Source organism: Eutrema salsugineum, unplaced genomic scaffold, assembly GCF_000478725.1.
Source record: "Eutrema salsugineum unplaced genomic scaffold, Eutsalg1_0 scaffold_3, whole genome shotgun sequence".
Taxonomy (NCBI): domain Eukaryota; kingdom Viridiplantae; phylum Streptophyta; class Magnoliopsida; order Brassicales; family Brassicaceae; genus Eutrema; species Eutrema salsugineum.
Window position 1 is genome coordinate 2,970,739 of NW_006256756.1, and position 61,935 is coordinate 3,032,673.

General features: G+C 34.7%; 4 protein-coding genes across 4 annotated transcripts; 1 reads left to right on the top strand and 3 right to left on the bottom strand.

Annotated features, from left to right (window-relative positions):
- Positions 1–17,126: 17,126 nt before the first annotated feature.
- Positions 17,127–31,529, bottom strand: LOC112085165. The gene is given in 13 exon segments (XM_024154199.1): positions 17,127–17,220; positions 17,307–17,391; positions 17,480–17,604; positions 17,701–17,815; positions 17,927–18,025; positions 26,883–27,398; positions 27,503–28,378; positions 28,442–28,573; positions 28,689–29,350; positions 29,445–30,016; positions 30,018–30,040; positions 30,130–31,054; positions 31,146–31,529. Coding segments are annotated over 13 exon segments (4,608 nt in total).
- A 2,620-nt stretch (positions 31,530–34,149) lies between these two features.
- LOC18014280 lies at positions 34,150–36,036 on the bottom strand. Its single transcript, XM_024154200.1, has 9 exons — positions 36,011–36,036; positions 35,840–35,926; positions 35,520–35,729; positions 35,306–35,441; positions 35,031–35,233; positions 34,828–34,948; positions 34,572–34,748; positions 34,434–34,487; positions 34,150–34,344 (listed from the first exon to the last, which is right to left on the bottom strand). Exons 1-9 carry the CDS (start codon positions 36,034–36,036, stop codon positions 34,150–34,152), a joined length of 1,209 nt encoding a protein of 402 aa, XP_024009968.1.
- Positions 36,037–48,921: 12,885 nt separating this feature from the next.
- LOC112085166 lies at positions 48,922–52,399 on the bottom strand. The gene is made up of 3 exons (XM_024154201.1): positions 50,519–52,399; positions 49,387–50,392; positions 48,922–49,289 (listed from the first exon to the last, which is right to left on the bottom strand). The coding sequence occupies exons 1-3, from the start codon at positions 52,397–52,399 to the stop codon at positions 48,922–48,924; spliced, it is 3,255 nt and encodes a 1,084-aa protein (XP_024009969.1).
- Positions 52,400–54,859: 2,460 nt separating this feature from the next.
- Positions 54,860–58,331, top strand: LOC18014281 (probable trehalose-phosphate phosphatase F). The gene is made up of 12 exons (XM_006396696.2): positions 54,860–55,011; positions 55,959–56,024; positions 56,123–56,551; positions 56,640–56,780; positions 56,879–56,950; positions 57,021–57,128; positions 57,230–57,388; positions 57,462–57,539; positions 57,644–57,713; positions 57,800–57,870; positions 57,975–58,067; positions 58,199–58,331. Exons 3-12 carry the CDS (start codon positions 56,282–56,284, stop codon positions 58,262–58,264), a joined length of 1,128 nt encoding a protein of 375 aa, XP_006396759.1. The 5' UTR covers positions 54,860–55,011; positions 55,959–56,024; positions 56,123–56,281; the 3' UTR covers positions 58,265–58,331.
- Positions 58,332–61,935: the final 3,604 nt, after the last annotated feature.

Below are 61,935 nucleotides of genomic sequence, written 5' to 3' on the forward strand. Positions count from 1 at the left end.
CAATTCTGACAGTGAGAAAAGAGAAACTCTCAAATTCCGGGGAAAGTAAGAGAAACCAAAAAAAAAACGAATGAACTGACCCCATTCAGAATCATATTATTCTTCGTCTACTTCTGGAGGCAGCGTCTTCGTCTGCGTTAACGAACCGCCGCGTGTAGAGGAGATCGGGAGTATAGGACAGAAGAAGAGGAAAATCGGGTGGTCGACGTCGTTTAGCAAGAACAGCATAAAAGGCATAGTACAACGTCGTTTAGGAACATTAAAAAGGGACACGTGTCTAATGTAAGGATGCTGACGTGTCAGCTAGATGGAGAGAGTTCATCTTCTTTTATATATAAGATTTCTTTTCCTTGTCGCATGTGATGGTATGAGGATTGTCGATTATTGGGGACATAAGTTACCCTGGGCATTCAGGTATTCGGATCGGTTCTGGGTAGGATCCGATCGATTCCGGATATTTCGGTTCTTAACAATCAGGATCCAAAATGATACTGAAATTGATTTGGTTCGGTTCCGGTTCGGTTCCAGATCGGCTCAGATCTAATGGTCTAAGAACCATAAAATACCTGAAATAACTTGGTTCTCAATCGGTTTAGGTACCCGATACCCAAAATCCATAAATTATACCCGAAATAATTAAAAAGTTCTTGAAATTATAAAAAAGTACCCAAAATTTTTAAAAGATATCCAAAATGTCAAAGTGTAAGAACATTAACCAACAAGCATCACGTGATTTGATTAGTAGCAGAAGTTGAGAACCAAAAAAAACAAGGTGCAGAAACATCAAATACAAAACACATGTTCGACAATGTAAGAGATACCTAAATAAAACAAGTTTGAAGACATAAGCCATTTAGTCGTCAAAGTTGTGACTTGTGAGACATGAAAATGCAACACAATTTTGTCTTAAGAAACTGCAACACGAAAAAAAAGTACAAAATTAGTCAAGAGATCACATTACCAAATACAAACTTAACACACATAAAATTGCAAGAAAATGATGTCTCCTACCACAATTAAGACCATTAGCTCTTAATTTAAAGAAAACATAGAAGACATAAACTCAATTTCACATCTAAACAACCAAAAACCAAAATCTCCAAATCGATTTTGATTTTTTTTTTTAACCCTAAATCTCCAAATCGATTTTGTTTTATAGTTAAACCCTAAATCCCCAAATTCGAATTAGAAATTAAAAAAAAAAAAACATAGAGGAAATGAAATCAGTTTCATCACTACAAGAAAGAGGGGCTTTTCCGTCGAATTATTTACGACGATTCGTAGTCGTCGTAAATTTACGACGACATTACGTCGTATTTACGACGATTAAAAATTTTGTCGTAAATTCGACGTAAAAAATAACCCTCGTAAAATCGTCGTAATGTTACGACGATATTACGACAAGATTACGACGAATTTTATTTCGTCGTAATCTTGTCGTAATATTTACATCGATAATACGACGAATTGTCCTCTATCTTGTAATTGACGTAAAATCAATGTAAATGTGATGTAAATTTTATTTCGACGTAAATTTGATGTAAAAATGCAATGGTAATATGTTGGTAACCAAACAAAAAATTCTATATATACCCCTTCTTCTCTCATTATTCCATCAACCCAAAAAAACATATAAAGACACAAATTTTTTGAGTCTTTGAATGTTTAAGTAAAATTTTTAGTAGTTGAAATTTCTATCAAATTTCAGAAACAAAAAGTCAAATATTTATTTTTGAAATGTCTATATACGATCTACGAAAGTGGATGTATACGCCCAAAAATGGTGATGGGTCGTTGACTGAAGACTTCAAAAACGGATTGGAAATATTCATGTACCAAGCCGGCCTTCTGGAAACTGTAATTGAAAGCGGCAAAATGTATTGTCCTTGTGTGAAATGCAAAAATAGGAAACATATTCTTATTGACACTGTCTGGCAGCATTTATTGAATAGAGGGTTCATGCCCCAATACTTTATTTGGTATCAGCATGGAGAGGGATATGGTCAAAGTAGTGGTCAGATGGCTGCACGGAGTACTAGTAATCATCAAGAACATGTGGATTTTGTAGCGTCCAATGATTATCAAAGTAGTCAAGTTCAGGGTGAAGATCATGATAGGATGCATGAAATGATTACTGATGCATTTCATGAAACACATGCTGATACTGTTGAGGAGCCCAATGCAGATGCGAAACGCTTTTATGATATGTTAAACGCAGCAAAGCAGCCTCTGTACGAGGGATGTAGGGAAGGTTTATCAAAATTATCATTGGCAGCTCGGATGATGACAATAAAAACAGATCACAATCTATCTGAAGTTTGCATGAACGATTGGGCAGATCTTATTAAAGAGTATTTGCCAGATGATAATTTGGCTGCTGAAACGTATTATGAAATTCAGAAGCTGGTTTTTAGTCTTGGATTGCCTTCTGAGATGATTGATGTTTGTGTTGATAATTGTATGCTTTTTTGGAGAGATGATGAGAAGCTTGAAGAATGTCGTTTCTGCCAAAAGCCAAGATATAGACCACAAATTGCTGGGCGTAAGAAGATTCCTTACCAACGAATGTGGTATCTTCCTATCACTGATAGGTTAAAAAGACTATATCAATCCGAACGGACAGCTGCGTCGATGAGATGGCATGCAGAACATTCACAAACAGATGGCAAAATGACTCACCCGTCTGACGGGAAATCTTGGAAACATTTTAACACCGTACATCCAGACTTTGCTAGGTCTAAGCGAAATGTTTATCTTGGTCTTTGCACTGACGGGTTTAGTCCATTTGGTATGTCTGGTAGGCAATATTCATTATGGCCTGTGATTCTTACGCCATATAACCTTCCTCCAGATATGTGCATGCAAAGAGAGTTTTTGTTTCTAAGTATATTAGTCCCTGGTCCAAATCACCCGAAGCGGGCCCTTGATGTGTTTTTGCAACCACTCATACATGAGTTAAACCAGTTGTGGCATGTTGGAGTACGAACATATGATTGTTCGAGTGGTAAAAATTTTACGATGCGAGCGGTGCTTATGTGGACAATAAGCGATTTCCCGGCATATGGAATGCTATCAGGTTGGACAACGCATGGGAGGTTATCATGTCCTTATTGTCTTCATAGGACTGATGCATTTCAGCTTAAACATGGTAGGAAAACCTGTTGGTTTGATTGCCACCGTCGGTTTTTACCACCAAACCATCAATATAGAAGAAATAGGCGTTTGTTTATAAAGAACAAATTGGTTCGTCTCCCTCCACCAGTGTACCTAACTGGAGTAGAGCTTGAAGCGCAAATAGATCATTGGGGTGGACTTGAAACGGTCCCCCTTGGAGGAAATTGGCACACTCCTGTGAATATGCCTGACGGATATGGGGTTCATCATAATTGGCACAAGAAAAGTATATTTTGGGATCTGCCTTACTGGAAAGATCATTTGCTTAGACATAATCTTGATGTTATGCACATTGAGAAGAATTTTTTCGATAACATCATGCATACTGTTTTGAACGTCCAAGGAAGAACCAAAGACAGCGTTAAATCACGGATGGACTTACCCGATATATGTAACAGAATTGAGTTGCATATGGTGAGTAATGGGAAAGCACCTGTTCCTGTATTTCGGTTGGGTGCTGAACAAAAAACAGCTTTGTTTAATTGGGTATCATCAGCCGTGAAATTTCCTGATGGATATGTATCTAATCTGGCTAAATCTGTGGATAAAGGACAAAAGTTTTCAGGGATGAAAAGTCATGATTGTCATGTGTTTATGCAACGGTTACTTCCTTTTGCGTTTGCTGAACTCCTACCGGGATATGTCCATGAGGCACTAGGAGGCATTGGAGCTTTCTTCCGTGATCTAAGTACAAGGACATTATCAGAAGATGTAGTTGCACAACTGTCTACAAATATTCCAATATTGTTGTGCAATTTAGAGAAAATATTCCCACCTGCTTTCTTCGATGTTATGGAACATTTACCTGTACACCTCCCTCATGAAGCAGAGTTGGGAGGACCTGTTCAGTTTAGGTGGATGTATCCGTTTGAACGATTTATGAAGCATTTGAAGGGTAAGGCCAAAAACTTAGCAAAAGTTGAAGGGTCTATCGTGGCGGGAAGTCTGACAGAAGAGACTTCTCATTTCACGTCTTATTACTTTGCTCCAAAGGTTCGTACACGCAAACGGGCTCCAAGACGTTACGACGATAGGGGTGTAGGACAAAGTTACGCAGTAGAAGGTGTGCCTGATATATTCTCATTAATTGGACGTCTAAGTGGGAAACTGAAAGAAACCCGTTGGTCAAACGAACAAGACTACCACAGCGCACATACATATATACTTCTGAATTGCGAGGAATTGGCACCTTACGAGAGGTACATAATTATAACCATGTATGATTAAAATTTGATATATTGAACATGCGAAATGTCATTAACAATGTATTAAAATTTCAGCACTTTCGTCAGTCAAGTCCGAGAATGCATTGACGGTGTTTCAGAAGATGAAATTAACAAGCGAAAAGACCAACATTATGCATTGTGGTTAAAAGGTCAAGTTGAACATGATGACATGACATATGCAGTATGGTTTCATGAGTTGCTCCTAGGTCCTATTTCGAAGATAACTACTGCAGCTATGTATTTCACACGTGGCTATGTTTTTCATACTTATAGTCATGGCACTCAACGGGCAACTACAAACTATGGAGTTTGTGTACGAGGTGAAGTAGACTTTTATGGGATCATCAAAGAGATAATTGAAGTGGAATACCCCGGATTAGTCAGAATGAAAACTGTTCTATTCAAATGTGATTGGTTTGATCCTACGGTAGGTCGTGGAGTGCGCATGAACAAATTTGGAGTGGTAGATGTAAACGCATCTCGACAATACAATAAGTTCGAGCCATTTATACTTGCATCTCAAGCAGAACAAGTCACCTTTGTTCCATATCCTCGAGTTCGGAATACGGGAATTTCATGGCTGGCGGTTGTCAAAGTTGCTCCACGGGGTATAATTGATGGTGTAGATCTCCCGCCAATGCAACAAGATGATTGTGTCGACATTACAGAACCGGATGTTGAAGAAAATGTTCTTTTAATTGATCCACGTAATCGACAAGTTGAAGATCTACATGGGGACGAAACTGAAGAAGGTGTTGACGAATTTACGACAAGCAGTGATGATGATGACAATGATGATGAGGACACCGAGGAAAATGTTGATGAAGACTAATTAAATATGTTGACATTAATTAATTGCATGCTTTGAACGTTTCACTGTAACATTTGTCAAATTTAAATTTTTGTTTATATAAGCTTCTTGTTTTCATCTCCTGGGGACCCGGTTAGAAAATTTATCAAGTGATCCACCATACCTCTATAATATGAAGATTGAAAATTTTTTTATGTGATGACTTGAACATATGTTGACTTTTACGACGAATTTACGACGATTATTAAGAAATCGTCGTAACTTCGTCGTAACATGCAAACCCTAAACCCTACAGGGTTTAGCTTTCCCAACTTACAAAATGGTTTTTGGGTTCATTTTCCTAAGTAAACTGATGTATTTTATAAGGGTCTGTAGTGTAAGGTTCAAGAACTTGTAGAAATGTGGTTTATATTACGACGAATTTACGACGAATGGGAGTAATCGTCGTAAATTCGTCGTAATATACCATCGAGATTACGACGAAATGTAACCCCTAAATCTTAAAATCAATCTTTTATGGGGTTCTGGGGGGATTTTGATGAAGAGAATGAAATGGCTTACCATCTCATAAGGTAAAACAACTTTCTAAACAAAAAAAAAAAAATTCTAAAATTGACATATATGTGTTTATCAAGTAATCTTAAGGTGTTATATACATTTACACAAGATGTATGGATTTATCTTACATCTTACTAAAATCTTCATTAAGTTATGTAAACATGTTAGAAAGTTATACACACCACATTTATCATGAATAGGCATGCTTGTATGTCCTTATGGATGTTTCAATTTTTGAATTTCATCAGTTTTGTATAGTTTGTCGTTAATTCGTCGTAATATGTGTATACACAGCCGTTTTAATTTTAATGATTTATACGATTCGTCGTAAATTCGTCGTAATGTTACGACGAATTTACGACGAATAACACGGATCGTCGTAAATTCGTCGCAAAGTCCAGATACACCCACGTGTGTTTGTCTTATTCGCTTTGTGTACGGTGGGAACTTTGCGACGAATTTACGACGGATTCGTCGTAAATTCGACGTAATATTTACGTCGAATTTACGACGAATATAAATTCTATATATAGGACCTCACCCCTTCCTCATTTCGTCGCTCATCTCTCCTTCCTCTCTCGCTGTTTCTGCTTCCTCCTTCCCACCTCCTCCTTTCGACGCAAAAAAAAAAGGTAAATAATTTTTTTTAATTATTTCAAATTATAATAATTTTAAATAGTTTAGAAATTCAAACGGTTTAGGTCGGGAATTAGTTTAGGCTCGGAATTTGTTAGATTTAGGATCAGAATTTGTTAGATTAAAGATCGGAATTTGTTAGATTTAGGATCGACATTGTAATTAATTTGAAAAATAATTTTTTTCCGTTTTGCAGACGATGCCTCGACGGAAGACGCATTACATCAATTTCATGGCGGACGGACATTCTTCCCGGGCGTCTGCCTCGGGAAACACCGGGACCGATGTCCCTTCCTCATCTTCCGGAGCCTCTCAGGTTCCGAATACCGCGGAGCCGTCTCCTCCACCGCCTCCACCACCGCCTCCACCACCGCCTCCTCCACCGGCTCCCGAACCGGTACCCGCCCCGGCTGCCGAACCGGTACCCGTCCCTCCTCATCTGTATGCCCAGTTTACAGTTGAGGATTTACTAGCCTTACCGGGACGGGGGGCTTTACGACGTCTGGTTCCCGGAAAAGCGGAACCAGGCTCTTATTGGTAAGTAAACTTTTTTGTTTTTTATAGTTTTTAAATTAACGCTTTAATTTACTTAAATATTAATGTAATAATTTTTTTTTTTTGTTTCATAGGTTTACTTTGGATAATTGTGTCGGTCGGAGCGTTTCCGACTGCATTAAGAGTCATTTCGTGGAGCCGCACTACAATTGGAGCAAGGTGTCGCAAGAGACGTGCGACACCTGGTACAAGTGCTTCGCGGTAATATTTTTAAATATTATTTATATCATTTTAAATTGTTTTAAATTTAATTAATCTTACTTTTATATTGTTTATCTAATTTTTTGTTTTCTTTTGCAGCAACGGTGGAACTGGGACATCGGGATCAACGAGACGGTCCGCGATGCTTTCGTGGAAAAGGCGAAGAAACGCCTAGTCAACACCGTTTCCGATTGGAAGCGGAAATGGGAGACCGACGGCGACGACGCAAAGCCGAGCTCCATGTCCACTTGGTGTTGGAACGGGTTGAAGGCGTATTGGGTGGACCCGCATGCCCAAACCACCGCTGCTAAGTGTTCGGCCGTCCGAAACCGGGTCGATCCGGTGACTGGTGAGAAGTTAGTGACCCCGCACACTTCTGGCCAAGTATCTTTTGCGGGAAGACGTCTCATGATGGTAAGTAATTAAATATAATTTATTTCATTATTATTTTAATTTTATTTATTACTATAATTTATTAAATATTTTTGACTAATAATGTTTATTAATTGGTAGGCCGAGGAGAACGGAGGAGAACTACCTCCAATGACGAAGCTCTTCGAGACCACTCACCGGAAGAAGGACGGGAGCTTTGTCGACGCTCGGTCCGAGGAGATCTACAATGCCGCTATGCAGCGGATCGCCGAGCGGGAGACCCAGGCCACACCTGACGGTACTATCCACGTACCGTTGATCGTCGCTGAGCAAGACCAGATTTTCGAAGAGGTATGATCTATTTCAATTTTTTAAAAATTTATTATATTTATAATTACTTAATAAATAATTAACGTTTTTATTTTCCATTTGTAGGTCGTTCCGAAGAAGAAGGGCCGAACCTTAGGGATGGGCTCTATTAGAGACTGTTCTGCCGCCACGGCTTCCGGATTCCACCGCCCGCAGGATCCGCAGCTTCGCCAGGAGCTTGCTACGGCCAATGCTGAGATCACCACTCTCAGGCATGAGCAAGTGGCCCAGAAGCAGGAGCTCACCGAGATCCATGATCTCTTCGACATCATTGCGGAAGCGGTTCCGCAGTTGGCCACCGCAATCCGAGCGAGGCAACAGCGAGCACGGAGGGTTTTTGAGACCGGAGCTACTTCCGGTACTGGACCCTCGGACCCGCAGACGCAGGGCGGTCAGACTTCGGCTCCGGTCCCAGCAGTGACGGGCGGTCAGTCTTCGGCTCCGGTAGTGCAGACGGAAAACGTCGGTCCAGCAGCGACGGGCGGCCAAGACGGAGAGCTTCCTCGTGACGTCGATCTCAACCTCGACGATTACGACTTTGTATAGATTAGGTTTTTTTGTAAAAAACAATTTGTAGTAATTTTTTTTTATTTATAAATTATTTTTGAATTTAAATTTCAAATTTTTTCTATTTTTAATTTTTTTTTATTATTTTAAAAATTCATTAATTAAATTAAAATCGAATTAAATAATTAATTTATTAAAATCGAATTAAATCGAATTAATCGACGTAAATTCGTCATAAATTTACGTCGATCTAACGTCGAAAAATTTAACGACGAATTTACGACGACTACCTTTACGTCGGATTTACGTCGAATATTTACGACGATTTAACATCGATAATTAAAAATTTATTTTTCCCTTAATTGAAATTCTTCGTCTCCTAATCGTTGTTAAATCGATGTAATTTTACATCGATTTTACGTCGTTCTTATGATGGAGTTATTTCGTTGTACATCCGTTGGAAATTTTACGTCGCATTTACGACGAATTGTTTCCGACGATTTTACGACGATTTTCCGGAGTTGGTAATTTTACGACGATTTTACGACGATTTGGGTTTTACGACGATCGTTTTACGACGAATTGTAATTCGTCGTTAATTCGACGTAAATGTTCTTTTACGTCGAATTTACGTCGATATCTGCCGACGTAAAAGCCAATCTTTCTTGTAGTGCATCTTCAAACAAGTGAAAACATTAACCCCTAAATCGATATTTTGTAATTAAAGTATGAGATAGATGGGAAGATGATGGAAAAGAAGCTCGTCTCTGATTGATTTCTTGATGTTGCAGAAACTAGAGCCGGTGACACGCAACGGCTAGGGAGATTCTCTGGTTCCAGTTTTTTAGTTAGTGAAATTTTCTAATTTTAACAAAAAAAAAAATTTAATTTTTTGAGTTGTAACGAGAATACAGAGAGATTACGGGTTGTTTAGGAGAGAAATTGGCAATAATAGGTAATCTTAGGGTGTATCAAATGTGTATATGTCTATTTTTCTTTTTATTTTAGTGCATATGTCGCATAATTTTTTTTTTTGTCAACAAAATCAAAAGTCAAAATGTCAAAGATCACAAATAATTTTGAATATTCGATTCAGGTATTTTGGTTCTTGGGTATTATCCAAAACCAAACCGGTATCTGTAAATCCTTAAAACAAGATCCAATAGGTATTTAGAGGAAAACCAAAATTGAACTGAATCGATGATTTCAGATCGGTTTCAGTTCAGATATTTCGGTTCAACTAATTTGCCAAGGCCCAAGGGTGAGACATAGGTAATAAAGATTTTATTATTAGTAAAAAAAAATTATGAAAACAAACAGCTTTTCAAAACTAACTAGATTTAGATCCGTGCTGTGTACGGAAAGTTTTTCTTTTTAAGATTTCAAGTTTGGAGAGCATATACAATTTAAATTTGTATTTGTGTGTATGTTGATAGTTAGGTTATAAGAATGATTTTATATATCTGTCTCATTACTTGAATGTATATTAACTTGGTATGGTTTTTGTTATTTATAATTCAGGATAATATTAATTAAATTTTCAATGTTGTCTACATAATATAAACATATATAGTATTAGACGAATATATATACATATATCTATCGTAATGAGCAAACAGCTATAGAGAATAATGAAAGCAATCTATTTTATTAATAAATACTGAATTTGACATAATTTCATAGAATTAAAACGTTGACTACTTCACTTGGTCACCTTTGTAGCTAAACGACATGAATAGTTGAACCTCCAAACATAATTAAGTACTATATTCTTAGTCTTTAACCTCAATGTCATTGTTCTCGGTCTTATTGGATTTGAAGTACCTAAATAGTTATATACAGATATGTTATTACTGGCATTTAGTAAAATATCAAATATTTATATAGTACTTACTTATCTTTGAACTTGTCAACTTCAACAATATGGGGATCAAAAAGAAACCTTGACATTCCTCTTGCATCAGAAACAGTCAATGTCCATAAAACATATATTTTATGTATACTTAATATTTGATTAAACCATAATAACTATTGTTATCATGATTAAATGTTAATAAAATAGTTAGAAACATATCATTGTTGTAAGTTATACGCCAGTCTGTCAATACACATGTTATATTAGAACCACAGGCAGACCACCATTGTGATTAGAAATCATCAGCCAAGTTTCCAAAAGCAACACAACTAATTTCAACATTCCTACAATTTATTAACAAAATATATTGTTATCTTAATAACATACAACTAAATAGGTAACGATTCAAATACTTACTTGATATTTCTCAACGTAAATCGTAGTCGACTATAGTATCTACGAAAATCACAATCTAGTCCGTAATCCTTAATCCTTGTAAGTCGTCCAACGTGGACAACAGCACCAAGTAGATCTAGTATCACATAAAGCATCAAAAGATGTTTTAAATATTTTAAATTGAAATTCAATGATATTTATAAGACAAATATTAAATACCAATAGGATACTTATGATCAATAGTCCCATCCAAAATATCCTCAAACTCTGAGAAAGACATAAATTGATTATCGGTGGGGATTTCATATAGCCTTTTGACAGAAGTATTCTGAAGTAGAAAAATCCTCCATTTATGATGAGTTGTTTTCTGAAACCAAAATGATTCATTTACAACAAAATCATGTAGAGTATTCCACTGTCCTTCTTGCAAAGCTTGATCATAATACGAAACCAACACAGGATTAGTCATCGAAGCTTGAATCTTGCATCCCTGTGATAATTTCAGTATCAATATATTAAGATGTTACTGAAAAATAATACTATTATGAAGTAAATAATAATAACTTACTTCTTCATCCACCAGAATAAATTCCAAACCTTCAATTCCTTGTGGACCAAGAGTTTCCCATTTTTTTAAAACCAATATTTTTATTTTCCAGTCCGATCTCCATGAATGCAAATCAGAAACTCGGTGATAGAGTTCCATGGTTAAAGGGTATGATGTGGTATCTAGGTTTTATACAACTGCAAAATCCAATATATATAGGAGGCTTTAGGTTTATAGTAATACAGTAAGATTAATATGTCTAATAGAAACCGAATATCTCGCATGGATATTTTCCAAGATCAGGAAAATATATTTATCGTTTGAAATTTAGAAACTAAATATCTATTAATAAATTCATATATATTATTTTTGATTATAGATAAGTGATTTTTATTTATTGATGATACGATGGTACTATTTATATAGAAGTACAACGATATTTATAAACTGTGTAATATAATAGAAAAACTTGTTTAAGTTGGTTGCATGTTAAGGATTGTTAATACATGTCTAAATTCCTACTACTCATTAGCAAATAAAAAGGCAAAATATATGACTAACAAATAATGCTAAAAATTAAAAAAGTAATAATACACTTTATTGAAATCAGATTAAATATGGTAGGAAGAGAAACAAATTGTTTATTAAAACAAACTTAAGAGAAGACCACTCATAACAAAATTGAAAATAGAATATAAAATATAAGATAGCATAACATAAATCTTAATCCTTTATTCCTTGAGAACTTGAAGCACTCACGTAGACTTCCGTTATCTTCTTTGCAAGCCTGAGAAGAATATTTTTCATGTAGTTAGTAAGTAAAAGAAAAATCATAATCTAAGACTATTTAATGTTAATAACGTTTATTACTTGATCCCAAAGCTTTTGACTTCATCCAATGGCGGGGCAATAGCAAAACGTGAAAGCGATCCCTCCTTGTAATTTTCAATTGTCATATCATCTAATATAAATAAGATAAGGTCATCAAGTTTTGACTGTGTATAAAGTTGTCTTATAAATATGGAAGTCATATAAACGCACCAATGTTTTTCTTAACCAACCAATCAGTTAAGACACAAATAGCAAATGGACTCTTCCCTACAGGACCTTTGCATTTCCCTTCAATCTCGTAAGCCAAGTCATCATGTGCAACACAGTTAAGAGTACAATTCCTACACATTATAATTATTATGATTATATTGTATCTCAAGTAATGATATAAAAACATGAAACCATTATATTACTTACTCCAGATCTTTAATTCGGAATCTCAGTGTTGGAACACTTTTGTCATCGGGATAAACAACAGTTACCATATTTTCAACATGATCCAGAACACCAATCAAATCTGGATTAAAAAATATTGTAGTACAACAACTGATCAATATTACACAATCAATCATACAATACTATAATCGATAACACTAACATAGTTAAATACATAATTAATAAAGATAAATGTTAATACTTACCAACTGGGTAGAAGTGGCTGTAAGGCTTATTGTAAACACGGCTGAAATCAACAATTCGAAGGAAAGGATCTCCAGTCAAAGGTCGGATGGAACTGACCTTAGTTTCACCATCTAAAATAATTTGCTTAATGTGTCTTGTAGTGCGTTCTTCCCACTTAGAAGGAATTAGTTTGAATTTGGATAACTGCACCCAATTTCCTTCTTGCAAAACGTATTCAAAATATGATAGATTGAGGTTACCAACGTAGGCAGAAATTCTGCAACCCTGTTAGGGTAAATGATATAAAACATTAGTAGCAAAACGATATAACGTACTAATAATATAAAACATTGATAGAGATGAGTATCAAACTTACATTCTCATCAACCAATATGAAATTCATCACACGAAGACCGTCAGCATCAAAGGCCCCCCCCCCATCTCTTTAAAATCTTCACCTTAATTGTCCAACCATCCTCCCAAGCTTGTAACTCATGCACCATTTGGTATTCAGCCATTTTCTTTGAGTTTCCGATTAAAGATGTATAAAACGGTTTGCAGCAAAGGTTTATATAGGAGTATGTTAGTAAATTAAGGATATGACGTCCCAAAAATATTTGCGTATATACGAACAATTTTTCAAAAATTTGCAAAAGTCAGTGATTTTAGGAATATGTATCTTGTTAATTATTTTTTAGATGGCATAAATAGCGATTATCTATATTGTTTCTGAATATTTCCATAGTTTGGTTGAAGTTGTTACGATACATTTAACAGATTATAGAATTAAATATTAATTTATATTTTGTGCAACTTCAAATAAGTAATTGTCCAACCATCCTCCCAAGCTTATAACTCATGCACCATTTGGTATTCAGCCTTTTTCTTTGAGTTTCAGATTAAAGATGTATAAAACGTTTTCCGGCAAAGGTTTATATAGGAGTATGTTAGTAAATTAAGGATATGACGTCCCAAAAATATTTGTGTAATATACGAAGAATTTTTAAAAAATTTGCAACAGTCAGTGATTTTAGGAATATGTATCTTGTTAGTTATATTTTAGATGGCATAAATAGCGATTATCTATATTGTTTCTGAATAGTTCCATAGTTTGGTATAAGTTGTTACGATACATTTAACAGATTATAGAATTAAATATAACGTATATTTTGTGCAACTTCAAATAATTAATATGACAAATATATGGAAGTCGTATTCGTAATCTTTTTTAAAAATGATTTGTTACGTATATATTCATTATATGTGTTATCTCGCGTAACTAACGAAATATAATTATAGAATATGCAATCAAATATTAACAATGATTAATTTAAGGAATGCTGAACCCTAAACATAAAGTTTCTAAAAATATTGCTATCATATATAAATTCTTCCAGAAATCTAGTCATTATATTTTCCAAATCCTGAAATATAAGGAGTCAAAGAATTGGATATATAGCAAGTAAGAACAAATAAGAACAAATATCTCCATATATTATTTAACAAAACATTTTAATATACATTCATTATTAACTCACTTATTTATTATTTTTTGTGGTTACTTCGTTACTACTAAAATAAAATTTAATTAGCAAGTTGTTAATTAAGTAAATTTAAAAATGAATGATAGTATTCGTTTTATAAGATCATTTAGTTCCATAAATTGTAATATTTTATAAATTATAATAATCATGATAACATAAAATATATTTAATATAGTCAGAATAAAAAGGTAATTGATCAATGTGTGATACTGATAAAATCTCAATGTAAACAGATTTACGTTAATTAGTTTCATTTGTTTAAGTTAAATAAATGTAAAAAGATTTAAGTTAAATAACAATCATGATAACTAATTGTTTAAGTTAATTAGTTTAATTTGTCTAGTATAATTTAAAATCTGATTAAAACATGCAACAATTATTTCAAAATAAAATAGATTTAAAAACATAAATTAAAAAGATAACAGAAAATATTGAAAATTAAACGAAATCAAAAATAAATTCAAGTCTTAACATGCAATAACATAGGAGGACATCACTCCTTTAATTAAAAGTCTTTAAAAAAAGATAGATATTAAGATAAGATTGAGATGGGCCGAATTAAGCATTTCTTGATCCAGAAGATGAAGCATTGTGGGCCGAATCCCTCACCTTTACCCACATCCTGAAAAAAAAAAGATAAATAAAACATATCTAAGAATAAGTATATCAATCAAACGATTTATACATGTAATAAGTAACAAAATAAAATTATTACTTAGCCCGTAGATTGTAAACTTCATCGAGTGGTGGATGAACCAAGAAACGTGATAGCTTTCCTCCTTCATAATCATTGATAATAATTTCATCTATATAAACAAAAATTCATCATATTACAATTATATCCAATCCATTATAATATATGGTACAAAAACAAAGCTAACTATATGATATTACTTACTTAAGCTTTTCTTCACCATCCAATCAGTCAATGCACATATGGGAGTTGGTCCATTCAGTACCTCACCGTTAGATTTTTCCTTTATATAATAGGCCAAATCACCATGTGCAACACACTTAAGTGTATTACCCCTAAAAATGGAAAAAAAATTAATACTAAAAGACATTTTAAAAAAAAAAAAATTAACGTAAGAATGTCATTACTCGATATCAGTGATACGAAAATGCAGAGTTGAAACCGTTTTCCCATCGTTACCAACAACTTTAACAATATCTCTGATATTCTTGTCGAAAACACCAAGCAAATCTGTATTTTAAACAGATAAATTATTGCATGTCCATTTTTACTTAACATAAACATTTTACGCATACATGCAAACCACTATGCAAAAATTGCATTTTATAAAAATTGCAAATAATAGGTAAAGAGACTAACCGATCGGATAATAGTGAGAATAAGGACGGTTGAGAACACTTGCAAAATCAACGAAACTGATGAAAGGATCGTCCGTTAATGGCCTGATAGAATTCACCTTTGTTTTCTGAGAGAGGATGATTTTGTAAGCATGTTTAGTGGATCTATCATTCCACCCGGAATTAGCCAAGCCAAACTGGGAAATCCGAACCCAAACTCCTTCTTGAAAGACATGTTGAAAATATGAGAGTTGCGTTTCATCAACGGTAGCAGCAACTCGAGAACCCTAGAGTAAAAAAATAAAAATTTAAAAATACACAACAAAAAGGCTTTGCAAAAATAAATAACTTATTTTGAAAACACAAAACTTACACTTTCATCAACCAGGATGAAATACATCCCATCATTCTCGTTTGAATCAACAGTCTCCCAACGCTTGAGAACTTTCACTTTGATGGTTTGCTTGTATTCCTCCCATGGTGTTAAATCACTAACCATTTGATATTCGGCCATCTTTTTTACTCAGAGATATTGATGTTTAATTTCTAGGTTTTCTCTTTGTGCAGGATGAAGTTATGGAAGAAAATAGTTCCTTGTATATATATAAGACATAGACGGTTAACTACTCTAAAGTCGCGATTGTTTGTAAACATTTAAGTGTAGTAAATACAAAAATGGTTCATTTAATTTGTTAAAAAAGGAATAAGTTCATCGAATATATTTCAATCGGTGTAAGATGTCAGTAGATGTCTCTGTTTATATTCCGAGTGCATAAAAAGGAAGTTACAGATGTAAAGATATAAGTATACTCCTATCAAATCACATGAATATATATGCGAACTTTCAACTACCATATTTATTCATGTTTGTACACTTCATAAACTATATGTTGCGAATCCAAGGGATATAAAATTATAAATGTGGCGAATATTTTTATTTCCTACAATACTTATAAACCATATATTATAGTATTAGTAATTAATATATTAGATTTAGTTAAAAGGCAGATGTAATTACTGTATAAGTATACATAGATATGAACTTTGAAAAGTGATATTTATGTTTGTAAAGTTTCCTCAATCTAAATATATACATGCAAAAATATATATGTATGAAAATAGCACTTAATAAAAGCTGCAATCAGATATCGATCAAATCAATTCAATATCTTAACTTTGCATGCACAGGTCATAAATTTAAGTATTCAGCAACAAACCAACTACCAAACGATATTAAAGTAGTTGTTACTAAATTTTTAAATAGAAGCTTTGACTTGAAATTTTCTAAGCGTGATTTTGCATTCTTGATTTTTCCAAACATTATAATACGAATACATATGCAATTACGACTCTATAGTAAGTTTAACTGAACGTTAAACCAGTATATTTAAGATTCAATATCATATTTGAAAACATGTAGTAATAAAAAATCACACATTTTAAACATAATAGATAAAATATGGTTACTACATATCTCATAGTAAAGTCATAAAAAGTACGAATATCCAATATTTAAAACAACACATAATATTCATTGTAGATAAAAACATAGAAACCAATACCATAATTCAAAAGTATAGAATTATAGAAAGATAATAAATTTTGAATTCAATCAGTCTCTACTCTTCACGGAAGATGGACTTGCCTCATCATCGTTACTACCCAAATCAATGACATTGGTAGGTTTATTTTGGTTATTCCAAAACCTGCAGATAAATAAATTCATGTAAGCAATAATTCAAAAAGCTACATATTTTATTAAATTATAATGTGACTGCCTATAACAATTTACCTTTTAACCAAAGTTTTAGCTTTCGGACAGTCAGGATGAAACTCGATTCTAGAAATCCCTCCTCTAGACCGAAGATAGTATCCATCTAGGAAAATAATAGATTTATTATTTTCATATTCAAAACTATACAACATTAAATAATTAATCAATATTATTGATATACAAAAACTAACCTTCTCCTTGTTTAACAGACCAGTCGGTTAACATAACATCAAATGGTAATTGTTCCTCACTGAAAATCTTGTCATTAAAATCAAGTGCAAGTGGTCCTAATGCAACACACGATAACAATAACCCCCTACATAGAAATTTCAAATTTTAATATGAACAAATAAACAGAATATTTAATCAGATAGAGAAAATGGTAAAATGAAAAAGAAAAAATTGAGTTTACTTGTAATCCTTCAAAGTGAATGATATACTGGTAGTCTTCTTATCATGTCTCTCAGGGTAGGAATTATCATTTACAGTGACCAGAGGATCAATACTGATAACAAAACCGTGAATATCTGAAAAATACAATTTTCAAAGTGCAAACAACACATTCCAATCAATTGAACTTTATAAATAAATGAAACTTTAGTCTAAAATAAGATTACTAAGTAAAGGCATAAATATACCTCTAGGAAGACCAGGCTCTGTTTTATCACCATGCACATCAGAAAATGAAACAAAATCTTGTACAATTTCAACACCGACAGGATCTATGTCTTCTAATTCTGTGTTATTTATAAACCGGATACAACTACCAATAGGAGAATTTGGTTCATCCGATGTATCATCAAAGACCACGAATTCAGAAAAACATTTCCATTCACCCTCTTCAATTGTCTTGTCGAATGATTTAATTAAATCGGTAATATAGAGATAAGCTTGAATAGTTTCACCCTGTATGTATTAGTAATTTATATAATACAAAAACCTTGTTAAATATAGTATAACATAAAGTTTAAAAGATAAGTGATTAAATACAAACTAAATACCTCTTCATCCATCAACAGAAACTGTAAAGATGGACGTTCTCTTGGATATTTGACATGCCATTTCTTCAAAACTTTGCATCTTATAGTCCAATTTGTTTGGTCACAATGCAGATCTGAAATTAGGTCATAGTCTTCCATTGAAGTATATGCGAGAGAGCTTTTTTGGTTCTAGAAAATAGTAACTAAAAGTTTGAAAAAATGGGTAATGAGATCTCTCTTATCTACGAAACAATAATGTCTTCAGATTTCTATTCAAATTTAAGATATATTAGTTTATTCAAAACATCCAAATATGTCATCGATATAAACAGTATATTTTATCATATCGAAAAAGGAACTTACACAGCCACTCAATATATGTATTGAAAACATAAAAGGAAAACAGTTTTGTGTCATTGTATTTTCAAATCAATTATAAAGCAGCAGAGAATATTTGATATTGATCAAATATGTACATAAGTGTTACAGTGTTACAAAAGGAAAAAGCATCACCGATTATATAAAGAATATATATTACGCTTGAATAATGTAAATCTGATTATCGAAATGTCTATATTTTGGTAATTGCATAGTTTGGAGATTATTATAAAACATGCGTAATATTAAAAACAGAAAAGGTACTTATGTCAAACAAAATTTAATTTATTATCCTCCTCACAAATTGGAATTTTAATAAAGAACAATATAATAGTCTAAAAAATTTAAAAGTGCTTATGGGAAATAATAGGTTGATTTGTGCTTGTGCTCGATTATAACCACTTGCAGTTATTATAAATGCTGTCAAATAAAAAAACAATAGTGAGTAAGCAAAAAAATACTGAGTTCGAAACAATATAAAAATTTCTATTATAATAACTGAATACACACAATACTTACTATCATTACTAATGGTAGATACATCTAATTCCTTGGAGACTGGTTTTACAAACTGCATCAATAGAGTTCTGATATTTCAGTAACATGCATGGTATGAAACAATAGTATTAAATAAATATAATTTAAATACCTTCGACATGTCTGATAGGAGTGATAGTTGTAGAAATTATGAACTGAATATTGAAAAGGGATGTTGTGTTAATGTATTCAGCATTAACGGGACAAACCATGAGTTTTCTACAATACTATTCTCAAAGAATTGCATGTATTTTCTGTAAACTGTAGCACAAATTGTATGACCCTGTAAAATAAAGAAAAGTACAGGTTTTTCAAAGTATTCATTATGTAAAAAACTGAAATTGAATGTAATGAATTCTACACTTTACCTCTTCGTCATATAGTTTCATATTAAGAGTAGTTCCTCGATGTGGAGTATATTGTTTCCACTTCTTAGTAATTTTAACCCTAATTTTCCAATCAGTAGTAGACGAATTTAAATCAGATATAGAATCGTAAGTAGAAATCATGACGGTATTATATATCGAAGTTCTTGCAAATGGCTGACAAATTTTACACAACAGAGTATTTATATAAGGGATAACTTCTTTGATAGGGTATTCAAGTAAATAATATATAATATGTATAAGGGAAACTAACTAATAGAGATATATTCGGGATATACATAGTCGATATCTTCGTGCAATATATATTGGAATCTAAAATAACCATAAATATAATTCAAAAATATTTTTAATTATTCATATTAATTAATAAACATAATATAAACTGTTTTTAATTAATGTATAAATAATGTACTTGACTAACTTTGATTAATTTATGTTTGTTTACATATGAGGCTGATATGAAGTGATCAGGATATTAGTCTGTCAAAAACTCAATTACATATAACGTAAATAAGTAACCTACTGTTATAACACATATCATATATGGACTCTTATACCGGCCCATTAGGCCCATCAGGGCATTGTACTTAACCTAGATTCCCTATGTACTCTATATATACATTCCAGTGATTAATAAAGTTTCTAAGTTTTCACAACACGTTATCAGCACGATAAGACTCTCTGAGCGAAAAACCCTAATAAATCCGGCCATCACCAAAACCCTAAAAGCAAGTCGAAACTTAAAAGACGCATATCTTCCAAACCGTGAGGAACCAGAAGACGATCTACATATCAAATCGAAGCCCTCGACGAGACGAATCTACTGGTGAAAACCGTTTGTCGATCCAACGTCGGACGCGCCCTCACGCACACTTACAGTACACGACGATCAACCAAAAAAAAAAAAACCAGATCCGAGTTTTTCCTTCTTCAACCAGCAGCTTCTCCAGTTTTGGTGATCAATCCTTGGAATTTGTAGCGGCTAACTGAGGTCTATTAGCTCCCAGTTTCATTAGCCTGTCAGAAATCCAAAGGTGGAAAAGGTATCTTCTAAAACTGAGAGCCATAGAACCTGTTGTTTAAACACTTCAAAACCCTATAAAAAAAAAAAAAAAAAAAATCGATCTCTAATTGATTGAAAGTGTTTGATACTCTGATGATTGATTGATAACTTGTTGATTGATTGTTTAAATTACAAGTTTATGCATGTTCAAAGGTTTTAAACTCGTTTTATAAAACCCTAATCTACAAAAACCTAACAACCGTTTTTGGCCATGTTTATGGCATAAACCTATTCGATTTTCTTCATGTTTAATAAGCTTGTTGCAGCTTATTTGATTGTTGATTCTCTTGCTTGAAACACTTGATTGAATAAACTAAGAAAATCAACCCTAAATCCTAAGCTTGATTCACGATTTTGTAATCTTCAAAATCGTAAGTCATAATGCTTAAACCCTAGTCCTTTTCACGTGATTTCTTTGTTGTCCTTGTGAAATTATTAAAACCATCGACCACAGATCCTATAGATCTCGAAATCACATCCAAAATATGTTTTCCAAACCGTTAAAACCCTAGATAAAACCCTAATCATATTCGGCTCCCCTAGGGTTCCTCCTAAACCGCCTAAAACCGGCTAAACCTGGTTCTCATTAACCGAAATTATATTCGGCTTTAACCGATTAAATCACAGCTATTAAACTGACATCATGTTCGGGGTAACTAAAACCATACCCTTTAAAATTTACTATTTCCGAGAAAGTTCCCTCTAATAGAAAGTTTCCTCATATAAAAACTTTCCTCATATAGAAATTTTCCCGACATAGAAACTTTCCTCATTTAGAAAATTACCCAAATTAGAAACTTTCCAAATTTAGAAACTTTCCTAAAATAGAAATATTCTCAAAATAGAAAGTTTCATCATCAGCATTCAAAATTTTCTCAAAACAATCCCTAACAAAATCAATCTCATGTTTCAGATGTCAAACATTCAGAAATGTGAATTCGAGGCCCTTCACGTCTCCGGGGATAACTACCTCGAGTGGGCCCTAGACATGCGCTTGTTCCTTGCATCGAAAGAACTCGATGCGTGTATTACCGACGGTAACACCGCATCCCGTAAGGGACAGTCTCAGGCGATATGTCACATACGCCATCATCTGGCCCCGAGCCTTAAGCAGCAATATCTCACTCTTGAGAATCCACTTGAATTGTGGCAAGCGCTGAAAAAGCGATATGACCATCAGAAAATGGTCCAGTTGCCTCAGGCAGATTTTGACTGGAAGAACCTTCGGTTCCAGGACTACAAATCCGTAGATGATTACAACAACGAACTCTTTCGTATTGTTGCCATCCGGAAACTCTGTGGCGAGGATGTGACAGATAATGATCTCCTCGAGAAAACATTATCCACATTCAGCACAGAGAATGTTGTGCTCCAACAACAATACCGTGCAATGAAACACACATTGTACGAAGACTTGTTGTCCTGTCTTCTCCTCGCTGAGAAGAATAACCAGCTGCTTATGAGGAACAGCGCTATGAGGCCCCTGGGATCGGCTCCTGTCCCAGCTTCTCGTCAAGAGTCCTACCATGTTCAACCCGATAGATCCTCAGATCACCGCCGTGGACGTGGTAATGGACGTGGTAATGGCCGAGGACATGGACGTGGAAGACGTGGACGCGGACATGGTCGTGGCAACCGACCTAACCTCAGTTATGGTCCTGGTCGTGGTCGAGGCATCACCAAGCCGACCCGCCACACCAACCCCAATCACTCTGCTTGTACCAGATGTGGGATGTTCAACCACCCAACAAAGCAATGTCGCACCCCCAAGATCCACTGCGATCTATACCAGAAGTACGGAAAAGCTCCTGCTGAAGCCAACATGACTCAGCCAGTCGATGCTGCTAACCTGGAAGGTGAAGACCTCCTTGATGATGAGAACACCACAAACGAGCAGACCGACCCCATGGACTATGAAACAGCTGATCTCCTCGATTAATTCAATCATCTGAAACTCTGATACAATTTGATTTTGTTCTTTATTTTTTTCATTTTGGGATTTGTTTCATTTTTTTTCCATTTGCCTTTATTCTCAGACACTGCTTTACTTTATGATTTATCACTTTTTCTGAATTCCTCAATACTGAATTCTATCTTCTATTCATAATAAAGCACACCAGCAAATGGAAACCATAGTCGTAGATAGTGGATCCAGCCACACTATCTTAAGAAACAAAAGTTACTTCATAAACCTAACCTATCAAACCGCAAATATTAGCACCATCGCGGGTCCCTCAAACCTTATCGAAGGATATGGCCATGCCTATGTGTTGCTATCAAATGGCACACAACTTGAAATACCAGATGCTCTATATTCTCCTAGTTCGAAGAGAAATCTTCTGAGCTTCAAGGATATAAGACAGAATGGTTTCCACATAGAAACCCAAGGTCAAGGGAACAAAGAATCCCTCCTAGTCACTAAAACCGTAGACGGCCATAAACAAATCCTCGAAACCATACCCGCGCTCTCTACTGGACTTTACCATGCTAAAGTCAGTATGATTGAAGCTAATACCACTCTCAAAGCCCGGTTTACTGATTATACTATTTGGCACGACCGGCTCGGTCATCCCGGTGCAAATATGATGCGTAAACTAATTCAAAACTCTCAAGGGCATACCCTCAAAGAAAACCGAGCTTATCCTCAACACCTCATGTGCACAGCTTGTTTTCAAGGCAAATTGATCACTCGGCCCTCACCAGTTAAAATCTCTAAACAAACACTTCATTTCCTAGAAAGAATCCAGGGCGATATCTGTGGACCTATACATCCATCTTCCGGACCATTCCGGTACTTCATGGTCCTTATAGACGCATCGACCCGTTGGTCATATGTTTGTCTTTTGTCCTCTCGGAACCAAGCCTTCGCTAGGTTCTTGGCCCAAATCATAAAATTGCAGGCCCATTTCCCTGACTTCCCACTAAAGACTATCCGCCTTGACAATGCTGGTGAATTTACCTCACAAGCGTTTAATGACTACTGTATGGCCATGGGGGTAACCGTGGAACATCCTGTAGCACATGTCCATACTCAAAATGGATTGGCTGAATCATTCATTAAACGCATTCAATGGATAGCCCGACCATTACTCATGAGATCAAAGCTCCCGGCCTCAGCATGGGGACATGCAGTATTACATGCTGCTGAAATCATACGCATCCGGCCATCTAGTGAACACAAATATTCCCCATCCCAACTACTCTCGGGTCATGAGCCAGACATCTCCCATCTCAAAACATTTGGGTGTTCAGTATATGTACCCATTGCTCCACCACATCGAACCAAAATGGGACCTCAAAGAAGGATGGGAATATATGTTGGTTTTGACTCTCCCACCATCATAAGATATCTCGAGCCAACCACTGGAGATCTCTTCAAGGCCAGATATGCGGATTGCCAATTCGATGAATCGGTATATCCCTCTTTAGGTGGTGAGACAAACAAGCTGGTCAAAGATCTTTCATGGAATCAAACATCATTAAATTGGCAAGATCCTCGGACTCTAGAATGTGATTCAGAGATCCAAAAGATTATTCATTATCAAAAGCTAGCTAATCAATTGCCAGATTCCTTTGCTGACCCGACCAAAGTAACCAAATCGTACATCCCAGCTTGTAATGCACCAGTACGAATAGCTGTCCCAACGGGACAGACCCAAGTTGCTACAGAGTCTGCACCACGTCTCAAACGGGGCAGACCTCTCGGTTCCAAAGATAAGAATCCCCGGAAATCAAAGAAAGGTGCAATAACCGAAACCGGGATTCCTGCAATATCAGACATAGCCGCGGCTGAGACTCAATCTAATGAACCCTCAATGGAAGTTCGGGACGCCGAATCTCCAGGTTCAGAAGATAACAATGAGATCTCCATCAATTACAATATGTCCGGAATACAATGGAATCGAAAAGAAGTCGACTTAAATGCACTCTTTGCATACAAAGTAGCACTTGATGTTGCGCTCACGCAAGAGGATCTAGAACCCACGTCAATAACACAGTGTACACATCGAACAGATTGGCTAAAATGGAAAGAAGCCATAAACGTGGAGTTAAAGAGTCTCAAACTCAGAAACGTGTTCGGTCCGATCATCCGGACCCCATCACACATCAAGCCAGTGGGCCACAAATGGGTCTTTGTGCGCAAAAGGAACGAACTCGGTGAAGTCGTTCGATACAAAGCACGGCTTGTAGCACAAGGATTCTCACAGAGACCCGGAATCGATTATGAGGAGACTTATTCTCCAGTGGTGGATGCAACAACATTCCGATTCCTCATAAGTCTGGCCATAAGAGAAAATCTTGATCTGCGGTTAATGGATGTTGTAACCGCATATCTCTATGGGCCCCTGGACAACGAAATATATATGAGACTCCCAGATGGCATTGAACTAAAAGACAAAAATGCATCTCGAGATCAATACTGCATCATGCTGAACAAATCCTTGTATGGACTAAAACAAAGTGGGCGTATGTGGTACAACCGCCTCAGCGATTACCTCATCAAAGAAGGCTACAAAAATGACCCCATCAGTCCATGCATCTTCATCAAGAAGTACTCAAACAAAGGATTTGTAATCATAGCAGTATACGTGGATGATCTAAACATCCTCGGAACATTTGGTGAGATCTCCCAAACAGTCGACTGCTTAAAAGCAGAATTCAAAATGAAAGACCTAGGCAAAACAAAGTACTGTTTGGGATTACAACTTGAGTACATCAAAGGAGGAATCCTTGTGCATCAATCGGCTTATATCGAAAAGGTACTCAAGCGATTTAATATGGACCAAGCTCACCCATTGACCAGCCCAATGGTAGTTAGAAGCTTAAGTGATGACCCTCTTGGTCCCAAAAAGGATGATGAAGAAATCCTTGGTCCTGAAAAGCCATACCTCAGTGCTGTAGGAGCGTTAATGTACCTGGCTAGTCACACTAGACCAGACATATGTTTCGCCGTGAACCTCCTCGCTCGATATAGTTCATCTCCAACTCAGAGGCACTGGAACGGTATAAAACATCTCCTAAGATACCTTCGAGGTACTCAAGACTTAGGACTCTTCTATACTAACCAAAATAAAGATGGGTTAGTCGGCTTCGCTGATGCAGGATATCTATCAGATCCGCACACTGCCAAGTCTCAAACTGGCTACGTTTTTACGCATGGAGGAACAGCCATCTCTTGGAGATCAATGAAGCAGACACTCACTGCCACTTCATCAAACCATGCTGAAATCCTAGCCATTCATGAGGCTAGTAGGGAATGCGTCTGGCTGCGCTCCATGACTCAGCACATCCGCAGAGATTGTGGTATGGACGAAGACACACAGCCCACGGTGATGTATGAAGACAACGCGGCATGCATAGCTCAGCTCAAGGAAGGATATATCAAAGGAGATCGGACGAAGCACATTCTACCGAAGTTCTTCTCAACCTCAGACTGGCAGAAGGACGGCACTCTCAGCGTTCAGCAGGTCCGATCCAGTGAGAATTCAGCTGACCTCTTCACCAAATCATTGCCTACTTCAACACACCGGAAGCTCGTCAAACAGATAGGAATGTATAGACTTAGAGATCTGCAGTGATGCTACAATCAGGGGGAGTAATGCGTGTTGTACTCTTTTTCCTTCACCATGGTTTTGTCCCACTGGGTTTTTCCTGGTAAGGTTTTAATGAGGCAACATTCCCCAGCGCATTATCGAGATCCCGATTGAGTAGCTGACCCGGTTCACTCGTCCAAGGGGGAGTGTTATAACACATATCATATATGGACTCTTATACCGGCCCATTAGGCCCATCAGGGCATTGTACTTAACCTAGATTCCCTATGTACTCTATATATACATTCCAGTGATTAATAAAGTTTCTAAGTTTTCACAACATTAACCACTATATAAACAAATTATACGACGATATATATCAAAGTAACATATGAGCTGTCTGAAAAAAATCATACATCCAAATTGAGTAACCAATACAAAATAAGTGAATGTATTAGGGGGAATATATAATAATTATCAAATAATATACCAAATTGCTGACAACAGAACATATCAGGATCATTTGCACGAACACGACATCAATAGCATTACTTGCAACTTCCTGAATACATTACAAATCCATAACAGACGTTAAAAAAAATCATACTAAGCAAATTAAGATAATGTTCAAGTTATAACTTACCTGTAATGTTGAAACTATATCTTCAGGAACACTTCTCTGAATACAACGTTCATTGTTTGTTTCTGAGGTTTACCATCTTTGTCAATAATAAGCACCTTTAACCCATCCTTTGATTTTACTCTAGATAGAGCAACATATAACTGGCCATGAGAGAAAACAGGCTTTGGCAGATATAAACCGACGCTTGAAAGTGTCTGATCCTGACTTTTATTTATGGTCATAGCAAAGGCAATTGCCAAAGAAAATTGTCTTCTTCGCATTCTGAATGGAAATTTTCCTTCAGGAGGTGCGACATTCAACCTTGGAATGTAAACTTTCTGACCATGAGTGTCACCAGTTAAAACAATAGCTTCGATGATATGATCAGCTAATTGGGTGATTTGTAGCCTTGTACCATTGCACAAACCAGCCTTTGGATCTATATTCCTTAATAGCATAACTGGTGTTCCTACTCTTAATCTCAAAGAATGATTAGGAAGACCAGACAACTTTATATTATTCAAAAAGTCAGGAGTATATACTCTGCTATCCTGGTTAGATGTATCAGATGGATCTATAGAATCAGAACTTATATAAGTCTTCTCCTCACCTTGATAATAAAAAATTATAGATATATCAGTATAGTATATAAATATGATAACTAAACTTAAAAACTAAATGAATTAAACGATAAACAATAGTAATTGTGTTTACCTGTCAACATAGAAAGCATGTAATCGTTGATGAGGCAAACATCGTCATTAGTTGGACACAAAATAGCCCTTTCTTCATAAAAGTGAGGATCGGATTGCTCTTCAAAACTTAAACCATAAACTTCCTCGACAATAGATTGAATGGGATCATCACATTCTTTTATTAGAAGCTCATCAGGAATGTCGATCATAACTTCTCCGGTGTTTGGTAGATTAATTTTACCATCGCCAACTTTAAGAATCCATTCTGAAAATGATTTGATTTCCTCTGCTACGCTTTCATCAAGATTAGCCAAAAGCCTCATGTTTTTTGTAAGCTTGAGCACCTTACAATCATCCCATAAATATGACGAATTAATAGAAGCCATAACAATGTCTTCCCTTCCTCCACCACTGATAACTGGCAAAATTTGTCTAAAATCACCACCAAACACAACAACTTTTCCTCCAAATGGTTTCTCCTTATGACGCTTAATAATGTCACGCATAGTACGATCCAAACTTTCAAAACAATATCTACTCATCATAGGTGCCTCGTCCCATATGATAAGAGATGACTCAGCAACCAAATTTCCTAAGTCTGTTCCAGGTTGAATATTGCAAGTAGTGTCATCATCTGGGTTTATTGGTATACCAAAACGGGAATGTGCGGTTCTACCACCAGGCAATAACAAAGATGCCATTCCACTACTTGCAACATTCAAAATGATTTCACCTATAGCACTAACAGCAGCGGATAGTAGTTTCCATAAATGAGTTTTTCCAGTACCACCAAACCCATATAAGAAAAATACTCTTCCTTTATCTTCTGTGACAGCTTCCATGATCTCTTTATAGACATTCATCTGCTCGTCAGTTAAACCAGGAAGCATGTTTTCTACGATAGCCTTCATTTCTTATCTATCATAGTTTCTTTCATCGTATATTAACCTATTGATACCAGCTGTGTTGTAATCTCCATCCGGCAAAGGCATTCCATCATAATTTGAAAGAGAACAACCATTGCTTCGCAGTATAGTCTCAATTGCATCCAATGTGTAATTTTTGAGCTGCTCATCAGAGAGGTCCAGTTCTACGAAATGATCACATCATATGTATTGAAATCCAATACTTCATATTAACATAAAGTATTATTGTATACATAACATATATAGTTATAGACAGTTTTTAAAAAATTAATGAAATACCTGGATTGTTTTCAATAGATCTTCTTCTGTAAAGAATATCATCAGATAGCAAATTCCAAGTTTCTTCCCAAACTCCAAATGGATTAATTAGGCTATCAGTCAATAGCATAACACAGAACAGCTTTCGAAGGAAGTCACCAGAACCCCACATGCTTGCTTCATTAATCCCATCTATATATTCTCTATCATCATCTAGTAAACCCAATGCATAACATGCATCTTTGTATGTAGGATGTAAAACACCATCAACTGTCTTCAAATCATCAAACCCCTTAGGACATTTGTGTCGGTTGAGTAGAACACAAAGATAGTACAATTGGCCACATTTAAGAGGTACATAGGTTATTCTACCAACAGCTAACCTACTTTTCTGTTGCCTTGGTTTCCATTCAATATTTGTACGATCATAAACAAACATTGTAGGAAACTCAGCATATGTTAGGTTTTCAGCTTCTGGATACTTATTGCAAGCTTCAAAAAATGCTAATAACATTGAGCTCTGTACTGACCTGCGATTTAGAACAGTTTCAACTGGATCATCATCGTCAAAAAGTACTGATTGCTCGTTTTCTAGATGAAAATAGAGTTTCTCCACTGGAGTTGTCCTAAAATGGATTAGAAATGCTAGCAAACGCCATGTAGCTTCACATGAAGAAACATATCTACATAACAATAGAACAGTAGAGATTTAGTATGTAATCAAAACTAATACAACTTATAAAACAAGCCTACAATCTCTATCAAATTAAATACTACCTGCAATCGAAGAACTCCTTAATTTCATCTGTAGTATCCTCGCCATTTTCATCTACATTGGCGCATGCATCAGAATCTGCGCCTTTATTTAAATCATTTTCAATAGTAGCTAGAACACGATCAGGTCCTTTGTTGATATATTTGAAGAGGTATTTGATTGACCTTGCCTGAGTACACCATTCCACATTGATGTGAGCTCTATATCGCAATGATAGCTCTCTATTATAAGGCACAACAAAACTGTTGTCAATTTTTAGACCATTCTTCTCAACAAATGCGCCAGTCTTCCTTCTCATATAATGTGGAAAGCCACTGTTGTCAATGGTAGTTCTTTCACAATATTTCTTTGGAAATAGCTTAGAACACTTCCCATTGACCATACATGGACTACTTTTGTTAATCACTCCGCAAGGTCCATGTATCATGTTTTGCTTCACTACTTCATACAAAGAAGGATCAGTATCTTTGTCAGGAATCTCAGCAGAAATAACCTTATCAATAGATTCAGCAGTAGACAATTTGTTTTTTTCAGCCATCCATAGTAGAATATGTGCATGTGGAAGTCCTCTTTTTTTGGAATTCAATAGTATACATACCTGTTAATATAAAACAAACCAATCAGAATTACCATAACAATATAAATCATAGTATAAATACAAATATTACAAATATAAATTTAACATACCACAAACACTTTTTCCGAAAATGTTCTTTTCAGTGAGATCACTCATGAGGCTGTCTAGCTTAATTTTGAATATCCTACATAAGATATCTGGTCTATCTTCAGGATTCAACTTTCGCTTCTTTGTATATCTAATTATCTCAGGCCAGTTTGGATTGCAGGTGAAAGTTATAAAAAAATCAGGAAATCCAAAGTGCTTACAGATTGCCATTGCATCCAAATAGTTATTGTTCATATAGCGTGAACCACCGGTAAATGATGCAGGTATCAAAATTCTCTTACCTCTGTTGGATAAATCAGAGTTTCCTTCCTTTTCAGCCTCAACCAGATTCACATACTTGTCTGAACGAAGCTTCTTCTGATTTTTCCTGAAATATCGAAGTCGGCTAGACTCTATCATAGTAAACACATCAACCAGAAACTGTTGATACAATCGTTTAGACCGAATTACGGACTGAGATTCCATTAACCTATCTTGAATCCTATAAGCATAGAATTCTCGCATGCTTATAGTTTTGCGTTTCCGTTTGTTGCCGTCATCAAAACCGTCTTCAATTCCAACGGTGAATCCATCCTCACCATATGGAAATAATAATGGATACCAAAGAGCTAGATAACCCACATAGAGTTCACTACTTCTTCTGAGGTTTCCGTGTGTAGTCTCTAATACAATATCTCGTAAATCCATTCCTTCTTGAAAATCTCCCGGAATCAATGCTGCAACTTCTGTTGATGTTGGCATGTTATGTGTTCTAGCTTCTTTATTCCTGTTAGCAATGAGAACTAACTTGAAGTTGTCTTCTGGTTGTTGAATATTGTATCTGTCTTTGTAGGAACGGAAAGCTTTCACCATTGGATTACAAAAGTTTAACATCTTCATGAGACATTCAATTAATGCCGGCCTTAACTTGGTCGAGTTAGAGACATTCTTGCTGAAATAGTAGAAAGTGCATAATTAAATATATTCTAGGAAGAAAAATAATGTTAATGGATATTAAAATAGTGTGTAAAGTGTATACCTGATTGATTTCTCTGTTGGTTATCTCATTAGCTGTATCATGGATATACAACTGACAGAACTTTGGTTTCTCTTTCCTCTTAGGAATCAAAGAACCAATTAAGTGATAATTTTCACCATGTAGTTGGAATACGGGTGGACCACGACCCTTGTTTATATCGTAATTTATCTTCCCACCAATAGATGTAAATGAAAACATCATGTTGTAAGCTCTGATATTCTCACGAAAATGGCGACAAATTTCATCATCACTCGAGAAGAGATATATCAAAAATGGAGGAGGTTGGTTAAGTAAGGGTAGCTTCACTTTACCCTGCAAACAACATATAGTGAATTTATATGTTGCACTCTTCTTCTTTTTCTGAATTCGTTCATTAAACCACATCTTTGCTTTGCAGTGTATGCATTCATACATCGGATCTCCATCATCATAATATCCTGAGGTAATACAACATTCGACATAATTAAAAATTTAGTCCTGATAAGAATCTAACTGAAAAAGGATCGATAGAAGTGTAATGTTAGAGACATAACCATTTTCCAATATAACAGGTTTACGTTCATGATCATAATCATCTGCTATAGTATCAGTTCCATTAGGCCTTTCGTTAAACTTAATCCCTTTCATTAAACGTGTCCTGTTATGTCTAGCCTTTCGCTGTATCTCGAACAAAGATTTAGATAGTTGATTTTTTCTTTGTGTATCAATGATTTTATCAACAGAAGAGTTCCACCACATAATGACTTAGATTGAGAGTTAAGATAACACTAATATGAATTCAACGATAAGATAATTTAAAACTAAGTTAAAAAACTTATAATTTGAATAGGATAAGGATACATGACTTCTCTATTCCTTCAACAGTGTGTGAGCTTGTTGCATTCCTGTTTGTATTTTCTGGGGAAAACATATAACAATACATTTTAAATTAAAACAAATGTTATATTTTAATTAATATACATAATTTAGATATTAATACAAATCAGAAAACTTACTGGGACCGATATGTACTGGTTTAGGAAGATCAGAATGAAGCGGTTGTGAAGAAGGATTTGTTCGAGACTTACTACCAACAGATGGTGGCGTCGCATACGTTTGATTCGAGGTTGTCAATTCAGATATATTACTAACAATTGATGTAAGGATCCTATCTGATAATACAATTCAAAAACAAACAATGAGTTAACAATTTAAATAGATTAAATTTATAAATTCATTATACTATTAGTAAATGAAATTATTCTTACTTGGCTGTAAAAGTACAGATTTAGGAATACCAGAATCTAGCCTCCGTGAATTAGTAATTCTTCGAGCTTTGCTAACAACCGATGGGGGTGTCGCATATGTAATATTAGAGGTAGTGGTTTCTTGTCTATTAGTATCACTTGATGATTGGATACCAGTACCATGAATATCATTGCTTGCTAGGTTTAGATCAGGAATTGTTGTATTACGTTTTGCAAATATAGGCCGTGACAATTGAGTTTCAGATAAAATTCGACAAAACCTAAGGCCTGAAAACAAATATATATGTTAACATTGAATGTGTAAACAAATTTGGTTAATATATGTAAAAGCAAGAATTAAAAATGGTAGTTGATATATAGGTAACCCGTTTCTTCAGAAGATGGTGAGCATTGCAAAGGTCTCTTTAGAGGTGGCCTGTTTTCTTTTTCTGAACTTGGTAATGCTACATGAAGGAAAAATGTAGAACACACATAAAATATATAAGATAATTCATAAAACGATTTATAAAATATAACATAGTTCACATACACTGTTGATTTTGAGGTGTGTTTGACTGTATAGATAAACAACCAGGATTGCTGAAATCTGTAAGAATTTCATTTATGTAATTAAATAAATAAAACAACACACTATTAAAAGAATGTGAAGTATACAAAATTAAGATTAAAGCAAAAAATAAATAAAAACTCACTTGAAGTAGATATGTCTGATGTAATCCGACTTGAACTCCTCACAAAATCATTTGAATTGCTTAAATCTCTAAAAATCATATCAAAAGCACCAGAAATAGGTTTTGCTGATTGTGATTGACTGGTAGATGCGATCTTCTGTTTTTTAGTAGTTTGGTTCTCATAATTTTTGTATACATGCCGATTTTTCTTTGAACTATGCATTGCATAAGAAGGTGAACATACATTAAAATAGAGGTAAATGTTAACACGAAGAACGCGATGAAGCGGAAAAGTTTATTTATATGAAATAGTAGTTGTTTGTTATAAAATTCAAATTAAAGGTGATCCCTTATGAATAGGAAAACAAATATTCTACATTTAAATTCATATATCTAAATCCACAAATATAGATAATAAATATAGAGAAAGAATCAATTTATATGAATTAATAGTTATTTGTTATAACATTCAAACTAAATGTGATCCCTTATGATTAGGAGAACAAATATTCTACATTTAAAATTCATATATCTAAATCCATAAATATAGATAATAAATTGAGAGAAAGAATCAATTTAGTTACAAATTGCCAAACTTAAAAGGATAAATATAGTTAAGTAAAGTAAGTAATACTGTTAAAAGATATAAGTTTTAATATATTATCCATTGATGACTTTGTTTTCGGTTAGTAGTTATAGGTATTTTTGGATGTATATATTCGTATAAGTATATATAATTTGTTACAAATTTAGGAAATTTCCATTTAGAAATAAATAATATAGAATACATTAAAATTTGATTATAAGCTAATGATGTTTGTATAGTATTTAATATATAAGTGATATCATTTGAATGATGATCATACAATGTTTAAAGAAAAATTATGAAATTATTAAAAGACTTCATACATTAACAAAATAATAACAGTAATGAACGAAATCAAAATATTCTTAAAAAATAATCATCCGATTACAAAATTTCAATCAAGAAGCAAAGTTCAATAAAAAATAACGATAAATGAAACAATACTACAGACGGAAAAACGCATCACAAAGTAGTTCCAATAACTGATTTCGGTTCTTAAATCATGGCTTCTCTGTTTTCACGGTCTTAAGCTGTAGAGTACTTTGATTAGTCTGAACAGTTTTCTCATCCTTAAACTTCTTCTTTGCAGCTGAATACTCATCAGTATCCTTAATCACTTCCAACTTTTCATTGCTTTTGCGTTTAGAAGTAGGTGTAATTTCAGCATCATCATCATCCATAATCATTAAAGGAACCTATAACATATTAAATATTCTGTAAGAATGAAAGCAATTTGTTTATAATAGTAAACATGAATGTAAGAAATCAGAATAAATAAATATACCTTTTCATCAAGAGCATTGTGAGCTTTTTCCTCTATCTTGATACTTGGAGTGCTCTATGAAATGTGAAAGTAATGTATGGTAAGCAATAAAGAATTAGTTTATACAGAATAAGTGATATCAAAATGTTATAACTGTACCTGAGGAGTAGAGATTTCAGAAAACTCCTTAACCACATCACTTTGTGTAATTATACTAATGACCTTGTATGTGTCACTATTGAAAACAACATTTGAGCTTGCAATTGCAATCTTGAATAGAAATTTTTTACCACAAATATTGCTCAAAGCTAAGGGCAAGACATCAGGATCCTGAATCTAAACAAATAGGAATTTAATAAATTTTAAATAGATCAAATAAAATACTGTCATGGACAAATGCAGTAGAAATATGAACCTCATTAACAGACTGAGTTAACTGAGCAGCAGTTTGGTTTACAACTTCTTTTGCCTCTTGGTCAAATAAGAGGAATTTAGTTTCTCCAGTATTATCCATGACACGGAAAGTCAACATAAACCTATCATAATTTGAAATAGTATAAGTTAAAATTAATAAAAGGTTAAAACTTTACTATAACACAAATACAATAACAGACTTACGATGGATAAACATTCTCAACATCCTCATTGCATTTTTTGCACTGCCACAATTGTTTCTTAAATGTTTTCCCAGGATACAGTTCTTTTAAGTAATCCATATCATGAGGGAGAACCTTTTTAGAACAGGCTCCACACGACATGTAATACCAACCAAACTCAGTGTCAATCGACATAATTGTGGCCATTGTAACACATTTGACAACCTTGAAAAATTAATAATGATATTAGAATCAAATATATGTTATAAAAATTCAACTGACATAATATGTAATTACCTCAGAAGCAGCAATAATCTCGCTAATAGTCTTTCGAGGACTATGCAAGAAGAAATCGTCCCTTACTGATACAGAATTGACAATAGTCAACTGATTTGGATAGGTATAGGTCAGGGTAAAACTATCTTTTGGCAATCTGTTTAAATTAGATTACATAGTATTTAGAATATAAAACTTGATAAATAAATAAAATTATGGATATAATTAGTTTTACCTCTCTTTAAAAGCCAAACTCTCTGGGAAGACTGGATCAATAATGACCATTGAACAGTTGTAGCAATTGCCAACACTCCAAACACCTTGATAAAGTTTTAACTTTCCAAACCGCAAAACAGCAACAATCACAGCATCATTTGCATGTTGAGCCACACTTTCAAGATTTTCAGCGAATTGACCCCAAAGAACACAATTAAGTCGAACATGTCTACATTGGAAATGATAAAGGAAATTGAGGAAAAAGGATAATATACACAAATAGTAAATATATAGAGCATTAGTGATAGATTAGTAATGTAAATGCTAACTATGTATCACGGATCTCCATAGAAAGCCTCTTTGTCTGTCTTTTTCCAACATTCAAGATCTCCACATCCCCAATACTCACAATTTGTCCAATAGCATCTAAAGTAAAAGAAATCATGTTAGTACTTTATAATTATGGAAACAAACTATATATCAAATAAATAATTTAGTAATTAAACAAACTTGCCTATCAAGAAATCTGGATTCATTTTGCCTTCGTGAATATCACTAAACTTGACGAACTTGAAACCTAAGATTCTTGGATCCATTTCTTCTGCCGGTTTGACAGATGTAGTTGATGCGAAAAGGATTTTGTAAACGTGAGGGCTGGTCCTGAACTTACCACCGTTATGAGCCACTTGAAAATTTGTGATAATTCTAGAGGCACCTTCCTCTAACAGATTTTCATTTTTCTTGATGAACTCCTTCTTCAAAGTTACATGCATGGTTTGATTCTGTGTATATATAAAAGAATATGCATACTTTAAAGATACATAGGTTTGAATAAAAATGAAAATAAATGAAAACAGTCGTGAAATATATAGATTAGTACAAAATCTCAAAAGTAACATAGATAGTATACCTTCTCATCAACAACAACCATTTCCAACGTCTCTACACCATTCAAATATTGTTTCCACACCTTCAATATCTTCACGTAAACTCTCCATTGAGTTTTGAAGGGCTTCACGGAATAGAGATCGGTGAAAGAAGACATAGCAAGATGAAATTTGATATTCAGAAATTTATTGAAAGGTGAGGGAGGATGAACTATTGGAGAAACGTACACCTATATATATATACGGTATTGAGAGAACATGGTAGAGCTAGGTTAAATATTTCAAATTTAGAACATTCTTCTTGTTAATATAATCCAAGGATCGCGGTTATTTTCGTTTAGGAATAAATATATATCTTCCGCAATTTGAGTAACCAATATGGATGTATATTAGTTGTTTTAAAATTTCAAAAGATTTAGGTTGAGGTTTTAAAATTTAGAAATGCGTAAATATATAGATACTTACTTAATCCGTTGAAAGTTTAAATTATTGTTAAAGAAAGTTTGAAAAACATTTATCTAGGAAAATATCTACGTTTCGAAAATATAGGAACCAAAAAATTCAATGTAGAATATGCGAAAATATAGATACTTACTTAATCCGTTTGAAGTTTAAAATATTGTTATTAGTTATTTAGGAAATACCTCTAAGAAAATATTCATCTTTCGAAATTATAGGAACGGTGGAATTTAATGTAGAATATGCGTAAATATTTGAAAAATTTATTGCAGTTAAACGTGTTTTAGGAAATAACGGTCTGTTTGGCAATAGAGATAGTAGGATAATTAAAATCTTACGAATTAATAATGTAGCTAAATACCAACTTTAATCCGAGAGCTGCCAAGTGTCCAATAGTGCCTCCACTTTAATATATTGGAGATTGTGAAAATGGTAACTTTATTATTTCATAACTCATAAACCCATATATAAGTTTTTTTACAAATTTTTATAAGCCATTAAATTTGAAAAAAAAAGAGTCATGTTTGTTTTAACAAAGAAAAAGTTTTCTTTTCACGTTATCTTTTTTAAAAATTTGTTATTATTACAATCTCTTCATACAAGCGGATATCTGCATAGCCTCTGTCTTTTGTAGCCAAGTTGCTCTGTTTTGAGCATCGTAATTCCTGCTCTAGTTTTCCAATCTTGTAAACTTCCGAAACTCAATTTTCCAGCATTGCAAATATTGATGTTCTTTATTGTTCTGTAAATTTCACATTTCAACAAAAAGGGGGGGGGGGGGGGGGCAAAAAAAAAAATATTTTTTTTGTTCTTTGAAAAAAAAAATTAAGGGACCCTGGAAAAAAAAAAATTATATATGAGAATTTCTTTATCAGCCCATGGACTTTATTTTGATTTTGATGTACATATATCATTTTTTGTTCATCAATAAAAATCACATTTCAACACACACAAAAAAAAAGAAGAGAAAATTAAAAATTTAGGACAATTTCCCAAACCATTTGTCTTTTTGGATCAAGATTGCATGGGATCTTTTGAAAGCAGCAAGGGATCCCATACTCATTGAACGAATGTCACGATACGAACCTACGCGGCCTACATCATCGGAGATGGAGTTTATAGAACTCTAACTGATTTTTTCCTGCTTTCTTACGTTCAAGAAATTGGTTTATTTTTTAGTTAACACATGGTTTAAGGTTATGTAGGATTTTTGTTATAACATACTTATCTTTAAGGTTATTTCCTTCCAATTATATTATGATTGTCTTATTCAATTACTTCACTCACAAGGAATTCATCATAACATAATGTTCAAAGCAACCAATACAAAAAAAGATAACCAAAATGGAAAAATGACAGATTCATGTTTGTGTTGAGTACATTAGTGGAGATTATTATTCATGGTTTAATACTTAACCGTACATCTGCAAAAAAAAAAAAGTTGAAATGGTCACTGCAAGAAATCAAACTTCCGACTTTATAGGTGGCAAATGCAGTGGGGAACCAGCTGTGCTATTAAACTTTATCATTATTTTAGTGCATTAAATATTATATAACCCTTTATTTATTAAAAATATTAAAACATCACAGGTCGATCGATACGTACGTTTTTGTTTGCTTGATCCAAACAAAAAAAACGTGTATCTGTTATATATTATATGATATATAGGTGAGGATATATGTGTGTTTATGTATATATGTGTTTGTATGTATATATATGATAATATTATATATATTTGTTTGAGAGAGAAGAGATGTAAGCGAGAGAAGGAAAAAAAGTGTTTGATTATTTCACTTGTGTGTAGAATAATTGTTACACCATATGAAGTGTCTATTTATAGATACAAGAAAAGAGTAAAATATTAGCAAATCGGTAAAAGTGAAACTTATCCACAAGTGTAAGGTGGTGAAAATATGAGGATAATTATCCTCTTTAACACTCCCCTTAATTATCTATCATCGTTAATGTATTACGTACTACCTTGATAAAAACCTTATCATGGAAAAATCCAATGGGATAAAAACCATGACAAGGGAAAAAGAGTATAGTAACGTAATCTCTCCCTGAAATGATGGAATAACGTTCTCTTCATAAATCCCGCAAATGACGCATTCCGATACTTTGAATATGCTTTCTGAATATTGTAGTAGGAAGCGCCTTTGTAAAGAGGTCCACCGCATTTTCACATGAACGAACATACTGGATATCGACTTCTTGATTCTTCTCGAGTTCTTGTGTATAAGAGAAAAATCTTGGAGGAATATGTTTTGTTCTGTCACTCTTGATATAACCTTCTTTTAGTTGAGCGACACATGCAGCATTATCTTCAAATACTTTTGTTGGTTCCGTATTGATGACTATTCCACTTGCACCTTGTATATGTTGAGTCATGGATCTGAGCCATATGCATTCTCTACATGCTTCATGAAGAGCAATGATTTCCGCATAATTTGAAGAAGTGGCGACCAAAGTCTGTTTTTGAGAACGCCATGAGATCGCCGTTCCACCAATTGTGAAAACATATCCAGTTTGTGATCGAGCTTTATGCGGATCTGATAAATATCCTGCATCTGCAAAACCAACTAGACCAACTTCGGGGTTTCTATGATAAAATAAACCCAGATCAATCGTACCTTGGAGATAACGAAAAATATGTTTTATCCCATTCCAATGTCTGCGCGTAGGAGATGAGCTGTATCTTGCAAGTAGATTAGTAGCAAAGGCTATATCTGGTCGAGTACAATTTGCAAGATACATAAGCCCACCGATAGCGCTCATATAAGGTACTTCAGGACCTAATACATTTTCGCTATCTTCACAAGGTCGAAATGGATCCTTGTTAATATCAAGTGATCTATTGACCATTGGAGTACTCAAAGGAGTTGCTTTATCCATTTTAAAGCGTTTCAACACCCTTTTGGTGTAATTTGATTGATGCACAAATATTCCATCTTGGAAATGCTCAATCTGGAGCCCTAGACAAAATTTTGTCTTTCCAAGATCTTTCATTTCGAACTCTTCTTTCATGTGAGTTCTTGCATCATCAATCTCCTTTTGAGTTCCGATTATGTTCAGGTCATCGACATATACAGCAATAATCACAAATCCTGATGAGGATTTCTTAATAAATACGCAAGGGCATATCGCATTGTTGATGTATCCTTTACTCAACAAATATTCACTTAAGCGATTATACCACATGCGTCCAGACTGTTTTAATCCGTAAAGTGATCGCTGTAGTTTGACCGAACATATGTCTTTAGATACTTCAGGCATCTTTGATCCTTCTGGGATCTTTACTCCCTCTGGAATTTTCATATATATATCACTATCAAGTGATCCATATAAATATGCAGTCACAACATCCATAAGGTACATTTCTAGATTTTTAGATGCCGTTAGGCTCATTAAGTACCTGAATGTGATTGCATCCATGACCGGGGAATATGTATCTTCATAATCAATTCCCGGTCTTTGAGAAAAACCTTGTGCCACAAGTCGGGCTTTATATCTTGTGACCTCGTTTTTCTCATTTCTTTTTCTCACAAAGACCCATTTGCACCCGACTGGCATTACATCTTCTGGTGTAATGACTATAGGTCCAAAGACATTTTTTTTATTCAGGGAGATTAATTCATTTTTCATGGCAATCTGCCATTTCTCCCAGTCAGACCTTTTCTGACATTCTGACACGGACCTTGGGTCTGGATCATCATTTTCATTTTCAATTTCTTTAGATACCGAAAAGGAGAAAATTCCATTTGTATCATTTATCTCGCTTCTAGCCCATAATGTCCCACTTTGGGCGAAGTTAATGGAAATCTCATACTTTTCAGTATCATGTTCGTTTTCGAGACGAACTTCTTTAATTGGTTCTTCTGAAACCTCTTCACCAATGTCTTCAAGACATTTTTCTTTATTCGGTTCTTCTGGAACCTTGTCTCCCAATTTCTTTTTCTTTCGAGGATTTTTATCCTTCGAGCCCATCGGCCTCCCGCGCTTTAACTGAACCCGCGGTTCATTTGCTTTATTCCCATCAATAACTGGTTCTGGAACATTTATTTTTGATGGAGCATTATCAGCGGGGATATATGATTTTGTCACTCTTCTCGTATCTGTGAACGCATCAGGTAACTGGTTTGCCAACCTTTGCAAATGTATGATTTTCTGAACTTCCATTTCGCGTTGATGGGTAGGGGGATCGAGATAAGCCAAGGTTTGTGTACACCATGTGATATCCTTTGGTGATTCTCTTGATCCTCCCCCCAACGCTGGGAATTCATTTTCATCAAAGTGGCAATCGGCAAAACGTGCCGTAAACATATCTCCAGTTACTGGTTCAAGATATCTAATTATACTTGGTGACGTATAGCCGATATATATTCCCAATCTCCTTTGTAGCCCCATTTTTGTTCTTTGCGGCGGGGCTATTGGGACATAGACCGCACATCCAAATATACGGAGATGGGATACATTTGGCTCTTTTCCAGATGTTAATTGTATTGGGGAATATTCATTATATGCACTTGGCCTCATCTGGACCAATGCCCCAGCATGCAATATAGCATGTCCCCATACAGTAATTGGGAGTTTTGTTCTCAATATTAATGGTCTTGCTATCAGTTGCAACCGTTTTATTAAAGACTCAGCCATGCCATTTTGTGTATGAACATGTGGAACCGGATGTTCAACATCGATTCCTAATGACATACAATAGTCATTAAAGGCTGCTGAAGTGAATTCACCAGCGTTGTCAAGCCTGACTTTCTTTATGGCATAATCAGGGAATTGCGCTCTCAACCTGATTATTTGGGCAATGAATCTTGCGAAAGCCATATTTCTTGTGGTTAATAAACACACATGTGACAATCTGGTAGATGCGTCAATTAATACCATGAAATATCTAAATGGCCCGCACGGTGGGTGAATCGGCCCACATATATCACCATGTATTCTCTCTAAGAATACTGGAGATTCATTCCCAACTTTGGTTGGCGAGGGCCTAGTTATGAGTTTTCCTTGAGAACATGCCTGACATGAAAACTCTCCCGATTGAAAAATCTTTTGGTTTTTCAATGGGTGGCCATTCGAATTTTGCACAATCCTTCGCATCATGACTGATCCAGGATGGCCAAGTCTTTCATGCCATACTCTAAATGTACTAGTAAACCTGGGTTTACTGTAACATAGGATTCAGTCATATTTATTTTTGTGCAATATAACCCAGAGGACATCATTGGTAATTCTTCCAATACGTGTTTCCTCTTAGATATAATGCAAAGATATTCAATGCCATTCTTATTTGTACTTGCTATATGATATCCATTTCCTCGGATATCTTTAAAACTTAGCAAGTTTCTACTAGATTCGGGGGAATATAATGCATCATTTATTTCAAACTTTGTCCCCCTTGGCATTGAAAAATTAGCTCTTCCGGAGCCAATTATAATATTTGCATTACCAGATATGGTACCCACGCTTCCGGCGGAGTCCTTTATTTTGAGACAGGAGAAATACTTTTTATCTTTAAGTATAGTATGTGTTGTAGCACTATCGGCTAGACATGTATCTCCATCCTGAATCTCAAATGATGACATAATCTGAATCAAAGTATGCAAGAAAATGCATTAATAAATCAAAACATGATATTAAAAGTTATTTATATTAAGAAAAACCTTGTCTTGTTAACAAAAACATATTACATTCTTATTTAAAATTACATAGGGTTTTTCTTGTCTTCTTCGAGAAGATATTATATTACATCGATCTTAATTGCTTTGTTTCCGTTGATTCTTCTGGATCTACTAGGAAATCAGCGATATCAAGATGAGTATAATCATTGATGCTATCAAAGGAATGTCCAGCTTCATCAGAGATGAAATTGGTTTCAAAATTCTTTCCTTTATCCTTTTCTTTGGCATCTTGTGATGCTCGGTACAGATCGGCTAAATGTCTTGGTGTACGACATGTTTTTGCCCAATGATTTTTCATGCCGCATCTGTAACAAGCAGTTTCCTTTTGCTTTCCTGCTTCCCGACCAACATCATTTTGTTTTCCTCGTCCACGACCTCATCCGCGACCGCGGTAACGGTTTCGACCGCGCCCGCGTCCGCGTTCGGTTCTATTATTTTGACTGGATGACGCAACATTCGCTTCTGGGAATGGCGATGATCCAGTTGGACGAGTTTGATAGTTCAACATCACGAGCTGATTATTTTGTTCAGCTACAAGGAGGACTTGCATCAACTCCGAGTAAGTGGTGTAACCTTTTGCCCGGTATTGTTGTTGCAGGATTACATTTCCAGGATGAAATGTTTGGAGAGTTTTTTCGATCATGTCGAAATCACTTACCTCCTGTCCACATAACATCATCCTGGAAGTAATTCCGAACATAGCGGAATTATATTCACCAACACTTTTGTAATCCTGAAACCGGAGGTTTAACCACTCATGTTTGGCTTTTGGTAAGATCACATATTTCTGGTGATCAAACCTATCTTTAAGAGATTGCCAAAGATCTGCAGGATTTTCTTTCGTGATGTATTCTTTTTTTAAACTATTATCGATGTGGTGGAGCAAAAATATCATGGCTTTTGCCTTTTTCTCATCTGATGTCGTTTCCGACTTATCGATGGTATCGAGAAGCCCGTTTCCTCTTAGATGCATTTTTGCACCTACTGCCCATGACATATAATTTTTCCCAGACACATCTAGGACAGGGATTTCAAGCTTCGCCAAATTCGACATTATAACTGTATATGATTTTATCAAAAATAAATTTAGCAAACTTTCAGTTTAAAAATTTGTTTTTCGAGAAAAACATGATAAAAAAAATAATTCTCACACATAATAAAAATATGAAATTTAAAATAATACAGGAGGCAGAGCTTTCCATATAATTTGAGGAGGCAGAGCCTACCATAATTTTTGAGGAGGCATAGCCTACCATATAATTTTGAGGAGGCAGAGCCTTCTACTCCATAAACATAATATCAAGGAGGAGGTTTAACCTTCTACTCCATATATATGATCTGAGGAGACATAGTCTACCATATGATCATATGATCGTGAAGGCATAGCCTATCTTAACGATCGGTTCGGGAAAGGCAGAGCCTATCATCCCGTAAAAAAAAATAGCATATAAATTTAAATTAACGGTTCGGGGAAGGCAGAGCCTATCATCCCGAAATAATACATAAACTTGAAATAAACATAAATTTAAATTTTACCTTTTTAGGTATAAGAGCGGATCAAGAGACGCTCGTGCTGATAACGTATTATATATTATATGATATATAGGTGAGGATATATGTGTGTTTATGTATATATGTGTTTGTATGTATATATATGATAAGATTATATATATTTGTTTGAGAGAGAAGAGATGTAAGCGAGAGAAGGAAGAAGAGTGTTTGATTATTTCACTTGTGTGTAGAATAATTGTTACACCACATGAAGTGTCTATTTATAGATACAAGAAAAGAGTAAAATATTAGCAAGTCGGTAAAAGTGAAACTTATCCACAAGTGTAAGGCGGTGAAAATATGAGGATAATTATCCTCTTTAACAGTATCAAAATTCTGGGCATAAAAACGCGGGAGAAGAAATGGAAAATAAATATTTAGAAATATTCTCTTTGGTGGTTAAGCACATAAAGCTTAGATTTTCTCAGATTCTCTTAACAACTTCGTTGAATACATTTCTACATTACGTAGAACAAAAAAAGATCTGTAAAATATATATTCTAGTAAAATGTAGAACATAATGAAAAGTGTAGAATATATGTTTCATAAGTTGTATAACGATGAAGAATCTGTAGAATACATATTCTATAAGTATCATAGAATGAAGAAGAATATATAGAACATCATTTCTAGGTTTCATAGATTGTAGAAGAATATCTAGAAAACATATTCTAGAAAACCCTAGAATGTAGAATACATTTTCTATGTATTGTGGAAAATAATTTTTTAAAAATTAAAACTTTTCATAACTGATTTTCGAGAACTAATTTATTTTCTTATTTGGTATTTTCGAATTTTTTAAAAAATTAAACATTAAATTCGAATTTCTGCAGTTAATATAATTTTTAATTAAAGGGTAATTATGTCCAAAAGTGACAAAATTCCAAAAAACAATTGTTTGCAAAATGTGTCCTAAATTTACAACTCTCCCAAAAAAAGAGAAACATTTAGAATTTCGGACGTAATAGCAAATATAACCCAAACAACGAACACTATTAAGCCATGAGCTGATTATAATCTACATTTTTCTTTTGTAACGACTAATAATCAAAATCAAAAATAAATTGATATATAGAAGCATATGAATCTCTTATTATAGTTTAACCAAAAGAAAATGAATCCAATTACTTATTAAAGATTATTAAAGATGTGAGACCTATTAAAATTGAGTAATGTCGATGATGGTGACTGGTGAGTGTAAATTTGAGTAACATTTTAGGGATGGATATATATATATATTCACAGCTCGATTAACATGATTCTTGCAAGATTTTAGTTGTATTCTAACAACAGTCGTTTGGGTTTTGTTTGGTTAATTTCGTTTAGTGAAACTTAAAATTAACGAAACTCGAACTAAAGCCACTTCGACTCTGAGTAGGTTTTGTTGTTTTGCTATAGTTTTGGGTACGCTTGGTTTGTATCTTAATTTTTCATGTTTTCTATTTTTAAGTTTGATAGAGTTTTTTTCGGTTCGATTAAAAATGTCTACTCCTAACCGAAACTGATTTTCAATGTGTTTTTTTTCGGTCGTCCAAATGTGTTTATATTTAGAGTGATTAGTCAAAGCTTGACATTTTTTTTATAAGACATCACAAATTAAAAACATTTATAAAATAATAATAAGATTACAAACAAATACAGTGATGTCAACGAACATTATAGTATAATCTTGCTACAAAAATTAACATTACATTATAAAAATAATATGTTCTCTTCTCCTGCGTCGCATTCAATATAGATACAATCATACAACTATTACTTGAAAAATAAGATTATTGATGAAAAACCCACTCCTAATAATAAAATCATCAATGACTTTGGTAGGCACCGTCTTTCTGGTAGTATATAATTCGTTATATTAATTGTTCTCCGTACAACTTAAAATTAGATATATGTTTTAAAAACAACTATTTTAACGTATTAGCTGAATGGAGTATGTTATTTATTATTATAACTTGTTGGAATGGAGTTATTTGATGTAGCCGCATATTATGCATGGTTCATACATTTTTTTTTTTTTTCTTTTGCTAAAATGGTTCATACATCTTACATCGTAAAATACTAAACAATGGTTACAACTAAATTGAAAAAGAAAACACTAAATAAATAATGTACTTAGCGTGCATGACTATGTCAATGACGCAATTCTAAAAATTGTTGAGTAATGGTAAGTGGTAACTATATTATATATACATAATATACGTGTATACAAACGTACATTTTGTCTTGGCATAAGCAAATCAAATTATTTGACCCAACAGAAGAAATTATTGGATGTTTTTATCAAACACTAGATAAAGAAGGTTTGATATAATGGGCAATCTGGACAGTTTCTTAACTTCTTAAAAGAAGATTCCTCGTCAGATCTGAGACTTATGTTTTGGTGACTCGTCATAAAGTACAGCTTCAGTTGATGCACGTGACAACGTCTCAACGGTTGACAAGAACCAAATTTCTTAGATCAAAATTTTGGGTTTCCATTATTTCATGTCCCTTTTTTTTGGAAACTAATTAGGAACAACTACATATTTTGTTCCATTTGGTTAAAAATAACTAAATAATTTAATTTTATAAAATTAAAATTTTTTGTGTTTCCTGATTAATTAGCTACAATCAATTTAGGTTTTTAATTTAGGTTTTTGACATTTTAATATGAAAAGTGATTTTAATATGAAAAGCGATTTTCAACCTTAAAATTAGAGAATTATTTATCAGTTGTCATTTAGATATTTTTAACTGTAAATTTATTTTATTTAACGGTAAACAGAATTAGCATGAGTTTCTATAATTTTTGATAGTGTGTATAAATGAGTTTTACAAATTTGTGTAGCAAGTTCAAAAAGGACAATTCTTTCAAAAAAAAAAAGACAACAAATATGGATAGAACTAATACTGTTCAGAGTAATTTGGGTAGATAAACAATATTTTCTAGATGTTTTTATCAATTACGAAGTATTTCTGTAAAATAAAAAAATCTATAAGAACTTGTGAAAATTAAAATGTTTAATAATTATAAATATAAAAAATGATAGTTTTATTTCTTTTTCAAATAACCTGTTTTAAAACTTTTTTTCAACTAACTTCGTTTCTGACCATTTACTTATTCTCTCAATTCTCAAGCTCAACTAATCTAACTTATGATTTAACTGATTTTACCTTTTAGCTCTCCAGGATCCACGTGACTTACACTTTTCTCCCTCTACAACACACAAGACCCCCACGGCCCAAAGCCTACTGACACATTTTTAGCACGTGATCAGCCTCAATTTCAGTACATTAGAATAATGGCACTAACTAAAATCGCCGAATAACATTGTATAAATATGATGGTTTATTTTTTTTGGTAACATGTTAAAATTCATTACCGTTTTCAAGAAACATACAAGTTGCAAAAGCAAATTACAGGACCAAAAGACAAGAAAGCAAAGAAGCGAAAAGATTATAAATATTAGCTAAGCGATCCTAATTGCTGGAAATAAAGCTGGAGAAGGGAGGGAGAAGAGACAGATGGGAGGGAAAGGAGAGAAGGCGATCACGCAACACCCAATCAACAGCACGACGAATGACGATGACAGAGGAGGACTCATTCCTAAAGATGCGAGCGTTCCGCTCCTTCCAAATGAGGTAGATGCAGACTTGACAAATCAGCTTTGAAAGCGAACGCAGCTGAAAAGACAGACTGGAGAATGAAGTGGAGGGGGGTCCAACACAGCAAGCAGAGCAAGAGGCGACGAAGGAGGAGCAGGGAAAACACTTCCCACAAGTGTGACCAAATTCCTGCAGAGAACTCACATTCAAAAAAGAGGTGATCGTGTGATTCACTACCATTAGAGCAGAGAGAACATTGGGCAGCAACAGTCAGGCCCCAACTCCGAAGTCTATCCTTAGTTGGAAGACGCTTAAGCATTACCAACCAGACAATAAAGGAGCATCGAGGAATGCTCTCTCTGAACCAGATAAACTTACTCCAAGATACAGTTGGAGATTGCAAGCGTTGCTGCCAAGTTGATTTTGAGGAGAAGGTTGGAGTATAAGCTCCTACGGCATTCCGACAAAGATACACATCCCGACCTCTAGAGTCACATGGAGGAGAGAGAGATGTGAGCATAACCTGGAAAGACTGCGCCTGCGGAGATCTAGCAGCTGGGATAAAGCATTCCCCTGATCTAGCAGCTGGGATAAAACATTTATAACCACTCGAGCATCGCGTCTGAGACGCAGCTGGCGAGGCCCCGATTCACCAAGGAAATCAATCAACGGGCCCAGATCATTCCAGTGGTCAAACCAAAAAGATGCAGATTCACCATTGCCAATCTCGCATCTTAAGAAACCCCGGATCAAATGTTTAAGTTGGAGCATGCTTCTGACCGTGATAGAGAACCTACTGGCATCATTTGTTTGCCAGAAGTCTTTCCTTAAGAAGATGTGCGCCTGCAACCAAGCAACCCAGAGAGATCCCGAAGAGGAGAAAAGATTTCAGATCTGTTTCAACCTGAATACTAACTCAAAGTCTGCAAGAAGGCGAATACCCAATCCTCCTTCAGCTTTCGGTTTGCAAACCTCACGCCATGCGACCCTAGCTCCCACAGTTGAAGCAGTCTTGTTCTTCCACAGGAAAGCAGAACATAAAGAATCGACTTTGGCATAGAAACTCTTAGGTAAAGCAAAAACAGAGCTCCAGAAATTTACCAATCCGTAGATGACTGAGGATATGAGCCTGATTTTACCCGCGAATGATAATAGCTTGACAGTCCAAGAATGCAGTTTACTTGTGATTCGCTCCAAGAAAGGTTGGAGAGTCGCAAGGGAAATATGCTGAGGGTTGAGAGGTTAACCCAGATAACGAGTGGGGAAGGTGCCAATTTTAATGCCCGAGTAAGCACTTAAATCCGCAGCTTCAGCATCCCCATAGCCTCCAAAGAAAATTTCTGTTTTGTCCACATTCATGTCAAGCCCACAAATTTCCTTAAACTCTAGCATGACCTGCTTGATGCCATCAAGCGAGTGTTTAGATCCATCCGAGAACACTAATAGGTCATCAGCAAACAGGAGATGAGTAATACGAGGGTTTTCACACTGAGGGTGGAGTCTCACCAAGTCATTATCGACTGCATTCTCAAGCAGCTTGGATAAGACCTCCATCACCATGATGAATAAGTATGGTGACATCGCATCTCCCTGACGCAGTCCCTTCTTGCCTGGAAAAAAACTCTGCAAGCTCCCCATTAATGGCAACAGAAAATCGAGGAGAAGAGATACACTCTTTGATCCAGGTTCTAAATGAAGGCGGAAAACCCTGAGCTTCCAGGACCTTGAGAATGAAATCCCAGCAGACCGTGTCAAAATCCTTGCGTAAGTACACCTTCAGCATACAGCTGTTGGGGCATGAGCTTTTCTGATAGTTACGGATCAACTCCGAGACAAGCAAGACATTTTCTCCCAGACTCCTTCCTTTCAAAAAAGCCGCCTGGTTTGAGCTTATGCAATCATCGAGAACAGGTTTTAATCGATTTGCAATGAGCTTGGCAATAACTTTGTAAGTAGTGTTGCAGCAACTAATTGGCCTGTACTCACTTAGCTTGCATCCCTCTGGGTTCTTAGGAATGAGGGAGATAGCTGTGTTGTTGATATCTCTCAGTAGTCTGCGGTTGCGGAAGAATTCAGATACAGAAGCGATCACATCTTTACCAACTGTAGCCCAAGAAGCCCTAAAGAACTCAACGAAGTAGCCATCAGGACCAGGACTTTTACTCAATGGCAAAGCGAAAAGGGTATCTCTAATTTCCTCAGCGGTAGTAACCTTCTGCAAGTTGAGGACCTGACTGTCTGAACACCTGAATGGAAGGAGAGCCTGCAACTGCGTAACTGTTACTGGAGACTCAGACAAGTCGGTATTACCCAGAATACCCTGGAAGTACTCTGCAGAATGTGACTTTATGTCCATAGCGGAAGTGAGCATCCTATCACTGTTGTCTTTAAGGAAATGAATATGGTTCCTGGTTACTCTCTGCGCAACAATTCGGTGAAAAAATGCTGTGTTCCGATCCCCCAAATCTAGCCATTTTACACGCGATCTCTGGTAAAAGTACTTCTCCTCCGCCGTTTTGAGTGTTTTCCACTTTTCCCTTTCTGCATGCTCCTCCCTTGCAACATCCGCAGACGGACTAGTAAGAAGCTGTCGTTGAAGAGCAGCCAATTTTTTGGATTGCTCCTTGACCCGAGCTGTGATACCACTGTAATACCTCTTATTCAAATTCCGCAGCACTGGCTTAAGACCTTTTAGAGCTCTGACTAGCTTGAACTGATCAGAACCAACAAAGTTATCACAATTCCAAGCTTGTCTCACTTACTCCTCATATAACGGGTGATCGATAACGTGTTGAAAAAATTTAAAAGGTTTGCGAGTTTGCCTTTGAAGAGAGGGAACCCGAAAGAGGCAAACGGCGTGATCTGACTGATCAGGATCCAAGAAATCCGAATAAGAATCTGGAAAAGCATTCGACCATGCTTGATTGATAAGAGCATGGTCAATTTTCTTCGATATGGGATTGCCATCTTGGTTGTTCCACCAAGAGAAGGTGAGTCCCTTGGATTGTGCTTCAAATAGGTCAGCTCCTTGAAGCGCAAGATTGAAATCCTCCATACCTGAGATGTCCACATCGTCAACTAAGTGACTCGAGTGCTGAGTGTGTCTTAAGATCTGGTTGAAGTCTCCAACAACTGCCCATGGACATCTTGAGACAGGCGTAGTATCGTTTAGGTGAACCAACTCTTCCCATAACTGAACTCTGGACTCCACCTGACTGAAACCGTAAACGAAGGTAACTGTAATACTAGTATTATCCGCAGGGATGAAAAAACCACAAGTCATTGCCTGAGCAGATACTTGGTAAAAAACCACCGAAACCGATGGATCCCAGACGACAACTAATCTTGCCGTTTCATGATGATCAAAATTCCCCAAAAAGTTCCAACCTACTGGAATTGCCCTGCTAATTCTCCCAGCATTTATTCGATTAATATGCGTTTCAGTGAACGCTCCAAAAAGTGGCCTATGGATATTAATCCAATCATTGGTCATAGTGTGGCATCTTGCATTGTTAAGCCCTCTAATATTCCACGTAAAAAACATGATGGTATTGATTAGTGTTTTTTTTGTGGCCTTACGGCCACTCTTCTTGTAGGAAACCAAGAAGAACGGAGCCTCATCACTCTCACCATTCGAGCCAAAAGCTGCATCCTGCTGCAAAGCATCCTGATCCCCAATCACAGGTGCAACCTTATCAATAGAAAGAACCCTCTTCTGTCCTTTCCCTCCATTGGGTTCTATCCGAGTCTTGACATTATTGCCCTGTTCGAACTTTGGACAAACAACATCATCTCTCAGCTCCTTCGAAGGATGCACTAAATTCTTAGTGACAGAGCATCCAGTTTCCACATCAATCAGATTCTTCGGAGCATCCTCCTTAGATTTTCCAACCTCCACAACCTTCGCCTGAGCTAAAGCTGGGTCGTTAACCTCTGGCGGGTCGCAGCCTTTGGTTGGAATTTCACCATCTTCTAAGGTCATAAGAGAATCACCATTTCTGATCGATTTAGCTCTTCTAGCTCTCGACCTTCCTGGACGGGATCTTCTCTTTCTCGGAGTAACAGGAGGAGGGGAGGGTGTGCACTTTTGTCTTCCAGACGCATGGAGATAACTGTTAGTAGGGCACTTCCTAGAATCATGCCCAAAATTTCCGCATTCAAAACATTTCTGTGGCAGCCAGGGATATGAGATCGAAATCAGAGCTTCACGACCATTTGAAAAACCAGAAATCACTCTTGAGGGAAGATCACTAAGGAGATTGACCCTGATGTACACTTTGGCGACTTCGAGTGTCTCCTTACGCTCTGTTTCCGGGGACAGTGCAACTGGAGTTCCAACCGCGGTAGCTAGTCGGCTGAGACTTTCTTTGTTAAAGAGCAAATAAGGGACATCCCGAAATTCAACTGGGACCACCGCAGAAGTGAGAGGCGGTTCTTCCGGATTGAATTCAGGTGACCAGGGAGCGACGAACATCGGAAAACCAGCGATGCTCCAAAGATTCCTGCTCAAGATAAACTCCTTGGTTCTGGTGTTACAGACACGAAGGAGAAAAGTACCTGAGCTGATGTGGTGGACTATGATTCTCGGACCAGTACGAGCCCAGATAACATTAACAACTCCAATTACATGTCCCATACTCGGAGAATCCCCGTGGAAACGAGCAAAGATAAAGTCTTTGAACTCTTCCTTTGCGGCTTCAATATTTTCATCTGGAATCATCACGAACGGGCTCCTAAAACGTGTTGGGTTGGTGTTCCAGTTGCCTCGAGATGACGGGGGTCTTGGAGAAGGCTCGAGTAAATTTGAGGCGGCTTCGGAGCTTCGATTTTGGCAGGGTCTTTCGGAGGAGAGGAAATGTCTGAACTTGTGCCGGAGGATGAACCTTCCACGGCAACAGGAATGGGGAGCGAGGTTACCTCAGCGGGCATACTACCAGGAGAGGTTGGAAGTAGATCTGGATGCAGCACTTTTCCCAATGCAGCACCGACAACGGGATCTGAGCTGGGACATTCGCACAGAGGAGGGGCGGAGTCAACCAGGCCAGAGGAGAGCCTGTCACCGAGGGGGCCTCATCGGAGGGTGGAGCTTCGATCTGAAGCAACTCGGAGATGGATTGTTGATTTCTCTTCACCGCTGCAGCAATGGATGAGATTGTCGCAGCACGAGCAAACTTGGAGGTACCCACGGCTTTGGGCCGCGCCTTTTTCTTCTTTCGGAGCATCAGAGGACTCAGAGACGCCGGCGGCCGACCAGCCGGCGAAGAGAAAGAAAGAAAATGGGGTTTGAAAAATCGCCCTAAAATCGCTTTGGGTCCACTAAAACCTTAGTATAATATTTCTTTGACAAACAAAGAAAAAATCATCAAAGGTCAATATGGTGGTTTATTCACCGAGCATATTAACCGTATCAATCTCGCATATCTTTTTGGAAATATATTGTTAGTTGAACTGATAAAAACACTATTAAAATATATATATTTTTTTAAAACATGCACGATAAAATAAAATACCATTGTTTTTATGATAGTTTGAGCTTTTTATCGGTAAACTCAACTTTTTTTTAACTTCCATTGGTAAGCTCATTATCTTCAGTTCTACTTCTAAATATATTTATATTTGCTTCTTAGAAAAAGAAAAACGACTTAGTTACCTCAAATCATCTAAAAAAGTTAGTGGGGACTGGGGAAAACATCGCGAACGTTGTAAAGCAAGGATTATGTGCCGAGAAAGACAAAAGTGAACACAGAAAGAAAAAGGCCAGTTCTTTTGTTGCCTTTTCAAGTATAAGGGGCCCATCTAAGGCCCAACTAACAAGTGGACGTGTCATATATCATTTCAACACGTGTCGTCTACACTCTTTTAGCCTCTTTTGACTCATTGCCACGTGCATGTTAACGGACTCATGAATAACAACCAACGTCCTACCGTTATGTTTTTTTTTTTTTTTTTGTCAGCAGATAAGATAAAAAAACACAGTTTTGTAAGAAAAGAAAATGTTGTGGAGCCTTTGACCGTTGATATGATGAATTTGACGGCTGATTTGTGGCTTCCTCGTTATTTTTTTTGTCTTTTTTCATATTTGTGATATGCCAAGGATTATTTTTTAAAAGAAAAAATCAAATGTAACAAGTGAGTAAAAATAAGACCAGCTATATTTTCTTAACTGATAAGACCAGTCTATCCTTTCCTGCATTTAACAAAGAGAGAAAAATAAATGTAGTGCATTTAATATATCGATTCCCAGAGATCTTACGTATCCATATTGAGAAAGAAAACTGATTTCATTAGTCGTGTTAGCATCTTTAGCCTTTAGGTACGTAAATTAAGTTCTAACGCACACATGTTTTCAAAAGTTAACTTCAAAGTTCAAAAATTGATTACAACAAGGACTTTTTTTTTGTGCTAAATTACAACAAGGATTCCACGCCATATCAATCATCTGAAATTTGTGTTTTCTGTTACACATACGATCATAATTATCAAGAAATAGAATGTATGTACATCAAATAAGGGTGAATGGGGTAAAAATTACATAAAAATGGAGACAACTTAGATAAACGACGATTTAGATAGAAATGTGTTAACTAACTTAATTATTGGTAGATAAAAATAAAAATTCAATTGAGACGAAAATAAAACTAGACTTCTACTACCATTCTTAATTCGTTCTAAAATGTTATTTCCTATTCATAAAAGTTGAGTCATTTGGTGCTAAATGCTAATACACTAATATAAAACTAAGATCTTCAGACTTTCAAACAAACTGAATAAACATAAACAAACCACCATAAAAATTTGTATGCTTGTTACCAAAATAATTAAATAAAATTTGTATGCATGATACGAAGGTCGATTCCTACTATGAAAAATCTTTTAAATTATTAATTAACAACCGGACCCAAATCATTTTCACCAAAGAAAATAAAGTTGTTTATTGAATTTTCCTTTTTTATAAATGAGTATGACTAGTCACAGACTCATCACTTACTTACTTTACATTAAAACTAAACTAAACAACAAGAAAAACAAAACGCGTGATAACCTTGTTAAACACGTCTCTCTCGAGTCTTATAGACTTATTTTATTTATATAAGAGAGTCTATAAAAACCAAAACCGCTCCGCTTTCTTCTTCCCCCCCCCCCTTTCTCCTCTTCCTCCTACATTCTCGACTCTCTTTAAATTAGGGTTTTCACAATTTGAAAAAAAAAAAGTCCACAAATCTTTAAACATTTTTTGCCTTCTCTGGGTTTCAGTTTCTTCGATCAAAGGAAACAAAAATCCTCATCCTTCTGAAGTTTTTTTCCCCTACCTTTGGAGCTCGTTTGAATCAGGTTTGAACTAATATTTCCACGTTCTTGTTTTTCTTTTTTGTTTACTTGAATTATCTTGGTGCTGTTTCTAGATCGCTTAATTGTTTTATAGAAATTTTGGATCTATTAGCTTAGTTTTTTTCTTCTAAAACCTAGAATTTTGTTTTTTGCTGTTTTTCTTAGCATTTTTCTCTATCTTCATAGAATATTTCTCACTCTGTATTTTTATATCCGTTTCTGTTTCCTCGTACATTACAATATTGGTTTCTGCAAAAAAAAAAAAAAAGAATTCATAGTTTACATACCTTGAAAAAAAAAACTCGTCGTGTTTGGAAATAAAACGCACGCAATTTTGTCCGTACACCTAGAACTCTGCGCCTCAAAATTTCCAAATTTATTATACAAATTAAACGCTCCATAAAAACAAATTCACCTTATTTTATTTTTTTCTTTAAATCTGAAAATAATTTACAACGTAACTCTTAAAATTCTGCATAATTGGAGACTGATTTGACATGTTTAAACTAAATTTTATACTTTATCTATTTAGATATACGCGTGACTTGTCGAGTACACGAGTGATGTTTTAAGAAGTTTGTCGGTGTTCGGTTTTAAAAGTTTGACCTACCATATAATTTTTTTGGTATAAAGATGTTGATGTTTCCTCTGTATATATATAATAAACACGAAGGTTACGACAAAATAAAACAAGAAGATTTGATTGTTACTCATACTTTTATGAAAAAAAACTGGAATTCCATTTTTTGTAACAAATGTAATTTTATGAAAACGATTTGATTGTTACTCATACTTTTATGGAAAACAAAAAAGAAATGTTCATTTGTTTTTTTATGTAATGTCCTACTTTTTATTTTTATTTTATTCAAATCTCTAAAGAAAAGCATATTCAAAAAAAAAACTTTGTAGTATGAATGACTTCGTTTTCTTGTGTGCGATTGATTAAACAGGTATCAAGGTTAAATCTGAAAGTATATCAAAGAAGACGAGGATGAATAGCTGGAGATGATGATTTGGTACTTCAAAATATAATCAAGAATCAGAATCTTATTAAAAAAAGTTCAAACCTATTCTGAATTCTGTTTTTTTTTTTTTTCTTTTTGTTTATCTTTAGTTTTCAGTATACTTTCACCAAGAAGCAGTGACAAGAAAACAATGAAGAGGTGGTTTTTCGTAGATAAACGAGTTGGATAAAAGTGTTTTTTTAAAAAAAAAAATAAAGAAAGCCAAAAAGAGAATTTTGTTTTTTTCATCGAAGCATATATATAAAGTCATGGAGTTAAACCCAAAACACACATCCTCTGTTCTGAAAGATCCTACACCACCAATCAACAAATCAAGACACGGCGTATCCTCAAAAATGGTATCTAATTCTGGTAGATTGATGATGAATCCATGGAAGAAACCTGCAAAACTCGATGATGTTAAATCCAATGGTTGGTTAGATGCAATGATTTCATCTTCTCCACCGCGCAAGAAGCTAGTTAAAGATTTTAACGTCGAAGTTGCTCCAGAAGATGACCTTGCTCAACGTGCTTGGATGGTACGTAACTAGTAAGAATGTATTATATTTCTAACGTGTTTCCCGATTTCTTATCCTCCTCACCAATATATTCTTGAATCCGAAACAGCTCAAGTATCCGTCCGCGATTAGCTCTTTTGCGCATATCGCAGCTCAAGCAAAAAACAAGAAGATAGCTGTGTTTCTTGACTATGACGGTACTCTTTCTCCAATAGTTGATGATCCTGATCGTGCCATTATGTCCGACGCAGTAAAAAAACCTAATATTCTTTCGTTAATTACTCTGTTCTGTTCTATTTTTTTTTGTCATCAACAATATGCTCAAAAGGTTACTTTTTGGTGTCTCAGATGCGTTCTGCAGTTAAAGATGTCGCGAGTTGCTTCCCAACCGCGATAATTAGCGGTAGAAGCCGTGACAAGGTAATATTTCTAAACCGTAAACCCTAAAGCATAAGCCGTAAAAACTAATAAAGTTTTTGGTTATATGTAGGTTTATCAGTTGGTAGGATTAACAGAACTTTATTACGCGGGTAGTCATGGAATGGATATAATGACTTCTTTTAATGATCCGAATTGTTTCAAATCGACTGACCAACAGGTAAAAAATAAATGATTTCATTTTTTTTTTGCTAAATGATGATCAATGAAGTCAAACTGTGTTTTAGTTTTGAACACATTTAATTTGTGTGGATTTATTAGGGAAAGGAAGTGAATCTGTTTCAGCCCGCTAGAGAATTCATACCGATAATCGACGAGGTTTTTAGAACCCTTGTTGAGAAAATGAAAGATATTAAAGGTGCAAAAGTAGAGAATCACAAGTTCTGTGCATCTGTACATTACCGTAACGTTGATGAGAAGGTAAACAAAAAAAAAAAACTATTGAGTTTTGCTCAACACTTTGATGGATTTGAAACTGTTTGTGTTTCTCTAGGATTGGTCAATCATTGCTCAACGCGTTCATGACCACTTGAAACAATACCCTCGTTTGCGTCTCACTCATGGGAGGAAGGTATGCTTAGCTTATAGATTATATACTTGAGAATATCATGTTTACAGTTGAAAATTTGACTCTTATTTAATAATTAACCATAAAATCATTTCTTGGTATTTTAGGTTTTAGAGGTTCGTCCTGTGATAGACTGGAACAAAGGAAGAGCGGTCGAGTTTCTATTAGAATCTCTCGGTATACAATTTTAATCTCATTTTGTTTTCTCCTTGAAAAAACCAATAATTGTTTTACTAATTCGTAGTTTGATCAAAACTTGTTAGGGTTAAGCAACAAAGACGAATTGCTTCCTATTTACATTGGAGATGACACAACTGATGAAGATGCATTCAAGGTAACTAATGTTTCCAATTATAGTTCCATATTAACAAAATTTAATTACAGTTTATGAATTGTTTAATGGAAACAACCCAATGATAAACATAATGAATCTTGTAGGTACTTCGAGATGGGAACCGAGGTTTCGGCATCTTGGTATCGTCTATACCAAAAGAAAGCAATGCGTTTTACTCTCTTAGAGATCCATCTGAGGTAAAAACTAAAATAAAAAAAACATTTAACAATTTTTCTTGAAATGGGTTTAATATATAAGGCATATGCTACATGATGTGATATATATTTTTGTTTGTAATGTATTGTTTGTGTTAACTTGTGGTTTTCAGGTGAAGAAATTTCTAAAGACTTTGGTGAAATGGGCAAAGTTGGAGAAGATTTCTACTGGTTTTTGATTGTTATAGTGGAAACCTGATTGAAAGCTTTTTTACCTTTTGTTTTTATTTAGAGAACAATCACTAGAATGACCTTACAAATATGCCTGTTTGCAAAAGTAACCTAGGTCCCTTACATTTTTGCTACATTAACCTTAGAGTGAATTACATAAAAAGACACATTCTACACTTACTCTTACACAAAAAGACATTTTCTACTATTGAGGCACTTATTCTACTGTTCATTTAATATAAATCCAATATTACCCTTCTCTCATTATATCAATTTTTTTCTATATCAATTTCTCTTCCCTCTTTCTCTTGTCTTCATCATCGACACCTCTTCACTTTTTTTTTCTTTTGATTTTTGAGTTCAATAAAATCAGAAATATATTAATTTTTATATTACTCAGGTTTGATAATTATGGGTTTGTAAGAAATTGGTTGGTGTGTTTGAATTTAGGCAAGAAATAATAAGAAATGAGGAAGATGATAAATGAGACAATTTAAGACTCAATTTCAGTGATAGAGATAAACGACATTAAGATACTCAGTCAAAATCTCATGGAAAAAATTATTTAGTGATGGTGAAAGTGAAAGAACAGAAAACGCATTCAACGTGTTCGACAAAATGTTTGAAAGAGTAGTTTTGTATCCACGCAATTTTGTCCATGCTACACTGTCTATGAGAAATTAGAATACTTGTCTATGGTAAATTAGACAGCTTGTCCACAATATTTCATCCACAGAATAGACAAACTACAAGAATTGTGATTGCTAGATTCATGCATATATTATTCTTTCAATAGACATATTAGCATGAACAACATTTTACACAATGTCTAACCAATTTACCCATAAAAATATTTTACACAATGTTTTGTATCCACGAAAATTTATCCATGCTACATTATCCATTACAAAACTAGACAATTTTTCCATGGCAAATTAGACAGCATATCCATGATATTATATCCACCGAATAGACAAATTATAATGACTGGGATTGCTAATTTCGTGGATATGTTATTCTTTGAAACAAAAAAAAAATTAATATACATATCGCCGTGGATAACATTTTTACACAAATTTCTAGCTAATTTATCCATAAAACGCATTCAACATGTTCAACAAATGTTTGAAAGAGTAGTTTTGTATCCACACAAATTTGTCCATGTTATATTATCCATAACGCAACTTCTTCATGACAAATTGGACAGTTTGTCCAACGAAGGCTATAACAAAAAAATATCAATGAAGAAGGAGATTATTCACATAACTTATATTTATCTTCCTTTGTTGGGTGAAAGATTAGCCAGAAAATAATAGAATATAATAAACACAAATCATTTGACTTTTTTTTTTTTTACAAAGTTGAGAGAAGATCAAATATTTTTTTATAAAAAACTAAAAAAGTAACTCTGGTTGATTTAATTACATCTTCTCCGCCCCCATAATTTCACAATTGAAGATGTTCAATTGAATTATAGAAGTCAAAATTGCTGGGGTTTGAGAAAAAAAAAAGATGCAAAAACGGTGAGAAAAAGATAAAGAAGAGAGACAAGGAAAAAAAGAAAAAGAGATGATGTGTTTTTTTGTCATAAGAGGATGTGTTTAAGACGAAGAGAAGAGAGAGAACAAACAATAAGGGAAAAGAAAAAAATATATATAAAATAAAAAAGAAGAAAGAAGTATGAGAGGGTTTGTTTCGTCTTTCACCACATAAAAGTGTATCAATAGCATAAAGTGTCTTATTTTGTGAATACAAACTTGAAAAGTGCCTTTTAATGTAATTTATTCTTAACCTTACAAGCGTGGAAAAGACAGTCTTACCCCTTACAAATGAAAATCAGTTTTTTTTTTTATCTATTATAAATTCGTAATTCACAAATATAGTAAATATACTGTAATAAATATACAACTAGATTTTAAACTCGTGCGTCCGCACGAGAATGTTTTCTTTTTTATTTCTAATATAAGTTGCATTTATCATTTTTGTTTAGATATAATTTGTTTTTGTTATTTATTTTTTAAATCAAAAAATTGTTATCATATTTTAATTTTGTAAATTAGTAGAATAAGAGTATGCGTTAATTAAGTATACATTGATCTAATGGTAATTATAAACTTTGTTATTATGTGAATTTAGATTTACACATAAAAAATCTATATATCTATGAATTTGCCAATCCATCCGTTTAGTTGTCTTAAATCATTTTTAATATCTTACATGTTTTGACAAACTAACCGTATTAGACTATAATTATAATTGTATAACTCTATAAATATTTACTAATATGGAATATTTGGACCAATTGATTATGAAAAAATATAATAAGATATTTATTTATTATTTGTGCTATTAAAAAAATGTATATATATATATATATATATATATATATATATATATATATAAACTGGCTAACCTGTTAGTTTAATTGTCTCAAATCATCTTAATATCTTACATGTTTTAATAAATTAACTCATGGACCTTAAATATATATATATATATATATAACTTTAATCAGCTCGATCATATTATTGTATAATATAAATATTTATTAATTTCAAATATTTGATATTTTAGACTAATTGATTATGATAAAATACGATAAAATATTTATTTACTATGCATTTTTATAAAAAATTATTTAAATTTTAAATTTTAAATTAAATCTCTCCTGTATTTAAGAAATTTTAAAGTATTAAAATTCTTATCTAAATTTTCGTAATAAATTTAATTATAATTTTTTTTGAATTTTTTGAATTTAAATTAAATTGAATGCAAATTTTTGTAACTAAATTTAATTAAATTTCTAATAATTTGAAATTTAAAAGATAACCTAGATTTTAGGAAATCTAAAAATATCTAAATTAATAAATAATTTTCGGAAATTAAATATAAAAATAAAATAAAATATTATAAAAAAAAACTTTAGGAGTGTTTGGATGCAAGTACTAAATGTGCTTCTGTTTTAATAGAATAGATAAATTATAACTTTCTTCTAAATAAATGTTGAACAAAAAAAGTAAATTTTCAGTTTCCAGAAAAAAAACTGTTCTCAGAAACCCTAGAGGCGATTCGGTTGCAAACAACGACAACGGCTTAGACGAGACGATGACGACCTAGAAACCCAGTTTTCCGGTGTTTCCTCGTTCTCTGCTTCATCGGCGTTTGTTATCGGCCTGGTCTGCATCTCTGGTAAGTAATTTTTATATGTCTTTTTGTTTTCCTGAAATCTTTAGTTTGTTTCGTTTTTTAATTCGCGTTCTTCACCGTCGTCAGATGTGTCGGCCAGAGGAGGCACCGGCGAAGTCTTCTGTATACTGTCTAACCCTAAATTTTTTTTTCCGGTGCAGGAATTAGTTGTTCCGCGGTGATTTCCTCGAAAGTCTTGAGAGTTTTTGAAACTGCGCTTCGTCGAATTGTTTTCCCGGTGAGTTTTTCGAAGGAATTTTACAGGCATATTCGGTAGATTACTAAGTGATAAGTATATTTCACTTATTTTATAGTCAGGTAGAGTTGTTTGTTGTGACTCTTATGGATAGCATATGTGATAGAGTTGTTTGTTTGCTGTTTCAGGGTTTAGATATAATTGTTTGTTAATAGTCTCAGTGTATGATAGACTTGTTTTGTTGACTTGTAGAATTGTAATGGTTGTTTGGTAGACTTGTCTAGGTGGGCCGTTCGA

Coding starts and splice junctions, on each gene's coding strand:
- LOC18014280 (XM_024154200.1), bottom strand. CDS start 36,036: ATGAATCCAGATTTCTTGATAGGCAA. Junction 34,488..34,571: donor CTGAAATCTCTACTCCTCAG/GTACAGTTATAA, acceptor CACATTTCATAG/AGCACTCCAAGTATCAAGAT. Junction 34,345..34,433: donor ACAATGCTCTTGATGAAAAG/GTATATTTATTT, acceptor AATATGTTATAG/GTTCCTTTAATGATTATGGA.
- LOC18014281 (XM_006396696.2), top strand. CDS start 56,282: ATGGAGTTAAACCCAAAACACACATCCTCTGTTCTGAAAGATCCTACA. Junction 56,552..56,639: donor TTGCTCAACGTGCTTGGATG/GTACGTAACTAG, acceptor AATCCGAAACAG/CTCAAGTATCCGTCCGCGAT. Junction 57,540..57,643: donor GTCTCACTCATGGGAGGAAG/GTATGCTTAGCT, acceptor TTGGTATTTTAG/GTTTTAGAGGTTCGTCCTGT.
- LOC112085166 (XM_024154201.1), bottom strand. CDS start 52,399: ATGATTCCAGATGAAAATATTGAAGCCGCAAAGGAAGAGTTCAAAGAC. Junction 50,393..50,518: donor ACGCCGTTTGCCTCTTTCGG/GTTCCCTCTCTT, acceptor GGTTCTGATCAG/TTCAAGCTAGTCAGAGCTCT. Junction 49,290..49,386: donor CAAGGTCCTGGAAGCTCAGG/GTTTTCCGCCTT, acceptor GTTTTTTTCCAG/GCAAGAAGGGACTGCGTCAG.